Source organism: Monodon monoceros, unplaced genomic scaffold (assembly GCF_005190385.1).
Source record: "Monodon monoceros isolate NGI ecotype Baffin Bay Population unplaced genomic scaffold, NGI_Narwhal_1 Super_Scaffold_5, whole genome shotgun sequence".
Taxonomy (NCBI): Eukaryota; Metazoa; Chordata; class Mammalia; order Artiodactyla; family Monodontidae; genus Monodon; species Monodon monoceros.
Genome location: NW_021703782.1, coordinates 25,273,462 through 25,345,550, shown reverse-complemented (window position 1 = coordinate 25,345,550; position 72,089 = coordinate 25,273,462).

The window sequence follows — 72,089 nt, the reverse complement described above, 5'->3', positions numbered from 1 at the left end:
GACCAGCCCAGCTCCCTGGACGTGTCTCCTCCATCCGCACGTGCTCTCTCTCTCAGGGGGTAGGCAGGGGGCCCATTTGCCCACCTGTGGGTGGGCTGCTTCAGGAATCATTTGGGATGGGAAGTGGGGCACTGCGGGCCAGGTGATAGGTTGGGGTCCAGTTCTGCCCCCACTCACCCTGTTTCGCATGAGGGCACTGGAGACACCGGGGCTAGGAAAAGAAGGGTGTACCACTGGGCCTGGGCTCTGTGCCCCCCAGGACCACACTCACGGGGCAACAGTGCAGGGGTGTGGGCTCCAGGGTGAGGCTCTTGTCCTGGCCCTGTGTCTTCTGGCTTCATCATCCTGGGCCAGTTGTTGAACCTCTGTGTGCCTCAGTTTCCAAGTCTTGAAATTATGGGGATACCAGCAGCCAGCCTCTGGTTGTCATGGCTGCAGGGAGCAAGTGTATGTCTGGGGGTGTGTGGCAGTCACTGGGGTGACGTGTGTCTAGGCCAATGCCAGGGCACGTTCCTGTCCACAATGCCCTGAGCCCTCCCAATTATTCCACACGAGCACCCCAACAGACAGGAGGGAAACAAGGTCGGGTGATGGAAGTCTTCATGGGAGGGCTCACAGTGGGGTGGCCGGGCTGGGCCCTGCTCCAGCTGCCTCTCTCGTCAAGGTCCCTGGAACCCTGGCCAGCCATCCTGCCTTTCTTGCCCAGCAATGGGGCTTCCCCAAATTCTATAGCCTGAACTGAGCCTCCCTCCCATGCCCTGCCCCTTACCCAGGGCCCTTGGAATGCCCTCTCTGCCCACGAGGCAGGGCCTGTTCCCCACCCTCCCTGTCCTGCCCCCACCAGCCATCCCAATCCAAGGGCTGCTCCTGATTTCGGCCCCTGTGCCCCTTGCTCCATGGTCCCTCTGCTCCTACTGTCTCCTTGTGGCCACTGCCTATTCTTCTTCCAGACTGCTCAGATGTCACCACCTCCGTGTAGCCAACCCTGATTTCTTCACCCCCACCAAAAGACAGCAGTCCTTCTTGTGCCCCCACTGCCCAATATACATTGTTCATCCTCCACTGCTGAAATCTCCCCCTACCCCAGGCCAGGGGTCTATGTCAAGCCCCCTCTGAGCCACCAGGGCTGAGAAGGGAAGAAGTGGGACCACGCTCTTCACAGGACATGTGCCCGGGGAGGGAGAGGTCGTGTGCAAGGGAGGAGGCAGAGTTGGAGGGTGAGAGACTGGAGATGGACAAAGGGGGACAAAGATCAGAAGTCAGCACTGGACAGATAAGGAAAGAGAGGGACAAGGTGAGAGAGACAGGCAGTGAGGAGACAATGAGAGTGATAGACAGAAAGAGGATCAGAGAAGAAAAGAAACAAGAGAGAATGAGGCGGGTGGAGAGAGAGAGAGAGGGAGAGAGAGAGAGAGAGAGATTCGGGCTGGGGAGAAGGGAGGGAGGTGAGACAGGGAAACAGAATAAGAGAAAGGCAGAGAGAGAAATCAACCAACTAGAGACACTCCCTGCCTGCCCACCTGCCCAGGAGAAGGAAGGGAAGCAGGGGGAGGGTGGAGGGGGGCAGCAGGGGGAGGAGACCGGCCAGGCTTGGCTGTCTCCTGGGAACCCTGACCCCGCCTCCGGCGGCCCAGCCGCTCACCTCACAGCCACGCTCAGATTTCAGGGCTTGGAGCTCACGCAGATTCAGTAACAAATGCATGTGCAACACATTATGAAGAAAGCCTTAAAAAGCCCTCGTTTATCGCTGTTTACGTTACGTGATTGAGGGGAGAATTTGCCAAGACCAAAGGTTACTGCTGGTGTTTCTGTGATGAATATTACCTCAAACTAAAGCAATTAGCTTCAAGGAAACGTGCGCTGTCTTTGGGAGGGCTTTCAAGAGTGACCCGTAATGTGCCTGCGATGGATTTCCACGCTACACAGCACGACCAGCCGCACGTGCACATCTGTTTTGCACGGAGTTTCCGTGTGCACTTGACCTGATCGTCTGCCTCGCTGGGCCTCGGTTTCCCTTTCTACGGAGTTGGGAGCGGCAGGGGGAGGGGGTGTGGACTGGACCCAGGCTCCAGGACTCCTCTCGGCCCAGCCGAGGTGATTTACTTCCACTGGTTTGTGCTTCCTGAGCTTATCCTTTAGCCTTTCTCCCTGAGGCTGTTTCTGTTCACGTTTGGCTGATAAAACCCTTTCTTGAGGCAATTATGGAAATTGCTTGAGTGGTAATTAGTGATCGGTAATTAGTGAACTCTCCTTTCTTCCAAGGAGAACACGTGACAAATCTGCCCTGCCCTGCTTCCCTCTCCCTGGCTCCCCAGGCATGGCTTTGGGGGCAGTTGGAAGATGGCTGGAGCAGGGCCTTGTGCCTTCAGACGTGACTGGGTGTGCCTCAGTTTCCCTATCTGTAAGCAGGGTGATGATAGCACCTACGTGGTGCTGTGAGGAGGGAATGGAATGGTTCCCGGCATGTCGGCAGCATAAATGGTCATTGTCACTGTTGTGCCCAAGAATCTGGAGGACTGGCCAGTGCGGCTGCAGGGAAGGAGGGAGGGAACTCTCCATTGAGGTGAGAGGGGCAACTCCCTGAAAGGGAGGGGAAAGAGATCAGAACCTGTTGGGGTGTGGGGGAGGTCCTGCCATCTGCTTCCCACTGCCTGTCCCCAGTCACCTTGCAAACCAACCAGCTGAAGTCACATAGGTGCTGTTGCTGCGCCCCCTTTATTCGCATCTACTGCTAGCAGAAGGTGGAGATACCAGCTCCCAGGGACACGGAGAGGTGAACTGACCTTAAACGCACAGGTGGCAGCCAGGATCTGCCCCTTATTCTCTGTTGGCACTTAGCGGGGGTTCCTCATTGGAAGATGGGACTAATCATATCCCTCCCTCCTACGGCTGTAGAAAGACGGAGTAGATTATACAGGGAGAGCGCTCAGCAGAGGGCATGGAGCAGACCCTGTGTGCAACGAGGCCTGTGAACATAGACTGTGGGAAGGGGGTCAGACCAGGCCCAGGGAGGCCCCAGGGGGGTACAGAACCACCTGGGTTTGTGTGCTGATGGGGAAAACCCCAAACAAATGACCTATCACTGCAAGATCTGGAAACAAAGCAGCAACCAAATTGAATTTGAGGGAGGGTCCGGCCTGACAGCCCAGCGGTCATACTCTTACACATTATACAGTCTCTGGCCTGAGCACAGAAGAAGCACGACTGTCCTCAGGTGGATCAGGAGCCTGAGTCAGCAACTTGGGGTCAGAGGGACAGAGGTCACTGGGAGAGAGGAGTCCCAGAAGCTCTGTCCCAGCCTGTGCAACCTCCACAATGTGGAAAGTATCTGCCCAGAGACAGTCGTAGTGGAGGGAGGATAAAACCGTGAGTTGGAAAGCCAAGGCTCAACTGCCAGGGCAGCCACAGGCCGCATGTCCTAAGCAACAAGGGGGACATCGGGGCTCCCCGAGTTGACCACTTGTTTCTTCCTCCCATTATTTCCCCCATTTTATAGATGAGAAAACTGAGGCTCAGAGGGGCTGTAACTGTACATTCAGGGCTTGAATGTATGTCTGTCAAGTTGCTGGATGGAACTAAGCTTTGTTGTAGTCACCCTGCACCCCCCAGCACCTAGCATGGAGCATGGCATGTCCTGGAAGCCCAATCAGTACCTCCCTCTCCCTGCCACCTGCAGGCCTCAGTGGCACCTCAGCTCCATCAGCCCAGAACTGGATGCAGGGTCACTTCCATCCATACCATCCCCAACAAGTCCTCTCTGACATTTTCTGAGCCAGTGGACAGAGGTGCAAGAAGCAGGCATGCAGCCCCCAACTGCCCAGGTCAGCAGGAGCACTTTCCACTGCTGGACCCACCAACTGCTCTTGGGTAGGGCCCCATCCTCCGCTGCTCCTCCATGCGTCCAGCCCCAGGTGGCCTTGGCATTCCTGGTCCCTCTTTTGTCAGTGACCACAAGCCCTGTAACCCAAGGATGCCCAGAGGGACCCGACAACCCATCACGCCACTCTGCTTCCACCTCCAGAGAGACCAGCTAATTCCTCAAGGTCACCGCTCACCCTCAGCATAAAGCACTCATTCTTCCACAGCGTGGGGCTGAGGTGGGAAAATATTTTCCAAAGGTCAGTTTTCCAATTATACTTAAAATTTGAAAGTTCATTTCTCTTTTTTTTGCCTCCCCTCGGTGTAGCCGTGTTCTGCTAATTTCATAAAGATACCATTTAGCTGAGGTAGGTGGGATTCTGGGCATCAGAACAGCTTCCCAACGTCAACAGCCAGCCGTAACCGTAACCACCAACTTCCCATCATTTGTGGGGAAAAAAACATTTCTCTCCCCAAAAATTATGGCCTGTAGGAACCAGACAACATCCCCATTGCTTGGTGGGAAATTACAGAGATTTTCTTATGTACTTAACTTTAAGCCACATTTATAAAGTTCTGCTAGGTCTTAATGACTTGCTCATGGGCCGCTGGGGATGCAGGATGTTGGAGGCCTTTGCTTCGGCGTGGGGTGAAGCAGTTGAGCGCCTGTCTCATGGGACAGCGGCTCCTGGGGATCTGGCATGCAGCCCAAGAGCTGAGAACCCCCGGGGCCTGGAGGGAGGCAGGCAGGGCTCGCTGAGGGCTTGGGTATGAGTCTGAGAGGGGTCGGAGCAGGCCAGACAGGACTGTCTTGGCTACACCCTTTGAGTGGGAACGAAGTGAGGAACACACAGGCAATAAACATGGGACGCCCCCTCATCTGCCTCAGCTGACCCCAAAGGGAATTGGGATCTGACCCTCTCCTTACCTCCACTCCATCTGTCCTCCACACTCCATTCTTCCCCAGCCAGACTGTGTCTTTCCCTCATCCAAACCATCCAGGCCCCCATGTGGTTCAGAGGGAGGTGGCTTCTCTCTGAGGTCTACCAAGACATCCACCCTCTCCAGTCACTCTGCTCCCGGCACATGGGGCTCCTTGCTGGTTCTAAGCCTGGGCACAGCACAGCCCCACACAGGGCCTCAGCCCCTCCTCTCTAAGATAGGGTAGCCAAAGTTGTTATGAGGATGAAATGAGGGGATGTAGTGAAGATGGCACCAGAAGCCTCTGGGGGGCAGGTGAGGGGCTCAGAGGGCTACATTGCACCAAGGATGGGAGGCCAGGCTTTTCCTGGACTGGGGAGGGGGCAAACTGCAGGGCAGGATGGAGCTCTCACCTTCTGGGGTTCTCCCCTTCTGTGCCAGTCTGTCTGGGGCACCTCCAGGGGTGAGGAGCCCACAGACCAGGCACAGCTGGGTTGACATGAGAAGGAAGAGTGGCAGCCAGCAAGAAGGCAGAAGCAGAGGGCCCAGAGGACAGGCTGGAGCCGGACCTGGGGTCAGGGGTGCAGGAGCAGTGAGAGGCCTCTGTCCTGTGGGGACTGGGAAGGGCAAGATGCAGGTGTGGTGAGGGGCTTGGGTGTGCAGATCCCACCCCTTACTAAAGGGCTGAGGGGCTTACTGGGCCCAGGAAGGGGTGGGAGGGAGATTCTTGCCCAGTCTGCTGTAGGGCTGTGCCTCTCAGTTCCAGATTATGAGCCTGGTGGTACCAGCAATGCCAAACTTTAGAAGAACGAAAAATCCAGCTTTTGATGTGAAATATCCCAGTTTTCCAAGTTTGGCACCTATTTCATATTTTTAAACACTGGGCATGTCATACCACACCAGGCTTTGGGTCTCAGTCAGTTCTATCATCTCCCATCTTTCCCCTGACTCCCATGCTACAGCCACTTCTTGTGGTTCCTTGCTCCTATCTCAGGGCCTTTGCTCATGTTTTCTCTGTCCCTCTGCCCAGGAAACCCCTCACCAATAATTGCATGTCCAGCTCCTTCTTCGTTCAGAGGGCTCTGGCCATCTGTCACTCCAGTCCACTGTTCCATTTTGTTTTCTTCCCAGCCCTGCCCTGACTTCACTTTAAATTATCCATCCGTCCATCCATCCACCAGCCCATGTATTCATTCACCCACCCATCCACCTATCCACCCACTTATCCATCCTATAAATGCACAGGGACAGGGCAGACAGAGAATGGCTACTGTGTGGTTGAGAGCTGAATGGAGATTCTGGAGGTTGTACAATGTTCAGGAAAATTGGAGTTCTGCCTATCCAGTGGGAAGGGTTACTCTAAACCCACCCTAAAATACCTAAAAACAAACTTCACCAAGATCAAGTTTATTAGCCAGTAAACTGACTGCCTGTCGGAAAATCAGTCAACAACACTCTTTAAAGAAAAACAACATCCAGGATCTCAACAGTATAGCATTTACAATGTTTGAAACACAATAAAAATTCCTAGACATGCAAAGAAGAAGGAAGAGGGACTCACAACCAGGAGCAAAAATACAAAACAAAACAAAAAAACCCCCAATGAAACAGACACAGGAAAACATGTTGAATTAGGAGACAAGAATTTTAAATGATTGTTATAGTATACCATATTATTTATTATATTCTGGTTGTGAATTTAAAGTAGAAGATAGAGTGGGAAAAAAAGTAGGAATTTCATCAGAAAAAGTAAAACTATAAAGAAGAATCATGTGGATTTTCTAGAGCTGATAAAGAAAATATTTGCAAAGTGAAATTCTCTAGATAGGTTTAATAGCACTGCAGGAGAAAAGATCAGTAAACTCAAAGACAATAGAAACTATCCAACTGAAGCATACAAAGGAAAAAAAACAGAAAATAAATAAACAGAGCCTCAGAATTGTATGGAAAAATGTCAGTCATAACATATATGCAGTTGAAGTTCCAAGAGAAGAGAGAAAGACTGGGGAAGAAAAATATTTGAAAAAATAGTGGCAGAAAAATTTTGAAATTGGGTGAAAACTATAGACCTACGGATGAAAGAAGCACAAAAGAACTCAAGCAGAAAAAGCAGAAAAAAAAAAAAACACCACACAAGGGCTTATCATATTCCATTTGTGAAAAAGCAAAGTTAAAGAGAAAAATCTTACACGTGGTCAGACAAAAAGACACAATTATATATAGAGTAACAAAGATAAAAATACCACTGAGTTATCAGCAGAAACAAGGCAAGTCAAAAGACAATAGAATGATGTCAATGGAATGCGGAAATAAAAAAAAAACCCTGCCAATCTAGAATTCTATAGCAGCAAAAACACCACTTAATAATAAAGAAAAAATAAATGTATTTTTATACAAACAAAAGCTGAGAGAATTTATCACCAGAGATTTGAACTACTAGGAATGTTAAAGAAAATTCTATGGATTGAAAAGAAATATCTGATGGAATCATATTTACTTGAAAAAATGAAATGCCAGAAATTGTAAATGTGTGGGAAAATATAAAAGATATAAAGTCTTATTAGAGAAAGAAAATTGATTTATATTGATAAGAGTGGATTCTTCAGAAAGATATAGTAATTCTAAGCATTAATACACCTAATAACAGAGACTCAAAATGCAGAGAAGTGAAAACAGAGAACTAAAGAGAAATAGACACATCAACAGATATAGTGGTAGATTTAACCTTCCTTTCTGAGTAACTGATTAAAAATAGACAATCTAATAAGGATATAAAAGATTTGAACAACATCATAAACCAAGTTAAGCTAATTGACATTTATAGAACACAGTCTGGAGAATATGCATTTTTAAGTGTACAATGGAAATTTAGCGAAACAAGTCTTAATCAATTAAAAAAGATTGAAATAATACAGAGTCTGTTCTCTACATACTCTGTAGAGAGTATACCACTACAGAGTTAAATTAGAAATTCATGACAATAAGGTAATAAGAAAATCCTCTAATCTTTAAAAGCAATACACTTCTAAATAGCCCATAGGTCAAAGAGGAAATCACAGGGTAAATAAGAAAATGTTTTAAACTAACGAAAATTAAAACAGAACATATAAAACTTTGTGGAATGAAGCAAAAGTTGTGCTTAAAGGGAAATTTATAGCTTTAAATGTTTATATTATCAAAGACGAAGTGCCTCACATCAATTATATAAGTAACCATATTTAGTATTTAGAAAAAAAACAAATTAAACTCAAAATAGAAAAAAAAGGGAAATAATAAAGATAAAAATAGAATTCAATGAAATAGACAAACAAGGAATAGAACAAACAGTAGAGACAATTAATGAAATAAAAGTTGGTTATTTGAAAAGATCAATAAAATTAATAAAAGTAATAAAAGGTCAATAAAAGTAAAAAGAGAGAAAACACAAATTATTATTATGGATCAAAGAGGAGATGTAATTACAGGTCCTGAAGACAACAAAAGAATAATCAATGAATATTATGGACAACATTATGCCAATAGCTTTGTCAACTTAGATGAAATGAACAAATTTCTTAAGTCATAAAATGCCGAAATCCTCTCTCTTTCTCTCTGTCAAACACACACACACACACACACACACACACACACAGAGTAAACATAAATAGCCCTACACTTACTAAAAATTTGAAATTTCCCCACAAAGGAAACTTTAGGCTCAGATGGTTTCACTGATGCATTATATCAAACATTTAAGAAAAAAATAGTATCAATCTTAAACTAACTCTTTCAGGAGAAACTTTCCAATTATTCTATGGGGCTAGCATAACCTTAGTAACAAAACTAGGAAAGGACATTACAAGAAAATAAAATTATAGACCAATATCATTCAAAAATATGGATACAGGGGCTTCCCTGGTGGCGCAGTGGTTGAGAATCTGCCTGCTAATGCAGGGGACATGGGTTTGAGCCCTGGTCTGGGAGGATCCCACATGCCATGGAGCAACTAGGCCTGTGAGCCACAACTACTGAGCCTGCGCATCTGGAGCCTGTGCTCCGCAACAAGAGAGGCCGCTATAGTGAGAGGCCCGCGCACCACGATGAAGAGTGGCCCCCACTTGCCACAATTAGAGAAAGCCCTCGCACAGAAACGAAGACCCAACACAGCAAGAATAAATAAATTAATTAATAAAAATATGGATACAAAATTCTTAACAAATATTAGAAAATCAGTTCCAGGAAAAAACGTTTGTGTGTTTATGTGCACATGCACGCATGCATTTGTTAATATCAGGAACGCAAGACTGGTTTAATATTCAAAAATCAATATAATTTACCACAATAACAGAAAGAAGGCAAAAAATATCATATGATCATCTCAATAGATGCACACACACAGAAAAACAATTTAAAAATTCAACACCTATCCAAATCCCATGATTTGGAGGAAAACAACCCAACTCTTAGCAAATTCTACGAACAGAGGGAAACTTCCTTAACCTGTCAAAGAGTATCTACAGAACTGGAACTGAAAAGAACTAGAACTTGAAGAAAACATAAAAGAATATTTTTGCAACCTTGAGGCAGGCAAAGTTTTCTTAGAGAAGACACAGAAAGCACTAGCTAAAAAAAAAAAAAAAACTATATATATAATATATTTTTATATATTTATATATATATACATATATAAATGAGACTTCAGCAAAATTAAAAACTAATTTTTCCTCATCAAATGACACCACTAAGAAAATGTACAGACAAGTCATCTAATAAGAGAAAAAGTTTTTTTCTTTCTGATTTCTATCATCTTTCACTCTCAGGACTTGTATCCAGAATATATAAAGAACTCCCACAACTCAACAGTGAAAAGACAAATAACCCAACAAAAATGGCCTTGAAAAGATATGTCACCAAAGAAGATATACAGATGATCAATAGGAACATGAAAAGTGCTTACCACTGTAAAATCAACATGAGACAGCACCATTGCATACACACCAGAGGGGCTAAAAGTAAAAAGAATGACAATTCAAAATATAAGTGAGGGTGTGGAGCAATTGCATACCTCATACGTTGCTGGTAGAAATGTAAAATAACACAACCACTTTGGGGAAAATTTTGGCGGTTTCTCACAAAGTTGAAAGTATATTCACCATATGACTCAGCACTAGCTTTCTAGATATTGATCAAGGAGAAATGAAATCATATATCCATCCAAAGATTTGTATTGTAATGTTCATAGAAACTTTGTTAATAATTTAGTTAAATTGGAAACAATCTAGATGTCCAGAAAGAGAATGGATAAACAGACTGCGATACACCCATACGGTGGAATGTTAGAAATGAAGGTACTGCTGATACATAGAGCAACATGGATGAATCTCAGAATCACTGTGTTGAGTTAAAGAACACAAACACAGGTGACTCTGATGCATGACTCAATTTATATGAGAGTGTAAAATAGGATTTGTGGGTGCAGGACAGCGTCCTCTATAGTAGCATGTTTTGAAATCTCTATTCACCTTGTCTTTTCTGCTTTACAATGTATTAGGTCACTATATTGTATTTGGATCTGCCTCTCTCTCTTCATCAGTAGCGTGGCATTCCATTGGGTAGAGAGAACATAAATTATTTACTCAGCCTGCTATTGGAAAACAGAAATTGTTTCCAGTCTTTTGTCCTCATAGCACCAGCACAGTGAAACTCCTTGTACATATGTCTGGTGCATGTCAACAAGTCTATCCAGCTGGAGCACAGATTCCTAGAATGGACTTTTAGGGTCAAAAGAATGCATTGGTTTTTTTCTTGGGAAGCCAGAACACAACTCCAAGCTCTCCAGGGAATAAGGGCTTACCTTATTGAGCCATCTTAAGGCACCAAGGGCCATGAGTCCAGAACTTCCAGTATGGACAGACATTAGGAGTCACTACTAGCCACCAACATAGTTCTGATGACCTCAGATGACAGCTAAGGTGTGCTGGTAACACCTGGCAATGGCCATACTATCTGCTAGACCTCAAGGTGTTCCTGCCTACCTACAGGTCAGCAGGTTGAAAGACACCTGGGAGAAGATCTGCCCAGGATAGAGCTTTGTCTGAACACAAATGGACTAGGGCTTCTATCTCAGGGAAGAGGCGGCCAGAGCCCACATGCAGAGCCCTTCTTGCCAAGTCTCCAACTACCTTAGGTTAAAAGACAGGGACAGTGGCTGCAAAAGCGGACAACTTCCTGGACCGGGACTCATATGTCAAAACCCCAATGTGCCTGCTTGGTACCTCCTGGTCTTTCTTTTCTTGCCAGCTTCCACACTCATCTCTGAGTATGATCCCACTCCCTCAAACCCTAGCCTTCCAGTCTACCCTTCATATCCCTCCAAGGCAATCATTCTTTTTTAAAAAAATTTTTTATCAGAGTATAGTTGATTCACAATGTTGTGTTAGTTTCAGGGGTAATCATTCTTTATGAAAATAAACTTGTAAAATTATGAAAAGATTTCTGCTTCTGGTCAATAAAGAGTAACATAGTCCAGATTTACCCTCTCATCTGAAACAAACAAACAAAAAATAAACAGGATATTTGAAACAATGGTTTTTCAAGATATTGGATATCAGGCAGTGGACTGTAATCTATAAAGGCCAGGAAACAATGGAGGTCAGCCCTGCAATTACTCCTTTGAGAGTTTCCAGGCCACAGTGCAAGGAGAAGGAAGCCAGATGGAGTCTGGTGGTCTTACTGAGTTGAGAAACAAAGCTGAGAGTCTGGGGAGAATAGATAGCTAGAACTGTAGGACAGAGTATTAGTGAGTGGAGACCTGCAGAGAGATAACTCCAAAGAACTGCAGAGGACCCCCACCCCCACCCCAAGCATGTAGCAGAGTATGAATTAGCACTTGCATGGGAGAAACTAGTCAAGGATGAAGAAAGAACTACCAGAAAGGATTATAGATAACAAAGCCCAGTACTCACACAGGACCAGGAACAGTGCCTGTTCCCACCAACCAGATTAGAAAACCTCATGACTAACAGAGCATTGGATAGAATACACAGACAAGTCTTGTCTTCTCAGCAGGGAATCATTTGCCCTAGACTGAGCACTGCTCCAGCACCACCTAATAAATCTTAAAAGCATGACCTCAAATAATCAAACTATTTCCAAGTAATTTAACTGCGTTCCAGAATGAAGCTCAATAATATTTGCAGGAATATGAATTATTCAGCACCCAACTAGGTAAATTCCACAATGCCTGGCAACCAATAAAATTACCAGGCATGAAAAGAAGTAAGAACATACAACTTACAATGAGGAGAAAAATGAATCAAAACTGACCCAGAAGTGACACAGATATTAGAATTAGCAGACAAGAATATCAAACAGCTATTATATTCTATATGTTTAAAAAGTTAAGTAGACACATGGAAGACATAAAAAGGACCTAAAACCAAACTTCTCTTAAAAAGAAAAACAAAGTTGGAAGACTAACACTAGCTGATTACATGACATCGTAAAACTACAGTAATCAGAACAGTGTTGTATTGGCACAAAGATAGTCAAATACATTGATGGAACAGTATAGAGTCCAGAAATCAATTTCTCCCAAATATAGAAATATAGTTAGCTGACTTTAACAATGGTCGAAGGCAATTCAGTGAAGAAAGGATAGCCTTTTTAACAAATGGTGTTGAAACAATTGGACATCAAAAGGGAAAAAAAAATTGAACTTCTGTCCAAAACTCATATCTGAATTTAAACTAAAATGGATCATATACTTAAATGTAGAACTCAAAACTATAAAACTTCTAGAACAAAACACAGGAGAAAACCTTGTGACTTGGGCTAGGCAAACACTTACCAGCTACGACACCAAAAGCACCATCCATAAAAGAACAATTGATAACTTGGACATCATAAAAAGTAAAAACATCTGCTTTGCAACAGACACTCTTAAGAGATGAAAAGACAAGCTACAGACTGGGAGAAAACCTTTGCAAAACATATATCGAGTAAAGAACTTATATCTATAATTATTAAGGAATTATCAAAATTCAATAAAAAGTAAATCCAGTTTTAAAACGGGCAAAATCTTTGAATAGGCACTTTACCAATGAATATACATGAATGGCAAATAGGCTCATGAAAAGATGCCCAACATCATTAGTCATCAGAAAATGCAAGTTAAAAACACAAGGAGATACCACTACACACCTAATAGAATGGGTAAAATTAAAAAGACTCACCAGAGACTGATTGAGAATGCAGAGAAACCAGGACCAGAGGGAAGGTAACACGGTATAAGCACTTTGGAAAACAATTTGACTGTTCATTAAAAAGTCATAGTGGGGGTCTTCCCTGGTGGTGCAGTGGTTGAGAGTCCGCCTGCCGACGCAGGGGACACGGGTTCATGCCCCGGTCCGGGAGGATCCCACATGCCACAGAGAGGCTGGGCCCGTGGGCCATGTGCGTCCGGAGGCTGTGCTCCGCAACGGGAGAGGCCGCAGCAGTGAGAGGCCCGTGTACCGCAAAAAAAAAAAAGTCATAGTGGTATGTCAGCATGAGGCACTCTGTGGATTCACTCAACAGAGAAAAAAACAAAGCTGGCAATAGTTATTTTTAAAAACCCTAATCATTTAAAGTCTCTGGAAATTGTCCTAAGGGCATATAACAAGGGAAAAAAATTCATTCAAGAAAACATACTAAAACTTGGTAAGAATATCAAGAGTCTGCGTCATTTGAGCCATTTCTTCTCTCCCTCTCCACTCTCAGCTTGAGGGACACTCCACTGTAGGTGAGTATGGCCAAGAAGATGGTGCTCCCTCTCCCTTCAGCTCTCAACCAAGCCTTACTCTACCTCACTGAGAAGGGCAGGCCACAAGGATTTCTAATTCCCTGAAATTCCAAGTTGAAGAATTCCTGGTGAGTGTGGCTGGGAGGTCAGGAGCTCCCTTTTCCCACCAGCCTTGCACCTATAGGACAGAGGCTCTACCCTCGGCACAGCAGGCCAAGAATACTAGAGCTCTAATCATCCCCAGTTTAGAGCAGAGTTTCCAGATCAAGAAAGGCAAGTAATGAAGACCAGTGGCTACTGCCCCATTCAGAGCCCAGAAGAGTGGATTAGATACTATGTCCAGGAGGAGAGGTAGTCCATAAGAAAAGAGAGCTCCAAAGCTCTCCACAAAGGAACTGACATTACTTGAAACAGAGTATAGAGAAGTTTAAGTCTAAAGTTGCTCTCAAAAATAATAGCTCCTCTTAATTAAGAACAGCAAGCTAAACCATAGGCCATCTATGTCACCAGAGAGAACCAGGGAAAGATACAGTAAGAAGACGCCCCCTGGGTTCAAAACAAACCTCAAAGACTGGTCTCAAAATCTACTTCTGTCCAAATATCTGGATCTGACTGCTGAGAAACACATGCCCAAGGACATTGCCAAAACTATAAAGCAATCAGCGGGGAATTAGTGGTGCCTAAAGGATAGAGAGTAATATCAAATGAAGAAGGTAGATTAATAGAGAACTCAGGGAAAGAGATAGTCAAAAAGAGCCCTGCTAAAACCACTGTCATTCCAGGGTGACTCTGTACATGCTCAAGCCTCTGCCGCCAGAGAAGCAACAGCAATGGCTTCATGCTGTGGGGGAAGTAAAATTCACTAAAATAATCTAGTCAAGTCACAAAACAAACAAAAAACAACAAAAAGAGCAATCCAAACTTGCTACAATATATTACCTAAAATATCCAGCTTTCCACAAAAAAATTATAAGACATGCAAAGAAACAGGAACATTTTTATACAGAAAAAAAAAAGAAGAAGAAAGTGCTTCTAAAAGGGCCCATAAGTCATATTTAATAGACAAAGACTTCAAGGTCACCATTATAAATATTTTCAAAGCCTAAAGGAAACCATGCTTCAAGAAGTTAAGGAAGATATGAAGACAATGTTTCATCAAATAGAGAATATCAACACACATAGAAACTATTAAAAAAGAACCAAATGAAAATTCTGGAGTTGAAAAGTATAATAAATGAAATGAAAAATTTATTAGAGGGGCTTAACCAGATTTGAACTGGCAAAAGAAAGAATCAGTGAATTTAAAGATAGATCAGTAGAGATAATGAATCCAAAAACAACAGAGAGAAAATAGAAGGAAGAAAATTGAACAGAACCTCAGAAAAATGTGGGACACCTTTAAATACTATGAGGTGAAGAGAAAGAAACAGAAATAATATTAGAAGAAATAATGGTTGACAAACTTCCCAATTGATGAAAAACATTAATCTACACATCCATGAGCCTCAACAAATTCTAATTTTAGGATAATAACAAAGAAATCCACACCCAGATACATCATAGTAAAAATGCTGAAAGACAAAGAGAAAATCGTGACAGCAACAAGAGAAAATGAATCTTATATCCAGCAAAACTATCTTTCAAAAATGAAAGTGAAATCAAAACATTCTTGGGTAAACAAAAAGATAATTTGTTGTTAGCAGCCCAACTTATAAGAAATGTTAAAAGAAGTTCTTTAGGCTGAAAGCAAATAAACGCAGATGAAAATTATAATCCACATAAAAAACCTGTTAAAGTTAATTATGTAATTATTAAAAATCCCAGAAAAAAATTCATATTTTTCTTTCTTCTCTTAACTGATATTAAAAAGCAGTTGTATGAAATAACTTGTACATAAATGGGAGATACAAATTTGTTGGGATACAAATATCATATATTTGACAATAACAGCACAAATGAGGTGGAAAAGAGCTGAGTTATATTGGAGTAAGAAGATGACACCAGGGGACTTCCCTGGTGGCACAGTGGTTAAGAATCCTCCTGCTAATGCAAGGGACACATGTTTGAGCCCTGGTCCGGGAAGATCCCACATGCCGTGGAGCAACTAAGCTCATACACCACAACTACTGAGCCCACGTGCCACAACTACTGAAGCCTGCACACCTAGAACCTGTGCTCTGCAACAAGAGAAGCCACTGCAATGAGAAGCCCGGTCATTGCAATGAAGAGTAGCCCCTGCTCACTGCAACTAGAGAAAGCCCGTGCACAGCAATGAAGACCCAATGCAGCCAAAAATAAAAATTAATTAATTAAAAAAAAGAAAATGACACCAGATTGTAACTCCAAACCAGAGGAATTAGTAAAGAGAAGCAGAAATGGCAAATAATAAGGTAAATATAACAACTCAGTAAATGCAGACTTCTCCTTTCTTTTCTCAGCATCTCGCTAAATATAAAGTAGCAAATATAACAGTGTACTGTTGGTTTAGTAACATGTATAGTTGTAATATGTAAAACAATAACAGCACAAAAGGGGGCGGAGAGGTTAGAGCTATCTAGGAATAACATTTCTATATCTCACTGGAATCAAGTTGGTAGAAATCTGAAGTAGATTCTTATATGTTTGGTAGGTCCTAGAGAAACCACAAAAGAAATAACTAAAAAAAATATAGAGACAATGAGTCATTAAGGGAATTAAAATGTTACTCTACAAAACATTCACTTCATGCAAAAGAAAGAGATAAAGAAGGAAAAGAGGAACAAAAGAAGTAAAGAGATATAGAATAAACAATAAGTAAAATGGCAGATGTAAATCCAACTATGCTAATAATTACATTAATGCGAATGGATTAAACAATCCAATCAAAAGGCAGAGATTGTCATAGTGGATAAAAAAAATCATCCAACTATATGTTGGCTCTGAGAAACACATACTCGATTCAGAGATACAATAGGTTGGAAGTAAAAGGATGGAAAGAGATATATCATGCATACAGCAACCATAAGAAAGTTGGAATGGTTATGCTAATATCAGAAAAAATAGCTTTAATATTTTTTTGCTAGAGACACAGAGGGACATTTCATAATGATATGAATTGCAATCCATCAGGAAGTTATAACAATTATAAACATATATGCACCTAACAACAGAGCCCTGAAATATATGAAGCAAAGGCTGACAGAATTGAGGGTAGAGATAGATAATTCAACAATGATCATCAGAGACTTCTATACTGCACTTTCAATAATGCATAGAACAACCAGGGAAAAGATCAACAACAAAAAAGAAGACTAGAATAACAATATACACAGATTAGACCTAACTGATATCTATAGAACACCTAACAGGAGCAGAATACACAATTTTTTCTCAAGCATACATGGACCATTCTACAGGACAGACCATATGGTAGGTTATAAAACAAACCTCAATTAATTTAAAAAGGTTGATGTTGTACAAAGTACGACCTCCAATCACAATGGAGTAAAATTGGAAGTTAGTAACAGAAAGAAATTTGGGACATTCACAAATGTGTGGAAATTAAATAACAAACTACTAAATGCCAATGGGTCAAGAAGAAATTGCAAAGGAAATTAGAAAATACATTGAGATGAATAAAAATAAAAAATAACATATGAAAATTTCTGGGATGCAGCTAAAGTAGTGCTTAGGGGGCAATTTATTGGTGTAAATTACATGAAAGAAGAAGAAAGCTCAAATCAACAACTTTCCACCTTAAGAACCTGGAAATAAGAAGTGCAAACTGAACTCAAAGCAAGCAGCAGTGATAAAATAAATATTACAGTGGAAATTAATGAAATAGAGAATAGAAAAACAATAGAGAAAATCAAACTAAACCAAGTGTTGGTTCTCAGAAAAGTCTCACTAAACTGACAGACCTTAAACTAGACTGATAAGAGGAAATAAAAAAAGAAAATTCTAAAATTACTAAAATCAGATATGCAAGACAGTACATAACTACTGACCTTACAGAAACAAAAATAATTATAAGAGAATACTATGAACAACTGTATGTCACAAATTAGATAACTTAGATGAAATGAACAAATTCCTAAAAGAAGACCAAGTAAAACTGACTCAAGAAATAGACTTACGGTGGTGATCATTTCACCATAATATACAAATATCAAATCATTATCAAATATCAAATCACCTCAAAACTAATATAATGTCAATTATAACTCAATAAAAAAAAAGAAAAAGAAGAAGAAATAGAAAATCTGAATAGACCTATACAAATAAAGACATTGACTTAGTAATCAAAAAACTTCACAAAAATAAATCGAAGACCAAATTGTTTCACTGGTAAATTCTACCAAACATTTGAAAAAGAGCTAATCCATTAGAACTAATAAACAAGTTCATCAAGGTTGCTGAATACTAGATCAATATATAAAAATTTAATATTTCTAAACAATTCTGTTTGTAATAACATCAAAAAGAATAAAATACTTAAGAATAAGTTTAACGAAAGTAGTGTAAAACTTTTACTCTGAAAACTGAAAATTATTAATGAAAGAAATTAAAGAAGACCTAAATAAATGGAAAGACATGTTTTTCACCTAACCCATGTTTATGGATTGAAAGACTTAATATTGCTACAATGCTAATACTACCCAAAATGATCCACAGGTTCAACACAATCCCTACCAAAATCCTAGCTGAGTCCTTTTCAGAAATTGACAAGCTGATCCTAAAATTCACATAGAAATTTAAAGGACCCAGAATAGCCCCAATAATCTTGAAAAAGACCAAAGTTGAAGGACCCACCTTTCCCCATTTCAAAACTTACTACAAAACTATAGTAATCAAAACAGTGTGGTGCTGACATAGGAAAGACATGAAGATCAAGGGAATAGAACTGAGAAGCCGGAAGTGAACCCTCACATTTACAGTCAATTGATTTTCTATAAGATGATTCAATGGATAAAGAATAGTCTTTTTAACAAATGGTGCTTCTGCAACTGTAGATCCACGTGCCAAAGAATAAAGTTGGATCCCTACTTCACACCATATACAAAAACTAACTCAAAATGGATCAAAGGTCTGAATGTAAGAGCTAAAACTGTATGTCTCAGAAGAAAACATCAGTGTAAATCTTCAAAACCTTGAATTAGGAAATGGTTTCTAAGTTACGACACCGAAAGAGTAAGCAACAAAAGAAAAAGATAGACTAGATATCATCAAAATTAAAACTTTTTATCCTTCAAAGAACACTATCAAGAAAGTAAAAAGACAACCAGAAAGTGGGGTAAAATACTTGCAAATCCTATAAAGAAATTGTATCCAGAACACATAAAGAACGATTACTACTCAATAATAAAAAACCAAATGACCCAAATTAAAAATGGGCAAAGCATCTGAATAGACAATTCCCCAAGGCAGACATACAAATAGCCAATAAGAATATAAAAGGGTGCTCACCATCATTAGCCATCAGGGAAATGCCAATGAAAACCATGAGATAACACTTCACGCTCACTAGAATGGTTATAACCAAAAGGACAAAGTAGCAAGTGTTAACAGGGATGTAGAGGAATTGGAACCCTCATATACTGCTGGCAGGAATGTAAAATGGTGTGACTGCTTTGGTAGAGAGCTTGGTGGTTCCTCAAAGAACTGAACATAGAATTAGCATATGACCCAGCAATTCCACTCCAAGGTATTTACCCAAGAGAAATAAAAACATAAGTCCACACAAAGACTTGCATCTGAATGTTCAGAGCAGCTTTAATACCCAAAAATAAAAGCTCGAGATTGGAACCAACCCAGATCAGATGTCCTTCAATGAATGACTGGCTAAACAAACAGTGCTGTGGTATATTCATTACATGGAATACTGCTCAGCAATAAAAAGGAATGGAGTATTGATACACACAACAATGTGAATAAATTTCCACATAATTATGCTGAATGAAAAAAAGCTGATTATGGCAAACTTTTGAGGGTGATGTACCTGTTCAGCATTTTGATTGTAGTGAGGGTTCCATGGAAATAGATTAGATAGATAGAGAGATGTGTTGAAACATATCAAATTCATCAAGAAAGTGAAAAGACAACCTGCAGAATGGAAGAAAGTATTTGCAAATCATATAACTGATAAGGGTTTAATATCCAGAATATATAAAGAACTCCTACAGCTCAACAACAAAACAACCCAATTATTCAAATAGGCAAACTATTTGAATAGATATTTCTCCAATGAAGATATACAAATGACCAACAAGCACATGAAAAGATGCTTATCATCATTAGTCATTAAGGAATATGCACATCAAAACCAGAATGAGATACCGCTGCTTCACACTTACTAGGATGTTTATAATCAACAAATGGAAAATAACAAGTGTTGGTGAGGATGTGGAGAAATTGGAACCCTCTAACATTCCTGGTGGTAATATAAAATGGTGTAGCCACTGGGAAAAAGTTTGGTGGCTCCTTAAAAAAGTAAACATAGGACTACCATATGGCCCAGAAATTTCACTTCTAGCTATATCCCTGAAAGAATTGAAAACAAGGACTTGAACAGGTATTTGTACGCCAATGTTCATAGGGAAACAACCCAAGTTTCCACCAACAGATGAATGGATAAACAAAATGTGGTATACACAGACAATAAAATATTATTCACCCTTAAAAAAGAAGGAAATACTGACACATACTATAACATGGATGAACCTTGAAAACTTTAGGATAAATGAAATAAGCCAGACACAGAAGGACAATATTGTATGATTCTACTTATATGAAATATCTAGAATAGGAAAATTCATAGAGACAGAAAGTAGATTAGAGTGCCAGGGTGCTGAGGTGGTTGGGGAAATGTGGAGTTATTGTTTAATGGAGACAGAGTTTCTGTTTGGTTTCACAACATTGTGAGTATAAGTAATGCCACTGAATTGTGTACTTAAAATGGTTAAAATTGAAAATTTTATGTTGTATACATTTCACCACAATCGAAAACAATAATGTAATATGCCAAGAACCATTGAATGGTACACTTTAATTAGGTGAATTGTACGGTATGTGAATTATATCTCAATAAAGCCGTTTCAAAAAGTGATCACTTTTTACACTCTTTATATGCATTTCATTGTACATCAATTATACTTGATATAAAACAGCTAACAAAACTAAGCATGGATTACTTTGATAAAAATGAAAATTAAATTTTAAGAAAAAAATTCTCTCTCATTCAACAATACAGATTTATACAGAGCAAAACTTAATGTTTCCCTGCACATCTCTGCTGCCCTGGGATTCATTCTTTCAAATAAGAATCAAGTGCATATCACTTAGCATGTACCAGGTGGGCTGTGACCAGGACACGCGTTGCCTCAGTTTATCTCACTGGCCTTAAGAAGAAAGCACTGAGACACTGAGATGCAAGAAAACAGAAATGGGACCATGGCAACTTTACTTAAGCTCTTCAAGCCTTGGTTTCTTTACCCATAAAATGGAATAACAATAATGTCTACTTCAAAGGATTTACAGAGGCATCTTAGAAAAGGCTTAGCAGTATATGGCATGCAGAAAGGGCTGGATACACATCAGCTACGTATGGGGGACTCTGGACCCACAGTAAAGGATACATGATCCTTGTCTGGACCTCTGAGACAGAGCAAGACTGGAGGCCCCATGTCAGTGGAGAAAGGTGAGGATGGAGACCAGGTCTGGTGGCTAGCAGTGGCCTTGGTGTACCTATTGGCCCCTGAGAGGTTCTGGAGCAATGGCGGGTGAGTAACCTGGAAGGGGTGTGCAGTGCCTGGAAGAGAGGTAGGAGCTGGTCCTGGGACTTTGGATAGGCCCAAAGTGGAGACCAGGGACCCCACAACCATACAGAATTACAGTATTAATACTGTATTCAGCCCCATCCTGAGATGGGGGTGTATCCACGTCCTCACCCGGAAAAAACAGTGGGAGCCACCTGGCGAGGCCGTGAGGAGTGGGAGGAGGAAGAAGGGGATCACGCTGCACCCCCATCTGCCCACGTTCTCAGTCGCCGCGTGGCATGGTGCTCTGGGGTCTGCCCACCCCCTCAACCCCAGGGTCCCAGCCCACGCCCCTTCTGCCCTCTCGGATCTGTCCATCCCACCAAGCCCGCCCCCCTCGGCTGGCTCGGACAGCCTGGCTGGGCTATGAATAGCACATGGCCCTTTTCCTTTCCAAATATAAAATGTTTGCTTTCAATCAGGGGCGTCTGGGGAAATGGAAATTATAGGATTGGAGAGTGTCCTTGGGTAAAGAAATACCTCGAATGCCGAAACCTCGCAGGGCCTCTGATTAGGGCTGGAATAATTCCTGCTGTAATATAAACAATCCTTGCTCAGCTAATGGGGGGCGGGGGAGCGGGGCCAGAAAATAGGGGCACATGCTGTCTCTTTGTTCTCTCCCCTCCCAGCATGCCTGTGCGGCTGGGCCAGGGTTCAGGGTCCAGAGTAGACCAGCTTGGGGGCCTCAGGACATCAGAAGCCTCAGCTTCTGGGGTACTGAGTGACCATGGGTGAGACCCTGCCCCTAGGGACCCATGTTCCCGCCATAACGTGTGGGACAGACGGGTTCTGTGGGTGTACAGGTTCTCTGTGAGGAGCAGCCAGTCTTGGCCCCTTGGTCCTCTCAGGCTTCGGAGCCCTGGGCCTGGTCTGGGGGCTGGTGGAGTGCACGGGTGGAGGCTGGCTGAGCAGATGGCCAGGGAGAAAGGAGAGGAGGTTGGAAAACGGCTCTGAGCAGAAGTTTTCCAAATGGTTGGTCAGTTAGTCAACAAACACTTCTTAGTGTCTCCTCGAGGCACCAGGATGTGAAGGTGGTAAAGACGCTGTCCCCACCCTGGAGGGGCACAGGGTCTATCTGGCAAATACTCCACCAACACACAAACCATGAGCCTGGCAGAAGTGCCTCAGGGCAGTGGCCCTGGGAAGAGGCTTCTGACATCCCCATGACTCCCAGGTGGGGTACCGGATGGATGGCTCCCCGCCACTCAGAGCATGATTTCTGCGCCTCGGAGGGCCTGTCTGTGTCTCCAAAATCATGCCATTGACTCTCAACATCCCATTAGGTGCCCTGGTTAGCTAGCACCTCAACTAACCAGAACACGGAATATCCTCGGAATCACCATGACATTTGATAACATTCAGCACCAAAGCCAAGCTTTTTTTTCTTTTTTGCAGAGGAAACTCTCAGGCTAACAGCTCTTCTTGACACCCAGTTCTCAGATGTGCAGTTATCTTGATGCAAAACACTGAGAGAAAGAAGGCAGGGAGAGCTCCTCATAAAACAGAGAAATTGGGAGGCTCTAGGAAGCGTTTGTAAAAACTCACCAATCACAGACCTATGTGGCCACGTAGGTTAGGGTCAAACTGTGCTTCAGTCCTCCCTAAGGACACAGTCACACAGGCTGGGGGTGGGGGCTGGGAAGGGATCCTGGCTTGCTGTGTCTCTATGGCCACAGCCTCTCATCTGTAAAATGGGTGCAAATGGCAAAGAAAAGCCAACCGAGGTGATACTGAGGAAGATAAATCATGGGTGCTCAAGTCCCACCCTGACGAAGCAGGGGATCCTGGGGGCTGCTTCAGTCCACAGGCATGGCTGGCCCATGGGGTCTGGCCCAACATTCAGTTCCGAGAGTGGCCAGTCCAGGTTGGCCCTACATGCCGGCAGGCTGGCATCTCTGAAGAGAAGAGTAGGCACAGACAGGGCGAGGGAAGAAGGTGGGGCGCCTGGATGCCAAGGAGGGGCAGCTGTTTGCCCCAGGCCTGAGAGCTGGGCCTGCAGTGAGAGAGGGGCTGGGAATGCACTTGACCACTCTCCCCCACCCTTCCACCTCCTGCTGCTGCATCCCAGGATGGAGACTAAGGCCACGATGCATTTGGTGGGTCCAGAGCAGGGAGAGGAGGGAAAGAGAGGAAGGGGGCAACGCGGGGACACCTGCCCAGTGCTCCCCAGGGGTGGACACGTACCCAGCCAAGGGGGCAGGGGCTGCTGCCAGACCTCTGCCGAGTGACTGAGTGACGGGACTTGACCCTCACATTGCTGCTCAGCGTCTTAAGTGAGAACATGTTGAAAACACTTCAACGTGGGGAAGCATTCTCAGGCCTCAGAACCCCCCAACTGGCGGCCGCCCTGCCGCTCGGGGCCAGCAGGAGGAAGCCATCACCTGCAGCAGCGGCTCCTGGGGGTGGGGGTGGGGGCCCTGCCCAGGAGGGTGGGGTGGGAACAGGCCCCAGGAATGTGATGGCAGCCTCCTCCTAGGCAGATTGCCCCCCACGCACACACCCTGGGCCGCCAGCGGTTCCGTATTTACACTACATTAATAATGGTTTAAACGTTCTCACAAATAGATGCTGATTAATTGGCAATCCATTTGCTGAAGCCTGGGCTGCCAGACGGTTTCCTGGAGGCCCGTTCCACATCCCGATAAACACCATCAGGGAGCAAGGCAGGCGCTAATGTAGTGGGCGCCCCTCCCGCGCTGCAGCCCGAGAGCAATTCCTCAAGCCTGAAAGGGCCCGACCTGGAACTCCAGCCTCGCACAGCAGGGCGCCAGCCGGGTCGGGCCCAGTCTACCCCTAACAGGCTGTGGCTGGCAGCCCCGCCCCCTGAGCTGGTCCTGGTGGAGAAGTCCCCCTGCTGCAGTGGCCAGGTCCTGGCGTCTAGGAAAAGATGGGCCATCCAAGGATCTGAGCTGTGAGGGCAGGAACCGTGTCCTGTTCCTTGTTTGTTCACCTGTTCCTTCATTCATTCAGGCCATCCGTCATTTCTTCATTCAGTGGAGTCTGCCCCTGGACAAGCCCTGGAGGTCATCAGGGAAGGGCCTTAGGCCTGTTAGCACCTTCACAAGCCCTTGGACACCTGAGAGACCATTTTTGGAGGATGCCTGTTGGATGGAGTCCCTCAGTGCAGGTGTGACCCAAGGGCAGGAACTCTGTGCCCCCGGCTAGTGGGGACTTAGCTGAGCTCCACTGCCAACGGACAGCCCCTTTGAGGCATGTTTGCTCCTGCCCTCCCTCAGGTCTCCCAGCTCTGCCTCTCCAGCCTGCATGGCCCCCCTTCCTGTCCACCTGGAAGCTGTCCCTGTACTTTCCGGGCTGAGCTCCAACCCCTTCCGCATAGGATGGGGACTCAGCTGCACCTCACACTCAGGAGCGCCTTTCCCAAACTGATGTCCCCAGCCCACAGCCTGGTCATGCCCTGGTACCCCCAACACTCACCGGCCTTTACTGAATGCTGTTCTCATAGTGTCCTGTGCGCCCCTTCCACAGAACACTGACGTCCGATAGTCACCTGCCCAAGGTCACCAGGCTGGTAAGTGCCACAATCAGCTGGTAAGTGCCAGGTCCACTCCAGAGGGCCCTAACTACTGAGCCATTGTGCCTAATGCTGGGTTGTTGAAAGAATGAAAGCAGGAGGGATGAATGAATGAATTCTACCAGCCCAGGTCCAGGGAGCAAAGGCATTGGGGGAGGGGCCTCCCCTGGTGATTGGGTTTTAAAGCTCATGCAGACCCTGAGCCTGAGTGTGGAGGTCAAAGGTGGCTGTTGATGGTTGTCACTCAAGCAAAATAGGCCCATTTTCATTTTTCACTTGGGCCCAGACCCCTCCAAACAGACAGTGATTAGGCCCTGATTGAGCCTTTCCTCTGCCTGATGACTCCCACATGTGACCCGCTCCCAAATTACATGCAAATGTTCCGCCGATGAGCTGCTGAAAGCCCACGGCCTCCCAGCCAGCTCCTGCTGCTGCGCAGGCGCCCTCTGTGCAGGTGTGTGCAGGGCCAGGTCACCACCAGACGCACCTGCAGGCCACTGTGCTCCGCAGAGCCCCTGGGGGTGACGCACCTGAGCCTCAGTCTGCTCATCTGTGGAGAAGGCATATTGACAGAGCAAGAGCTGCCTCACCGGCCACAGTGAGCATGATATTACACTTAAGAAGCCGAAGTGCCTGGGCTCAGAAGAGACATGGACTAGTTATTCTATGTTGGTCTCTGATTCTATGGGTCCCTGCCTCCTAGAGGTGCTGGGGACAGAATAAACAGACATATCTAGCTGCTTAGAAAAATGCTGGGCACGAGTATTCACACTTGTCACTGTCACCGTGACTTTTGGGGACACTGTGCAAAAGGAAGGCTCTGTGTGACAATGCCGCCCCCCCACCCAACCCCAGAGAAGTCTGGATCCCATCTGCAGACATTTCACTGCTCCTTAAACAGGCCAGCAACTATGGTCATTGGAGACATCTCTGTACCAGCCATCCCTGTGTAGGCCCCCGCCCTACCCATCCCATGAGGGTGGTGACACCCTGAGTCTCATTTTCAGTGGATGGCACTGTGGTCAGGAGAGGCCCGTGGTCACAGAGCTGGTCAACGGTGGAGATATCCTGAGGGCGCAGCCCATACCTGCAACTTCAGAGCTAAGGCCCTGGCCTGCAGATGGCAGGATTCCCCTCTGCAACATCACTCCCTGGCCATTCGCCTCCTGTGAAGGGGAGCTCAGTCCCATGCCTGGTAGAGTGTTACAGCCCTTTCCCTGAGCTGGGAGGGAAAGGTTCCTACTAAACAAAATCCCCTCCCTGATGACCTTGGATCTATGCTTTAAGGGCCCCCAGTTGGATCTTCACTCATTCATTCATTCACTTATTCAGCAAGACCTTCTCTGACCACCCACCTTAGTTGTCTCCCCTCCCTTGAGCATGTTTCATTCTATTCTCAGTGCTGATACCCCTTTGACATGAGCTGGTTCATATGTTGGTTGGTTCTTGCCTGGATCCCTGTTAGAACATCAGCTTCACCAGGGCAGGAACCATGCTCATCTCCCTCACCTGCGTCAGAGTTATTATGAAATGCATACTCCAGAGAGAGAGAGAGAGAGACAGGGTGGGATGAAAGGAAGAGAAAGGAAGGAAGAGCAAGAGGAAGGGAGAGGGAGAGAGACAGAGACAGAGAGAAGGAGGGAGGGAGAAACAGAGACAGAGAGAGATGGAGGGAGAGGTGGGAATGAGGGATTTGCACTTTGGATGGGGGAAGAGGGGAGTGAGGGGCCCAGGTAGGGACAGAGGCCAGGCCTTGGAAACAGAGTGGGCAGGTGGGCAGGGCCTTTGGGTTTCACCATGTGAAGTGACCAGATCCGCTTCTAGGGTCAGGCTGAGTGGGAGGAGTGGGGAGTTGGGAGGTGGAGATGTGAGCACATGGCTATGGCGGACAGCTGGGCAGGCTGGGCACTACACACAGGGGCGCTGTGGAGTTCGGCCAGTCCCACTGGACACACCGAGCTCTCTGAAGGGAGGCTGCACCCACCAGCCGGCAGGGACGTCTTTCCCTGAATCCCATAAAGATGCCGTAAGACCAGTGCGGGCCTTGGGTTGGGTGGTTCTGGGGGAGGCCCCTGGACTGCTGGGGCTGCCTGCTTGTGGGTTTGTCTGTGAGTTATAGGATGGGAAGCTCGGGACTCTGTTGATGGGGAAGCAAGACTGGAGGGAGGGATCAGGCACAGGGGCCTTGTGTGGAGGGGCACTCCCCGCTGACTGCTGGGGCCCTTCCCTGGCTGCCTGCATCCTCCTCCTCTCAGCCCCACAATCGTCCTCCACGAAGCTGTTATCCTCAGCCCTCGAGAGACTGTGAGGAACCAATGTCCTGCAGGCGAGTGACTTGCCCAGTTGCCCAGGTTGTCCAGTGGTGCGTGCCCCCACCCCACCCCCGTCCCGTCCGCTTGGCCTGGGTTGCCCCCCACGCCCATCCCCTTCGTTCCCGGGCAGGAAGCAGCTCAGCTCAGCCCTTCCCTCAGTGGCAGGTGGGTGGCCCCTCATCAGCCTGATGTGGAAAGTGAAATAACTTCTCCCAATTACCCTTGAATCTGGAAACTTTTTGTGCCTCCGACATTTCCTCCTACCCGGGAGTTAATCAGCCCCTTGGCCATCCCCCCACTGGGCCGGGGCGTGGGGGCACCAGGGGCAGTTGTGCCCCAGAAAATTATTTCTCATCGCCAATTACTGCCCATTAGAGCTAATGGTCGCGCCTAATCACCACACACTTATCTGGGGTTTTTTAAGCCACTGGAATGGGTCTGGACCCTCCCCCTCCTCCCCCTCCCTGTTCTCTCTTGAGCAAAGCTCAAGCCATTGCCAGAAATATATTTTTTTTTAACCAAATCACACATCTGATACCGTTTTGTTTGAAAAATGAGCTACCCTCCCCTTTCTTGTGTCTGCTGGGTACACAGCCAGTAAAGTTTGGGGGACAGAGACAGGACCTCCATGGGGCTCATTCTCAGGACTCGGGGGGGGGCGGTTGGGACCCCTCTGCAAGGGGAAGGACACTTAGCCCCAGCTACAGAAAAGGAAACTGAGGCTGGGGGCCGGGTTGTGTTAAAGGTCACATAGAGCAGTGGCAGAGCGAGGGCCAGAGCTCAGGCTGGTGGGAGTCAGACCTGATGGGTGCAGGAAAGGGGTGGGGCGGGGGTAGAGGACAGCCCCAGGGGATATTTAACCCTTGGGATTGGAACAAGTTGAGCCAGATGGTGGGGGCTCTCCCACAGCAGCCCTGTGGGGCCGAGACCTTGAGTGAAGATTAAACCAGTGTTCAGGTGTCCACCTGTGAAGTGAAAAGGCTCAGATGGTGCCAAAGGTACAGCGGCCCCACTGCATGTGGGGCACCTGGTTGTTCATGAAGCCAAAGCACTTGGGCAGAATCTGCTCCACAACCTCTTTCCACAGAAGTGCCAGAGCCTCTCTGAACCTTGGTTTCCTGATCTGAAAAATGAGGCTCTGGTTCCCCAAAGGGCAGGGCTGCTGTGAGGACTCAGGTGCTGGGCCCCACCTGCGGTGTGGTGTGTGGCCCAGGAAACTCCATCCCCAGGTAGGCCGACCCTCTGGGGTGAAGGTGGCTGGGAGGCAAGTGCACCCAGCTGCTGCCAAGCAAGATCGTCTTCCGCTGCCAGGGGCTGCCCAGCCAGATGGCTTGTTCCTTGGAGCCTCACTCCAAACCCAGTAACCTCAGGCAAATCTTCTCGGCATCCGCAGAGGTGCACCCGCTCATTAGAGAGTCCTTAAAGGCCTCTTCCGCTCTGGGCCCTTGTGAAGGACAAGACAGGCCAATCCCTGCTTCTGTGGGAGTAGGGGATGGCTCAAGGGGACAGGTAAACAAGTAGACAGATTAGGAAGCCAGATCATTTGAGAGCATCCTGCGAAAACCATGATGGAGAATATGAGGGAGAACAGTGGTGCCCGCTCGTATATGTCAGGTTTTGAATATGTTGCCCGTCATGTGTTTCTGGTGCTGTCTGATGAGAGAGATTTGAAGCTGGCCACTGGGAGCTGGGAGCACCTCCAGCGCTCAGACCTTGGTCTCTAATGTCACAGCCCAGGAAAAGGAATTCACCTCCTCAGAATATAGCTTGATTCCAAAGTCGGGGCAGGGTTGATACAATATAAGCCTGGACTGTTCATTACATGTCAAAAAAAGTACTCAAGAAAAGAAGAAGTGATGATGGCGTGTCAAAGGTTACAGGAGCCAGCTTGTGGGGGCCCCCACTGGCCAAATCTGAGACAAATCGAGCGCCAAAATAGCTAAGGAAAGTGATGATTATGAGCCACCGAAAAACAGGAATTCATGATCCATCCTTATAATAACGGATAAATAAACAGGGGAGGAGGGAGGCTCTTTTTTTTACAGGAGAAAGCTAAGGGTTCTGTTAGCTGGCAAATGACGAGGGAGGCTTAGGTTGAAAATCAGCATTTCGCCGCCTTCGTAAGGCAGGAGTCATCTACAGATACTAAATCCAGTGGAAACTTGTTCAAGGAGCAGGGCGTTCACATGCTCTAACGGAGTCCTCTAACAGACTGTGGGTTAGATGCAAGGAGGCAAAACGTTACAGGGACAGCACTTTGGTGGGTGACCAAGTTTACCCACACCGCAGAGGGCAGGTGGGCCCGGGCCTCCACATGGCGCCCTGAGAAGGCCACGTCCCTCACATCACTCACACCCAGCTGGAGAGATACAACCCGAACCCACACAGGAGGAAACTCAGACAGAGCCACGTGAGGGTGTTCCACAAAAAAACTCTATTCTTCAAAAATGCCACTACAATAAAAGAAAGAAAGGCGTGGGCACTGCTTCAGACTAAAGGTGACCAAAAACAACACCTGGCCCTGGATCGGATCGAGGGTTGGAGGGGAAAGAAACGCTATGAAGGACATGGTATATGAATGGCAGATGAGAGAAAAGCGTGATATCAGTGTTAAATGTACTGAAGTGGGAACTGAATCATGGCCACGTAAGAGTGTGCCCTACTCCTGGGAAATTCCCCGAGTCCTGCAACTTACCCTCAAACTGTGTGTGTCTGAGAGACAGAAGGAGAGTCAATAATACATAACAATAAAAAGTTAACAATAAGTGAGGTCTATGCCGGTGTTCTTTGTCCCATTCTCATTTCTGCAACTTTTCTATAAATTTTAAATGGTTTCCAAATAAAAAGTTAGAAAAGAATGATGTGGGTAAGAGGCAACTTGAAATGGGATCAAGGTGCGTGCTCTGAGGGGACATTTGGGCAGAGGCCTGAAATGTGAGCTGAAACCACTGAAAAAGAGTGTTCCAGAGGGAGGGGCAGCCCGTGCTTAGGCCCTGGGACCACCAGATGGGTGTGCAGGGGCCAGGGTGGCATCCTAGGCGAGGCAGGGAGACTGTGAAGTTGAGGAAGTTGGCAGGGACCTGGCAGGTCCAGGTGAGGAGTTTGGGATTTAGTCTTACTGCCATATGTGCAGTAGGGGCTGGTCCCAGCCCTGGGGATGACGTTGAGTGAAGACAATGTCATTATTATTCAACAAAGAGTTTAGCCCCATCTATGACCCAGACAGTTTGGGAAAGGTTATAGGATCCAGGAAGAGGGCTTCCCATGCTTCTGTAACAACCACGGCATCGGGGAAGATTCTGCTAGAAGGAAGGCACAGGTATTTCCCTAAAGGTAGTCTCAGGGCTCTGTGAATCAGGACGGTCTGGGTTCTGTTCAGTAGCAGACAAGCCCACATCTAAAGGCTAAGCACAGCAGTCACACCGTGTGCTGATGACCAGCCTGTCACTGTCCCTGGGGACCCCAGCCACTGGGATGAGGCAGGGGACGGGTGGACACACTGCTTCCGCTCATATTCCACTAGCCAAGTTACATGCCACACTCAGCTGAGAGGCGTGTGGGGAACTCCGGGAAGGAGAGGGACAGCCCCTGTTAACAGCAGCCGTAAAGACAACCATGGGGACACGGGATGCCCGATCTGTGCAGCTGTCCACCCATGCTGGCTGAGAATGTGTGATAAAGGACTGGGTGTTTGAGGCCCCCTCTCTGAGGGGCCTCTTAAAGTCAGGCCATGGCATTGCCAATGGGGCTGCTGCATGGCTGGCAGAGAGTACATGGCCAACTGCCTGTCCCCAGCAGAGTTCCAGGTAAGTTTTTCTCTCTCCAGCCCTCAACCCTGATGGAAGTGTCACAGAACACAAGGAGGAGGAACTAGCTGATAGCCCATAGTCAGAACCACAGGTTGCAAGGCATGGCTGTGTTTGGGTTATTCAGGGCTGTCCTGGAGGAGTCAGAAGACATGGCTATTCTAGATCCAGACCCCTGAGTGGCCTGGCTGGTTTGTGTGTTGGTTGCCACAGTCCCCACTACTTCCTACTGTCCCCCAGTGGAGGACCCATGGTGGCCATTTCCCACCAGTCTGTGGCTGGTGTCCATCTGTGAACACCAGAGAGCTCAGAAGGGGTGCACGGCTTTAGCAGTAGGGGAGTGAGCAGGTTGTTGGGGAATTCTGGGAACTCCAGAGGGTCTAATGTGTGGCTGAGCTGGAGGTTCCCTCTGTGGACCCGGAGGCCTTTGGCTTCACAACCTGCTCTCAGGGTTCAGGACTGCTGTCTAGAAGGACAGCACTGCCTCTGACCAGGCCCAGCTTCTTCCTGCTAAAGCTCGTAGTGTCCCCCAGGCCTGCTGGATGTAGTACTTCTGCAAGGGAGGGACCCATCCATCAACGAGTCATCAACAGTCAGGCACAACTCACACACCACCCGGAAGGGGCCAACGCGGAGTCAACTTGGGCCACTGCAGAGAGCCGCTGGGCCATGGCCTCCAGGCATGATGGATGGGCGTCACCCGGCCACTTGAAGTCGTGTTTATGGCACACCTAAACAGCCGGTCAATCCCCCGAGACCATCACTCACCCCAGCTACCAGGCATCCCTGACAGGACCCCAGGTTGTTTTGCTGCTTTCACTCCAACAGCACTTAGAGTCTTAGCCTGTCAGACCTGAGGGTCCCATCCAGCCAGAGCGTGACAGATGGGCACAGAGCCCCATGGGGCACACGGCTGCCACGATCACCAACTATGAGCCCAGCCAGGGCTCCTGGGGCTCAGCCATCCCACACAACCACTGGGCTATCTGCTTGTGCCTGCAGACTTGGTCACAAGGCCCTGTGCATGTGGACACAGGGCTCTTCCCAGATAAACCTGTTGTGTGGTTTAACTCAGGCTCTCGTGTTGTCATGGTGTACTCGGGGCCAGGAAGAGCTCAACTCCTGCTTTAAGGAAGTAACCTCCTTCCTTCCTTCCCTCCTCCATTCCCTCCTCCCTTCCTTTCCTCCTTCCCTCCCTTCCTTCCTCTTTCCTTCCCTCCTTTCTTCCTTCTCTCCCTCCCTCTCTCTCCTTCCCCCTTCCTTCCATTCAACAAATGAGACTGTTGGTTTAATAAACAGAGAATGTGGGAAATCCAGCCCTCCATCACTGTCTGTAGTTCAAACAATCCCAAGTAGTCAGGAGATAGGGGTTTCTGAGGAAGAAGACTCTGGTAGGTAAGGAGGTTTCCCCGCTCCAGAGCAGAACTTTTCATTGGGAGGAGTGGCAGGAGGGTTTGAGGAAAGAATATGGGTTCGCCTCACTCTGTTCTTCTGGACAGGTGACTTCCTCCCTGTTCATGAGCCTCAGTTCCCACCCCACCCCCCCCACACACACACCATGAAGTGGGATTACTTAACATGCTCATACGGGGCTGTGGTGGGGAAGGGAGGGGATAATGGATGTGATGTCACATTCCTCATGGCTAGGCATCTTCTAAAACCCAGAAGTATTGTGAATGATGGAGAAACATAAAACCAGGTCTCACGAGCATTCCTCAGAAAGTACTAACTCCAGGGAGTTGGCATGAAAAAGTAACTGTTTCAAAGAACAATGTACAGACCCACATATGCAAGTATTAACTCAAAATGGATCGAAGACCCAAGTGTAAGAGACAAAACTATAAAGCTCTTTGAAGAAAACGCAAGAAAACCTTTGTGACCTTCAATCTGACAATGGTTCCTTAGATGTGAACATGAGAAGCACAAGCAACAAAAGAGAAATAGCTGAATTGGACATCATCGAAATCAAGAATTTCTGCGCTTCAAATGACCCCATCGAGAAGGTAAAAATACAACAACAGAATCGGAGAAAATCTTTGCAAATCACATATCTGGTAAGGGTCTTACATCCAATATACACAAAGAACTCTTATAGCTAAAATAAAAAGGCAAAAAATATCATTTGTCAATGAAGGAAATGCAAATCAAATCCATAGTGAGATACCACTTCATACCCGCTAGGACAGCTAAGCACAAAAGGACAGGTAATAACAAGTGCTGGCGAGAATGTGGAGACATTGGGACCCTCATTGCTGGTCAGGGTAGAAAATTGTGTGACTGCTTTTGCAAATAGCCTGGTGGTTCCTCAAAGTGTTAAAAGTAGTTATCACATGGCCCAGAGGTTCACTTCTACATATATATCCAGGGGAATTGAAGACACGTATCCACACAAAAACTTGTACTTAAGTGTTCAAGCAGTATTTTTCCTAACAACCCAAAATGGTAATAACCTAAATGTCCATTAACAGATGAGTGTGTAAGCAAATGTGGTTCATCCACACAATAGAATATTATTTAGTCATAAAAAGGAATGAAGCATTGAAACATGGATAAACCCTGAGGACATTATGCTGAGCGAAAGAAGCCAGTCACAAAAGACCAGAAATTATAGGATCCATTTATATGAAATGTCCAAAATAGAGAAAAGCATAGAGGCAGAAAGGAGATTACTGGTTGCCCTGTCGGGGGGGTGGGGGAGGGTGAATTAGGAGTAACTACTAAGGGATATGGGGTCTCCTTTTGGGGTGATGAAAATGTTCTGCAATTACTGGTGATGGTTCCACGACTCTAAATACTAAAAGTCACTGAATTGTGCACTTAAAAGGGGTGAATTTTATGAAGTGTGAATTATATCTTGATACAGGTGTTATACAAAATGTAATTATCTGAGTTGACACCAGGCAGTGTCTCAAAGCCTTTCCTGCCTTTCTCATTCTGGCCCCAAGTTTCCATCAGGTGGGTGAGGCGCCAACAAATTTCATGATGGAGTATGGATTCCTCCACCATTTGGCTCCAAACCTCTTTCAAAACCCTACAGTCTTTGGGAATAATTAATGACTGCTTGGAATTTTGTAACAGAAAGACCAGCCCACTTGTGGTTAATAAATAAAGGGAAAAATTGCTCATCAGATCCCAAGAGGATAAGTGGGTCTAGCATGTTTAACCATTTGCAAATGAGACATTAAAAGCATTTGAATCAGCCCCCCAATTGCTCATATCCTTTGGCAAAGTAACCCCCTCTTGGGAATGTTTTTCCTACACAAATTATTTAAAAAGCAAAAAGCTGCGTGCATGTGGGTGCTCCTGGCAACGCCATTTCACCAGGTGACATGTCTTAGGGTTGGAGGGAGAGCCAAGGTGTAGAAGGAGGCAGAGGCCATCTGGTGAGTGAGTGGCTTCACTGGCGTTGGCCCTGGTGTTAGGGCATTTCCTTGCTATGTCCACATCTTTACACCAAACAAGCACCCACGGAAATCAGAGGAAGCCCAAATCCCAGGGTGGCCCACAGGTTAGGTGGAAGGCCTAGAGACTGAACTTGCAGGACAGGACAGCCCAGCAAGTAGGCAATGCCGTGGGGACCTGCTGGGAGGGACAAGTATATGTGTGTTGGCTTCACAGCGTCCTGGAGATTAGAGGTCAGCAGGGCCAGGGAGAAACTATGTCTCAGCTCACAGTCAGAGGTGGAACCCGGGTAGCAGGAAGCCTCACTGGTGTTTAGAAGAGAGGGTCTCTAATGCAGAGAACTGGCTGTGCAGGTGATGGAGGAGGTGAGAGTTCTCTCTGCAGATCAGTGCCTGCTGGAAGTCCCACCACCTGGCTGGCGGGACACCTGTAGGACAGTGCTGAGCAGAGATGGGAGGGGACTGCTCCTTTGCTCCTGCTGGAGATGGAGGTCGGGGCAGGGGAGAGAGAGGGAGGGATCTCAGGGCCAGCAGCCCACAGGCAGCACAAAGGTAAGGGGCTGGACCTTCTGCTGGGTCTTTGGACAAACCAGGGCCCCAAACCAGGTGTGGACCCCAGCCCACTGGCTGATGTCTCATGCACCCCTTTCAGCCTCAGCCATGGCTCGGGTCACCTTGACTGTGGCACAAGTAATTTCCTTTCCATGATGTGCCTTCTTTTCCTCAGAATAATTTACTTCAAAGGAGACGTTTTGCCACCACTGTAAAACCCATCCATGGAAGCATAACTAGGAACGTGAAGACAATAGGAGCCAAAGAGTGGTATCAAATTCTAGCCAGACCCACTGCCTTCCACGGCTTGGAGTCTAGAAATTGGTGTATGGGGGCTTGCTCCTAGAGCCAGCCAGAGGTTTCCAGAGGACTGGGAAGGCGTGCCGCCTTCCACCCCCCTCAGGATGCCCCACACTTGTGCCACCTGAACTGATGTGCCATGCCACGCGCGACCCTCCCAGGGCCCCAGGACCATATACTGCCAGAGCTGGGACTGAACCAGCTGGGTACACGTGGCATCCCTGTCCTCTCAGAACAGCAGAGGGTGTAGTTGGAGCATTTCTGTGTGGGTGGGGCTGCTTGATGTCCATGTCCACAGGAAAAGGACAACCCTGGTGCCTCCAGAACCAGATCCTCCTGCAGTGTTTTGTTCTCGAAGCGTCCTTTGTGTGAGTCTGCACTTACTGTGCCGCCAGCAGCCAGGCTGGGGTGGGGGCGGGGGCTTTGAGCGGGAGATTGCACCCTAATGTCAAAAGCTTTTCCCGAAAGCATCTCGCAGCTGTCAGGGGCCTCAGCAGGCAGGGCCGTCCATTAGTGGAGGCAGGTGATTTGTATTGCTTGCTGCTGCTTGTGTAAACAGAGGGCTTAGGGAGCTGGAGAGGAGGGGAGGCCGGGAATGCACCTGGTACACCTGAGCTGGAGGCTCGTCACTAAATGGTCATCCACAGACACGTGCCAGGGCCCATCTGCCTCATGCGGGCACTCTGGCACCTTGGACAAGGCCAGTGCCACCTTGAGTATCTCTGCACATAGGGAGAAACAGAGGTGAAGGTACACCCACCCACTCCCACCGGCTCGTCGCCACAGCCCTGCACCAGGCACAGAAGACCCAGAAGGGTGCTAATGCTGAGTCCCCTCCTGCCTCCCGGCCTGGCACCTGGGGTGCACCCATCTCTGCGTTGAGCCAGTGTGAGTCCATTTCAGCTCACTGGGCTTCACGTGGCAGCCTCTCTGCCCCCCGCCCCCACCCCCATCCCAGCACTTACCTCACGGCTGTGATGGTCTGTTTACAAGGCTGTCTTCCGCACCAGACGCAGAGCTCTTGAGGGATTTTAATGACCTCCACCTCCCCTGTCATCGCTAATCAGTGTTTCTTGAATCAATGGATAAAGGAATGAATGAATTCTTGGGCACCTACCACGTGCCAGACTCCACGCTGGGAGCACGAGCGGGAGCAGCATGTCGTGGTTATGCCCAGGGTGACCCTGGGAGAGTGTTGGGATTGGATGGGGAGGGGGCTTGCTGAGAAAAGGGCTCTGAACAAAGACCTGAGGGGGTGGGGAGGGGGCTACATGGACAGACATGTGGGGAAGAGTGCTCTGGGGAACGACACATGCAAAGACCCTGGGGACAAGGCCAGCCTGGGGAGGTTCAAGGAACAGTGAAAAGGATGTCTCAGCTAGAGTCAAGTGAGGGAGAAGACAAATAGAGAGATACATAGGTAGATGATAGATAGATAGATGGATAGATAGATAGGTAGATTGATTGATTGATAGGAAAGGAGGGAGGGAGAGAGAGGAGCAGGTTCTGAGAAGTCCTACTATGGGACAGGCTAGCTGACCCCCCACACCTAGCCCCACCTCTCTCCCTCCACTCTCACAGTAAGTGAGAAAGAGCCAGACCCTCACTTCACTTTGCAGTGAAGCAGGGCAGGAGAGCACAGTCAGTTCTCGCAGTTCTCATCAATGAGATGTAGAGAGAGCTCCCTGGGGAAGGGGTTTCTGAGAGGATTTATCCTCCCTGAGAAGATGAAGGGGACCTTTCCAAATGCCACTCTCAGCCTCCCTCGCGTATACTCCACATCCCTGCCTTTGCTGTGGTCCTGTGTGCACTTGCTGTCTAGAGTGCTGGCAGCCACATTGTGCCCATGAGACGCGGCAGAACCCCCAGCCCAGCACCCAGATAGGAGAACAGCTGCTACTCTCCACCATTGACTTGAGTGCTGTGTGAATCCCAGCTCCAGTGCATGTCACACAACTCTGACAAACAACAACTACCCCAAGAAGCCCTCCTGGACCATCTGAGCTAGAGCCCTCTATATGCCGGTCCATGACCTGTATTACTCTCTTCATAGCTCTCTTTGTCTCTCCAAAATGATCTGTTTTCTGTCTAGATACTCCTTCTGGGACATCAGCTTATGGCATTGGACTTGGGCTTGTTTTTCTTACATGTGTGTCTTCTACCTGGAATAGGGTCTGACACATAACAGGTGCACCAAAATATTGTTTAGCACATGAGCCAGTGGGCAGCATGTGTCAGCATCCAAGGGCCATATTATCATTGCTGTTGTGGCTCCTGTTTCCTCCACCCAGATGGAACACCCATAGGCTTCATGTGCATTGTGAACGCATCTCCTTTTACAGACTATGGAACTGGTGTGGTAATCTGCTGGGGGGCTGCAGTTCTGGTGTGGGTGAATGGGGGATGGCACCACAGCTGGGACCAGTGACCCAGGAGGCACAGGAGAGATGTGTGGGCACTGCCATGGCCATCGTCTGCCAAGGCCCAAGAACTGCCTAGGGAGCACAGCCATGGGGAGGAGGCTGTGGACCTTCAGCAGACATCACCTGCTGGCCAGAGCCAGCACCCTAGCTCCTGACGTATTTCGTGGCAACCATTACCATCCTGGGATACAATCAGTAAACAACACAACCTCCACAAACACATCATTTCAAACCTCCGTATAATGCCTCATCTGCAATGGAAGGAGACAGAAAGGAAATTAATCTAATGTTTTTAAATGTATGTTTTAACATACAAATGTGTAGGAGGCGTGGCTACACCGCACAACACCAGGAGGCACCCAGATGGTGCGTGATGCCGCAAGTACAAACTGGAGTGAAGAGAGTATTCAGCTGCGTGGACTGCCAACACTGTTGTTACCTATGTGAAATTTGGGAGTAGCCGCTTGGTTGTGAACACACATCTGTGTGATGCAGCTGTGAAGGGCATGCTGGGCAGGATGGGGAGGGTCTGGGTGGGCCCTCAGAGCCAGGCACACTCTGGTTTGCAGTTTCCTACAAAGGCGAGCAGCACCTGGGAATGCTTTATGAAATGCAGTGTGACAGTCCTTAGGTCACACAGGCATTGCGTTCTTGGAAAATTCAGAAATCAGAACCATGAACAAGACACTCTATGTTTTTGTATAAAACAGAGCTGGGTTCCAGGCTGGGACACTGAAGAGACTCTCCCCATGTGAGTATGTGTAGCACCCTGGCAAGTGTCTTGGCCCCAGGGACCTGGGCTCTACCTGGCACTCAGAGTCCTGCATGCTCAATGCCACACCCGCGAAGGTCCCTCACTGCTCTCCAGCCTGGCCCTGCTCTGGACCTCCATCTCCCCTGGCTCTTCCCCAGCTGGGCTCTCGAGCAGGCAAAGATCTCACTCCCTAGGGTTGGCTCATTTCTAATGCCCCTGCTCCCAGAGGCAGGCCTGGCCTAAATTGGACCCAGGCAGGCTGGGAGCCCCTGGTGTCAGCTGCATGAACCCCCCTCCTGGGGCTAGACACAGGCCCGGGCAGGCTTCTGCCTCTCCCAGGCTCCCCCATTACACAGCACAGCGAGGGGCTCCCAGGCAGGTGGTGATGGATGGGCCAAGGAGGCTCCATTCTGCCACGGGTCTCACAGACATTCCTCCCTGCAGATAAACGGCCTCTGAGTGGCCGCCCCCGCAGCAGCCCATCGAAGAGGCCCTCTTGAAAGGCAGGAGATGAGGGGCCTCTGTATATAATAAAGGTGAAAAGTGTCATCCAGACATTTTTATGCTCTTCTTGAGGCCCCAGCTGCTGCGCGGCCGGAAGGACCTGGGGCTTTTAGCAAGTGGCCTGAGGAAGCGGCTGCTTTTAGCAGGTTCCAAGCTTGAGAGGGAGTACTGGGGTCGGAGGCTTGGGCACGGCTCGGGGCCCCCTTTCCAACCGAGTCTGCCTCAGCACCCCGTCCTTTGAAGGAATCAGGGCAACCTGCCTGCGACTTTGGGGACTTGCTAATCTGCTCAGAGCCATGTCTCTGGGGGGCATGCAGCATGTGGGGTGGGGTCTACAACTGGGTTAATGGGAGGCAGAGCACCCCTCGCAGAGCCTCAAGTGACTACCTGAGCTCAGGTTTGAGGAAAGCCCAACTTCCTCAGGGTACCCAGCCAAGCAATGCCATTGCTCCCAATGCAGAGGCTCAGAGGCCTGAGTGCAGGCCCTCCTGTACTCAGCGTTCAGCCTCGCAGGCCTGGTGCCCTCTCTCTAGCCAGCACCTTGGGCCTGCTCAGCCTGCCCTCCATCCTGATGTCTTAGCATCCTCCTAGTCCATCAGCCTGTGACCCTGCAGCTCCAGGCAATCCCCAGGCCACCCCTGAACATAAGGGTCAGGTAACATGAAACAGGCTGCAGGGGCGGTAGTGAGTGGACCCACAGAGGGGAGGCCCCCAGGCCTGCTGCTGTAGGGCCGTGCCCTGCAGCAAGAGCCTGAGGCCCACGCAAGGCCAGTGGGCTCATCATGCCTTCACGGCAGCCTTGCAACCCCAGCATCAAATTCCCATTTTCTGGAGAGGTAAACTGAGGCATAAGAAGTGAACAGATCTGCTCAAGATAGCAAAGGGGTGGGATTTTGGATTCAAACATGTGTGCATCTGGCTCTAGGTATAGAATTCTTTGCAAACCCCACACCTGCCCCTTGGCCGACAAACACGAAGTACCTTCTTAATGCATGAAGAAGCCGCCTGGAAAAGGAAATCAGAAATGATTTCGTATTTGATCAATAGCACTGATTTGCCTCTCCAGGTGCCAGGCAAGGTACCATGTGGAACTCAAGAGTTTTCTGAAAAAGCAGATAGAGAGGTTGGTTATAAGCCACTCAGAGAGGAAGAAATAGCATGTTCTTTAGCTTTTTCTTACCATCTTGAGCCTAATGCTGAGCCCCACCTCCTGGGCCAGGCTCAGCATTAGGATCCCCAGCAGCAGAGGTGCCAAGGCCCCTCTAGTCCTTAGTTGGGGGACACTGACCCTCTGTTGACCCCTGAGAAGCTCATGGTTCCTGCCCCCTTTGCCTGGCCATCTGGATAAGAGAGATAGGCTCCCAGCTCCTACAGGGCTGGGTGAGGGGTCCTCACCACCCCGTCTCCTAGACTCTCACCTTCTTCTCTCCTTGCCCCAAAGCCACCTTTGGTTCCTTCCTCTCAGACCTCAGGACACCCAGCTCCATCTTTTCAGTGAGTCTGAGCTTTTGCAAATACAGGAGGGGCCTGGGGGAGCGTGAGGATCCTGCTGAGTGTGGAGACAACCCAGTGGGATGGAGCTGAGAAGTGGGATGTCACAGGAACTGCTGGGCCTAAAGCAATCTCCTGGCTTAGCCCTGGACTGGCCCACTCCTTTCTCCTTAAGCCATGGGAGCTGGTTCCCCTGGCAAACCCCAAATACATTACCCTGTCCTTTCTTGGAAAGTAGTGCTCTGTGTTCTGAGACGCCTGCTCTTTGTAATAACAAATGGCAGTGGGTCCTTGCTTGATGACTCAGTGCTTAGCCATGCTCAGGTTCTCCCTAACATTTTTAAGGCTGTAGACCCATGAAATCTCATGACCAGGGGCTCCTGGGCCTGCCGACCCTCAGATCCTTCTGAGGGGAGGGTCAGACATCTCGGCCATATTCATGCCCTGTGTCCTCCAGGGAGGTCACGATTGAGTGACCTCGGTAACGGCAGAGCCCCACACTGCCCTTCTGAATGCCAGGTACACCAGGCATCTCTGACCTGGATTCAAGATACCTCAGGTGTCTCTGGCCTTTGGGAGAGATCAAAGCAAGAGGTGAAGAGGGGCTGTCTTGTTTGTCCTTAATTTTTAATAGATAACTCAATATATAGTTCAGAATACAAATAACAGTTCAATGTACCAAATGACAGATACCCCACCTCTCCTCCATCCAGGACCTCCCCAAAGCAGTCTCTATTCTCTGGTCTGTGGGTCTCCAACCTGTGTGGGCGGGAAGGGCAAGTGAGAGGATGTCCGAGCAGCCCTCCTGTTGGGAGGCACTGGACATTCACTGCGTCCTCAGCCGGCGGGGGCACAGTCCACAGTGGCACTGGAGCTCCTGCCCACATTGGCTGAGTGTGACGTCACATGTTTGGTTGTCACTGTCCCCTCCCTGCTGTACCTCCCCACCCTACTGGTGTTTCCTGGAGTCAGCCCCCAAATAAAGGCCTTACATGTCAGCTTCTTGGAGAACACCGGCAGTCTGGCTGAACAAATGGGAGGCTGGGGACCCCTCATCACAGTGGAAAACTTCGGAGGCACAAGTGGGGCCAAGAGCAAGGGTGGGATAGCCCTGAAGTCCGAGCACCTGCCCACCCATGGCCACCACCCCTCTTTCCCCAGTGCAGGCCCCAGCCTCCCTGTTCCCACCACTCAGTGCAGGGGAGCCTTCGCGGTTTCTGCAGTGCTTGCTGAATCACATCAAGACCCTGCTAAACACAGACAGCAGCAAAACCCACTTTGACAGCCTGACGCATTTACCCGTCATGATCAGATTCTTCCTTCCTCTCCAGCCTCATCCACTTGTCCATCTGCCTTTGCCAACCTCCTCCCTCCTCTCCCCACTGCTGGACCCTCTCCCCAGCTGAAGCCTGCTCACCCTCCAGTCAACCTGGGCCTGGAAGACCCCCGCAACAGGCCCAAAGCTTCCTCTGACTCCGAGACTCCCAAGCACACCTCTCACCCCACCATCCCTAAAGGGTCCCACAGTGCCCTCTGACCCTGGCCCCCACCTCTCACCCCATCCCCTCACACATTCTCAAAAAGGAAACTCCAAAAACAAGGAGACATCGACTCTCTGGAAGGAGTGGGCATACCCCGCCGGGGCTCACAGCTGCATCAGCTCTCCCTCTATGTTGATCTGGAGGCCAGGGTCTCAAGGGCTGCCGTGCTGGCCTGGCCTGTGCCCTGAGCTGGGCCCTGCACATAGCTGGTGCTCAGTAAGCATTTGTTGACTTATTGTGTGGTTACCACCCCGCCACCCCCGCCCTGAGATGAGGTGGACTCTCCCCTTTTGCAGAGGCTGAGGGGTCCAGGCCAGGTGCTCCACCAGCCTAGCAGGGCCAGCACTAGGGACTCTGCTCCCCAGGCCACACAGTACCCACTGCCTGGGTCAGGTTTCCATCCGCCATCATCAGGCAGATGTCATGCTCGAAGGGGCAGCAGTAATTTGGACAATTACGGCTGCTATTATTGCTTCCTCTCCTTAAACAGGGGCCTAAATTACTCAGACACAACCACCAGCCGCTCCCCATGGCAGAGGGGACACGCAGGGGCAGGGTGGGGAAGGGGCACAAGGGCAGGAGGGCAGGAGACCAGGGAGGTGGGAACAACACATCTGCTGGTGATTGTCCAGTGTGAGTGCCTACTGTGTGAAGTTGGTGGATCACTCCACCCTGGGACTGGCAAGGCCATCGGCAGAGGGAGACTGGTGCCCTGAGGGAGGGTTGGCTGAGCTTGCCCAGCTGGTCACTGCAGGACGGTGTTTGAGCCCAAAGTCCAGAGTGAGGTCTCCTCTTCCAAATCCCAGAGCAGGTATGGCCCCGAGGCTGAGTGGAGGATGAATGCGGGGCACTGCTGGGTGCAGGGGAGGGGGCTGGGAAGTTGTGGCCTAGGACGCTCACCACCCAGGAGACGGTGGCCCAGGTGTCAGGACAGGGTCACTAGGGGCCAGGCAGGCCCAGGAGGCTGCCCTTCTGTTGGCAGACAGACACTGGGCACTTGGGCTCCCTGTTGAGTGAGAAATAGCGACTACCCGTTTCTGAGTGTGGTTCAGGGAGAGGAGACATTCCTCTCCTCCTGACATTCCCTCTTCCCAGAGCTAATCAGCCACAACCAGATAAAAGCAAATACTTACATAGCACCTGCTACTTGCTGGCACTGGGCCCAGTTTATGTGTAGTAGCTCATTTAATCCTCAGAAAATCCCTGTGAGGTAGGCATTCCCATCACCCTCACTTTACAAGAGGAGGAGACTGAGGCACAGAGAGGTTCACTAGCTTGCCCAGGGTCACACAGCAGGGAACTCTCCCCTTCCAAGAGCTGCCCACCACTTTGCAGGCCTCTGTGAGGCAGAAATAACTCGGGAAGTTATTTTCATTGTCAGCTCCATCATACAGGTAGGAAATGTGGGCTATAGGAAGGAGGGGACTTCCAGGGTCACACAGGTAGGGCGTTAGATATGCCACAGGCAGTGGGCTATAAGCCAGGTGGTCTGGTGAGAGATCTACAGGAGCACAGAGGTGCGAAGAGTGGCCAGGAAGGAAGATGTTCTTGAAGGGTCCTAGGGTGGGGGTGGTCAAGTTGCAGGTGGGAAAAGGGTCAGGTGAGTAGGTAGAGGGGTGGGGTGGGATTTGGACTGCATTAGGAAGATCTCTGGAACCCCAAGAGGGAAGGATGGGGGCCAGAGTCAGCTAAAGCTACAAGTTCCCCATGGGGCAGCCCAACTGGCTGTTTTCTCCAGAACAAAGTACCCCCATTAGGAAGGAAGAGGGGCAGGCCTCCCCACACCCAAACAACCCAGGTCCTGGTACACTCAGGCCTCCAGGGCTGCAGCCTAGAAGAGATGATGAGGAGGGGTTGGACCAGGGAATGTCACTGCCAGTCACAGTTTTCAGGGGCTGTGTGCCAGTGCTGTGGTGCCTCCCCCACCAGCTCGTCCAGCTGTTACCTCATGTCTATGGGGCGATGTCAGATGCTCATCTTATGGGCAAGGGGACCAAGGCTCAGACAGCAGCCATTTACTCAGAGCTTAGACTGGAACCCCCAGCCCAAAAAGCATTCTCCATTCCTGATGACAATTCCGCTCGTAAACATGCATGATTGACACTCTTAATCATTTACATTTTAAATATTTAACATCAATTAATTTAACAAGCATTAGTGCCTCTTTCTAACTCACTTGCCAAACCTGCACTAGCGAGCATGGTTAAACTCTACTGTCAACGTGGGTCAGCAACTCTGTTCTCCAGGCGTGCACTGCATAGACACCAGAGCCAGGATGCATGGCCTCAGTGTAAGTCCCCGGCTCCACACTTAGGAGCAGTGCAACCAGGGCCAATGTCTGCTTCTCTCCTGTGCCTCAGTTTTCTTATCTATAAAATGAACAGTTAAAAATATAAAATAAATGAAAATAAAAAATTATACCTACCTCAAAGAGTTGTTACAAGCATTGTTTTAGCTCAGGTGAAATAACAAGATACAACAGACAGGGAGCTTAAACAACAGACTTTAATTCTCACAGTTCTGGTGGCTAAAGTCTGAAATCAGAGAACCAGCATGGTCAGGTTGTGGTAAAGATCATCTTCCAGGTTGCAGACAGCTGCCTTCTTGCTATGTGCTCACATGGCCTTTCCTGGGATCATGTGTTTGGTCTCCTGTCTCTTCCTCTTCTTATAAGGGCACTAATCCCATCATGAGAGTCCCACCATCATGACCTCATCTAAACCCAGCTACCTCCCAAAGACTCCACCTCTAGCACCACCATCACATTGGGGGTTAGGGCTTCAACAAATGGTTTTGGGGACACAATTCAGTCCATTGTAGGGATTACATAATGTAATCTATACAAAGTACTTTGAACACAGTTGGCCTGGCCTGGATCAAAGGGAGTTATGATCACTCTAGATTGACCTGGGCAAGATTCCTGGTCTACCATCTGCCTACTATGTGACCATGGGCCTGTCACAGCCCTCTGAAATCAGTTCCATGATCGCTAACAGATGCCCACAGTAACTGAGCCCCTGGTGTGGCATGGCAGTTTTACTTGAGCTGTGTTGCCCCCCCAGATGAGAAAACCAAGGCACAAAGATGTGAAGTGGGTGGCCAAGTTCACACAGCAAGTGGGAGGGTCAGGATGTGAACTTGGGCCTGGGACTTGCTATTCCCCATGTGAGAACACAGGGCTGGTACAGAGGGACAGGCCAGGGAGGCAGTGCCCTCCCCACACCTGTTTTCCCAACCGTGGGTCTTACCCAGCACACATGCCTCAGACTTTCCCCATCAGGCACACTCACCCCATAGACTCAGAGTGGACCCATCATAGGACAAGGGGAGACTGGGCCTGAGGATATTGTCCCTGGAGGTAGTGCAGGCATTGAGAGAGACTTCAGAATTGTGCTAGGTCAGCACATGGCAGGTGCAGGAGCTGCTGTCACCATTATAGCTACTGCTACTGCCATGGGGTTGACCACATGAGAACTCCAGCAGCCTGAATGCAGTGACGGCTCTTTTCTGCAGTCTGTAGAATGGGTTTCCAGCTTCAGTCCCAGCCAATCACTCCCATCTGTTCTCTCTGGCCCCGCATGGGGAGGTCTCCTGACCTCTCCAAGCCTGATTTTCTTCATCTGGATCTTCATATTTGTTGCTGACTGAGGGACCAAGGTGTGAACAATGCTTCTGCTGGCCCCAGGGGCTCAAAAGTGGTAGCTGTGAGACCCCAGGCAAGGACCTTCATCTCCCTGAGCCCATGTCCTCATCTGAAAATGAAAACATATCTGCTTCTGCCTCATAGGGTTTGTGCCAATTAAGTAAAATAACGTGTGTTAAGGGGCTTTAAAGTGGGGCCTGGAATCTGGACAGCACTGTGTGAGGCTGGCTGGCCATGACTACTACTGTTATGATTATTACCGTGTGCAAAACAGAGGGAAAGTGGGAACGCTGATCATCTGCCTCCCCACCAATAAGGGTCTGCAAGGTAAACACAGCAGCTGAGACCACTGAGGTACAGGGCGGCCACAGAGCCAGGGGCAGAGGCCACACTGGAGCCAGGGTCTGTCCCACTGCACACAGCACCTAGGACCCCTGCAGCCCAACGTCTACAAGGCCTGGTCCCTGGAGAGACTGGGGCTGTTTCTCAGCCTGGCCTGGAGCAGGGCTCCCTCCCTGCACTTCTCCCAGCAGGCTTCGGTGGGGGCTGATGGTCATTAAGCTCTTCTTGTGCACTAAACACTTCCAGTGCATTGTCTTACATCATTATTGACCCCATTTTGCAGGTTGTGGGGGGGGGTCTGAGATCAAAGTGGAGGCATCACTGCCTCAGGTCACACAGCCAGGAGTGGGCAGATCAGGATCTGGCTGGCGAGTCTCCTTGACTCAGAAGAGGTGTCAACTGGAAAGTCAGCTACCGAACAGTCAGTGTCCAGCCCCTATGCAACCTCCTGGCTGGTCTGGCTCCACGGGAGGCAGCTACAACTCCCAGCGATCTGTCTCTTACACTATGGGGGAAAGAACCCGATCGGCCTCTGGCTGGGTTGTGGCTCTCATGGAGACCCCAGCCCCCAGTCTGGGGGGAAGTTGGACTTGCAAACAGGCAACCCCACACAGTGAGGTGTGCAAGGGGCTGCTGGAACAAGAGGAGCTCCAGGTCCTGTCAGGGAGGTGCTCCCCAGGATGTGACTTCAAAGTCAAGGGGCAGGGGTGCTGATGTGTTCACCTAGAATGAAATTGCATCTGTTTTCTAGAAACAATGAACAGGTAGGCAGCTCACCACAGACAGGTAACAAGTGCAAGTTCACACAGCAGGGCTTTCACCCTGCTTCCTCAGACCAACACCTTCAACTGAAATTCCAGAGTCATTGTCCTTGGGGTGCTTCTGGGTGCTGTGCTGCAGCAGGACACTTCTGAGATTCGATCCCCTCCCTGAACTATGATTTTCCACCAGCAAAATTTATTTTGTATACCTCTGACTTCTGGCTACTTGTAAAAGTCTGTAGATTGTCAACCAATGTCCCACAGGTAATCTCCAGAACAAGATGAATTTACTGTCATGTAAATGGACTTGAGTCGGGTGTTTGGGCTATCAGGACTATGATGTCATAGATTTTAGTATTAAGGCCATTGTCTCTTTGTGGGAAATGTCTCTCCCACTTATAAAATTGCTTCAAGACAGTAATGTGGTTTGGAGAGTACAATGTTGTAGCACCCTAAACTAAGTAATGAGATCTTGCATAGCCCTAATGCACAGATAAAGAACCAAATGATACTACTCTCAACCAAAAGTACAATGAGGATTCAAGTGATACCATGATCACCTGAATGTACAGAGATCTTACAATCACCCCAAGGACAGATGAGGGATTTAGTGATACCACTATCACCTCAATGGATATAAGACATATGCATGTATCAAAACCCATATAATTGTACAATGGTTCTTAAAAAAGAAGAAAATCTCAAATCAAGAATCTAACTTTACACCTTAAGGAACTAGCAAAAAGAAGAACAAACTAACCCAAGCCTAGCAGGAGGCAGGAAATAATAATGACTAGAGGAGATAAACAAAATAGAGAATAGAAAAACAATAGAGAAAACCAATGAAAGCAAACGTTGATTCTTTGAAAAGATCAATAGACTTGACAAAGCACAAGGCAAAAAACCAAACAAACAAAACAGAAAACAAACCCAAAACAAAACAGAAAGGGTGAATAACTAAAATCAGAAATGAACATAGGGACAATAATACCTACCTTATAGAGATAAAAAGGATTATAAGAAAATACTATGAACAACTGTATGTCAAAATGTTAGATTATCTAGTACAAATGAAAAAATTTCTTGAAAAACACAGATTACCTAAACAGACTCAAGAATAGAAGAACTAGGGCTTCCCTGGTGGCGCAGTGGTTGGGAGTCCGCCTGCCGATGTAGGGGACGCGGGTTCGTGCCCCAGTCCAGGAGGATCCCACATACCGTGGAGCGGCTGGGCCCATGAGCCATGGCCGCTGAGCCTGCGCGCCCGGAGCCTGTGCTCTGCAACGGGAGAGGCCACACAGTGAGAGGCCCGCGTATCACAAAAAAAAAGAATAGAAGAACTCAACAGACCTATTACAAGTAAACAGATTGAATCAGTAATTGAAAACATTCCAAAAAGGAAAAGTCTTAGACCAAAGGGGTTCAACAGTGAGTTTTAACAAACATTTATAAAAGAATTAATATCAATCCTTCTCAAAGTCTTCCAAAGAGTTCAAGGAAAAGGAACACTTCTTAAATGATTCTATAAGGCCAAATACCTTGATACCAAAGCCAGATAAAGATATAAGGAAATTAAATTCTCAACAAATGCCCCTTATGAATATAGATGCAAAAATCCTTGACAAAATATTAGCAAGTCAAATCCAACAGCACATTAAAAGGATATTCACTATGGCCAAGTAGGATTTATCCCAGGAATACAAGGGTGGTTCAACATAAGAAAATCAATCAGGGAGGAGTCAAGATGGTGGAGGAGTAGGTGAAAGTGGAGTTCATCTCTCCCCACAAATGCATCAGGAATATATCTACAAATGGAACAATTCTCACAGAGCACTGGCTGAACAGTAGCAGAGGACATGGACTCCTACAAGGATAAGATAGATCCCCACATAACTGGGTAAGATGAAAGAAATAAGAAGGGAAAAGGAAGAGGAGAGGAAGCGTGATGGGACCTGTGCCCCTAGAGAGGAGGCGAAGCTGAAGGAGAGGACAGGTTCCTGCATCTGGTGAAGCCTGCTCACCCACAGGGAGATCAGCTGGGACAGAAGGGTAGCTTCGGGGGTTATCGGAGGAGAGAGCAGCCACCAATCTGTGGCAGGCAGGACAGAATGAGACCTACACAGATGGTCCGTGCCAACAGCCCTGCATTCCCCAGCCTAAGATGTATGTCTGCCTGCGTGGATGGGGGCTGAGTGCTGGAACATTGGGTTTGGAGAGCAAACCTGGGGAGAGGACTGCTGGCTGTGAGGAGACAGCCTGAGGGGACGGGAGTGAGGAAATCCGGAACTAGGAATTCATGTGGAGGAAACCCTGACTGCCATAGAAGAAAAGCACTATTGTTGAGTGATGCGCAGACTCTCTCCCCACAAGCAGGTCCCTGCCTCCCTGGGCACTAGGAAGGGCTCCCGCCAGGGCCAGTTCTCTTGCACCCACAGCGACCACTACCCCCCTCATGCTCTGTCCCCACCACGGCTGGCTCTCTCATGCCCGTGGCCACCAGCTCCCCCATGCACCCATCACTGTCAGGGGTCCCATGACCCTGGCAGCCACCACCTCCTCAGCGACACCCCATCCCACTTCAGTGGGCACTCTCGCGACCCCAGCCATCACCAGCTCTGCGCCCCCTCCTCTATGGGGCAGACTCGTGTATACCAGGGCAGCCTCGGGAGCAGATCCCTGCGGGTGGCCCACATGCAGAGGGGGGACTGAAAACCGCAGCTGAATCCCAAGGGCCATACAACTAAGGAAGAAAAGCTGAAATGTCTCCTTGCAGCTTCGCAAATTACGAATTGACACATCCACAACTGGCTTTGTAAACTTAGCACCTACAGAACATCTAACGAGTGCTTCTGCAGCCAAGACAGGTCTAGCTTTAGCAGCTATAGACTTTGTGGGCACATATATGTGAGGGTTGGGCCAGGCCAGAGTCTGAGCTGCCCCCATATTTCCCACAGTGGGTCCAGATCCATGATTACTGCAATTCTGGGATGTGACTTCAGTGGATCTACACTAGTGGCCTGGTGAAAACAACATATGAGGGACTTCCCTGGTGGTCCAGTGGTTAAGAATCAGTCTTGCAATGCAAGGGATGCTGGTTCAATCCCTGGGTGGGAAACTAAGATCCCACATGCCACAGGGCAACTAAGCCCATGTGCCACAACTACAGAGCCCACGCGCTCTGGAGCCCACGTGCCACAACTAGAGAGCCCATGCACGCTGGAGCCCATGCGCTGCAACTAGAGAGAAGCCCATGCACCGCAATGAAGAGCTCACACGCTGCAACGAAAGATCTCATGTGCTGCAACTAAGACCTGATGCAGCCAATAAATAAATAAATAAATAAGTAATAAAAAGAAGAAAAGAAAACAATGTCTGAGAGGCACCAAAGCCAATTGCCAGCATACCCATGGTTAAGGTGGGCCCAAGAGCAGTGCCAACAACAGTGTAATCTGAGAGCTCACACAACAGGTGAAAGGAGACACAGTAGAGCACACCTACCGGTGAACACCTCCAGACGAGGAATACTCAGTGGCTTCCCTCCCAGTGGAAGTGCCCCAATCCTGCCTACTTCACACTGCAGATCAGAAATACAGCTAAGAAACAGATCTGGGGGACCTCTACTCCAACAACTAGAGGACACCCCACATCTGACAGGGCAGTGAAAACCACAGAGTAAAGGGGAGGCCCTGCTCAATATCCAGTACAGGCTCTGGTCACCACAAAATCAGTCACACCTTCTATCAAGGAGCTAAGGGCCAGCATACACTAAGGAAAGATGTGGCAGACATCAATAATAAAAACAGCCCTAACATCAAAAACTATTAAACCCATTCAGGCTACATAGGTATGTTCCCACATAAAAGGCTACAGGTATGTTCCTACATAAAAATAGCCCTCCAAGACAGTCTGAGGGTCTGGTATTGGGAGGAAGAACCCCCAGAGAATTTAGCCTTGGAGGCCAGCAGGGCTTCAGGGTAGGATTTTCACAGGGCTGAGGTAAACATAGACTCCTCTCTTGGAGAGTGCACACAAGGTCTCATGTGCACTGGGACGCAGCACAAAGCAGTACCTCCATAGGAACATATGCTACACCTACCTAGAGGTCTTGGAGGGCCCCCTGGGGAAGCGAAGGTCAACTGTAGTTCACCATGAGGGCAAGGACCCTGGTAGCAGAAGCCCCAGGGAATATCGATCAGAGCGAGCTCTCCCAGAGGTCCACATTCTGACATGAAGACCCAGCCCCACCCAACAACCTGTAGGTTCCAGTGCTGGCACTCCTCAGGCCAAACAACCAGAAAGACAGGAATGCAGCCCCACCCATCAGCAGATAGACGGCCTAAAGTCATACTGAACTCACAGCCACCTCAAAACACACACCTTGACATGGCTGTGCCCATCAGAGGGACAAGACCCAGCTCCAGCCACCAGAGGGCAGGCACCAGTCCTTTGCACCAGGAAGCCTGCACAAGCCACTGGACCAACCTCACCCTCCAGGGGCCAGACACCAGAAGCAAGAGGAACTATGATCCTAGAGCCTATGGAAAAAAGACCAAACACAGAAAATTAGACACAATGAGACAACAGAGAAATATGTTGCAAGCAAAGGAACATGATAAAAACCCACAAGAACAACTAAATGGAGAGGAGATAGGCAATTTACCTGAAAAAGAATTCAGAGTTATGATAGTAAAGATGATCCAAATTCTTGCAGAAAGAATCGAGGCAGAGATTGAGAAGATAGAAGAAATGTGTAGCAAGGAGCTAGAAGATTTAAAGAACAAACAGAGATGAACAATACAGTTACTGAAATGAAAAATACACTAGAAGGAATCAATAGCAGAATAACTGAGGCAGAAGAATGAATAAGTGAGCTGGAAGACAGAGTGGTGGAAATCACTGCCACAGAACAGAATAAAGTGAAAAGAATGAAAAAAAGGGGGGACAGTTTTAGAAACCCCTGGGACAACATTAAATGCACCAACATTTGCATTATAGGGGTCCCAGAAGGAGAAGAGAAAGAGAAAGGGCCTGAGAAAATATTTAAATATATAATAGCCAAAAACTTCTGTAACATGAGAAAGGAAATACTCACTAAGTCCAGGAAATGTAGAGAGTCCCATACAGGATGAACCCAAGGAGAAACACATTGAGACACATAATAAGCAAACTGACAAAAATTAAATACAAAGAAAAAATATTAAAAGCAACAAGAAAAAAGTAACAAATAACATACAAGGGAATCCCCATAATGCTATCAGCTGATTTTTCAGCAGAAACTCTGCAGGCCAAAAGGGAATGCATGATATATTTCAAGTGATGAAAGGGGAAAACGTACAGCTAAGAATACTGTACCCACCAAGGCTCTTATTCAGATTCAATGGAGAAATCAAAAGCTTTACAGACAAGCAAAAGCCAAAAGAATTCAGCACTACCAAACCAGCTTTACAACAAATGTTAAAGGAATTTCTCTAGGCAGGAAAGAGACCAGCAACTTAAAACCACTTTGGACATACATAGACTGCATAGCAAAACCTTATAGAAACAGCAAACCTAAAACTACAATAGATACACACACAAAAGAGAAAAAGCAACCCAAACACAACACTAAAATGGGTCATGAAACCACAAAAAGAGAGAACAAAAGAGGAAGGGAAGAAAAAGACCTACAAAAACAAACCCAAAACAATTAACAAAATAGTAATCAGAGCATACATATTGATAATTACCTTGAATGTAAATAGATTAAATGCTCCAACCAAAAGACATAAGCTGGCTGAATGGATACAAAAACGAGACCCGTATATATGCTGTCTACAAGAGACTCGCTTCACATACAGACTGAAGATGAGGGGATGGAGAAAGATATTCCATGCAAATGGAAATCAAAAGAAAGCTTGTGTGGCAATTCTCATATCATATAAAATAGACTTTAAAATAAAGATTGTTACAAAAGACAAGGAAGGACACTACATAATGATCAAGGGATCAATCCAAGAAGAAGATATAACAATTGTAAATATACATGCACCCAACATAGGTGCATCACAATATATAAGCAAATGCTAACAGCCATAAAAGGGGAAATCAACAGTAACACAATAATAGTGGGGGAATTTAACACCCCACTTTTATCAATGGAAAGATCCTCCAGACAAAAAAATTAATAAGGAAACACAAGCCTTAAATGACATATTAGACCACATAGGCTTAATTGATATCTATAGGACATTCCATCTCAAAGCAGCAGAATACACTTTCCTCTCAAGTGCACATGGAACATTCTCCAGGATAGATCAAATCTTGGGCCACAAATCAAGCCTTGGTAAATTTCAGAAAAATTAAAATCATATCAAGCATCTTTTCCAACCACAATGCTTTGAGATTAGAAAACAATTACAGGAACAAAACTGTAAAAAGCACAAACACATGGGGGCTAAACAATGTTACTAAACAACCAATGGATCAGTGAAGAAATCAAAGAGGGAATCAAAAAATACCTAGTGACAAATGACATTGAAACAAGATGATCCAAAACCTATGGGACACAGCAAAAGCAGTTCTAAGAGGGAAGTTTACAGCAATAAAATATCACCTCAAGAAAAAAGAAAAATCTCAAATAAACAACTTAACTTTACACCTAAAGCAACTAGAGAAAGAAGAACAAACAAAACCTAAAGTTAGTAGGAGGAAATAAATCATAAAGAACAGAGCAGAAATAAATGAAATAAGAGATGAAGAAAACAATAGCAAAGATCAATGAAACTAAAAGTTTGTTCTTTGAGAAGATAAACAAAATTGATAAACCTTTAGCCAGACTCATCAAGAAAAAAAGGAGGACTCAAATCAATAAAATTAGAACTGAAAAAGGAGAAGTTACAACTGACACCACAGAAATACAAAGAACCATAAGAGCCTACTACAAAGAAGTATACACCAATAAAATGGACAATCTAGAAGAAATGAAAAAACTCTTAGAAAGGTACAACCTTCCAAGACTGAACCAGGAAGAAATAAAAAACAGGAATAGACAAACCACAAGTACTGAAATTGAAACTGTGATTAAAAAACTTCCAGAAAACAAAAGTCAAGGACCAGATGGCTTCACAGGTGAATTCTATCAGTTATAGAAGAGTGATCACCTATCCTTCTCAAACTCTTCCAAAATGTTGTAGAGGAAGGAACACTTCCAAGCTCATTCGAAGAGGCCACTATCACCCTGATACAAAAACCAGAGAAAAATATCACACAAAAAAGAAAATTGCAGGCCAATATCACTTATGAACATAGACGCCAAAATCCCCAACAAAATACTAACAACCAAATCCAACAACACACTAAAAGGATCATACACCATAATCAAGTGAGATTTATCCCAGGGAATGCAAGGACTCTTCAATATACGTAAATCAATGTGATACATCACATTAACAAACTGAAGAATAAAAACTATATAATCATCTCAAGAGATGCAGAAAAAGCTTTTGACAAAATTCAACATCCATTTATGATAAAAACTCTCCAGAAGGGGGCAGAGAGGGAGCATACGTCAACATAATAAAGGCCATATACAAAAAAGCCACAGTAAACATCATTCTCAATGGTGAAAAATTGAAAGTATTTCCTCTAAGAAAAGGAACAAGACAGGGATGTCCACTCTCATCACTTTTATTCAACATAGTTTTGGAGGTCCTAGCCACAGCAATCAGAGAAGAAAAAGAAATAAAAGGAATCCAAATTGGAAAAGAGGAAGCAAAACTGTTGCTATTTGCAGATGACATGATGCTATACATAGAAAACTCAACAGATTCTACTAGAAAACTACTAGAGCTAATCAATGAACCTGGTAAAGTAGCAGAATACAAAATTAATGCACAGAAATCTCTTGCATTCCTATACATTAAAAACGAAAGACTAGAAGGAGAAATTAAAGAAACAATCCCATTTACCATCACATCAAAAAGAATAAAATACCAGGGAACAAACCTACCTAAGGAGGCAAAAGACCTATACTCAGAACACTGTAAGATATTGATGAAAGAAATCAAAGATGTCACATATGGAGAGATATACCATGTTCTTGGATTGGAAGAATCAATATTGTGAAAATGACTATACTATCCAAAGTAATCTACAGATTCAATGCAATACCGATCAAATTACCAATAGCATTTTTCACAAAATTAGAACAAAGAATTTTACAATTTGTATGGAAATACAAAAGACTTTGAACAGCCAAAGCAATATTGAGAAAGAAAAATGGGGCCAGAGGAATCAAGCTCACTAGCTTCAGACTATACTACAAAGTTACAGTAATCAAGACAGTATGGTACTGGCAAAAAAAACAGAAATATAGATCAATGGAACAAGATAGAAAGCTCAGAGATAAACCTACACACATATGGTCACGTTAATTTTGATAAAGAAGGCAAGAATATACAATGGGGAAAAGGCAGCCCCTTCAATAAGTGGTGCTGGGAAAATTGGACAGCTACATGTACAAGAATGAAATTAGGACATTCCCTAACACAATACACAAAAATAAACTCAAAATGGATTAAAGACCTAAATGTAAGGCGAGACACCATAAAACTCTTAGAGGAAAACACGCAGAACACTCTATGACATAAATCACAGCAAGATCCTTTATGACCCACCTCCTAGAGAAATGGAAATAAAAACAAAAATAAACAAATGGGACCTAACAAAATGTAAAAGCTTTTGCAAAGCAAAGGGAACCATACACAAGATGAAAAGACAACCCTCCGAATGGGAGAAAATATTTGAAAATGAAGCACCTGACAGAGGATTAATCTCCAAAATATACAAGCAGCCCATGCAGCGCAATATCAGAAAAACAAACAACCCAATCCAAAAATGGGCAGACGACCTAACTAGACATTTCTCCAAAGAAGATATACAGATTGCCAAAAAACACATGAAAGGATGCTCAACATCACTAATCATTAGAGAAATGCAAATCAAAACTACAAGGAGGTATCCCCTCACAGCAGTCAGAATGGCCATCATCAAAAAATCTACAAACAATAAATGCTGGAGAGGGTGTGGAGAAAAGGGAACACTCTTGCACTGTCGGTAGGAATGTAAATTGATACAGCCACTATGGAGAACGGTATGGAGGTTCATTAAAAAAACGAAAAATAGAACTACCATATGACCCAGCAATCCCACTACTGAGCATATACCCTGAGAAAACCATAATTCAAAAAGAGTCATGTACCACAAAGTTCATTGCAACACTATTTACAATAGCCGGGACATGGAAGTCACCTGTGTCCATCGACAGATGAATGGATAAAGAAGATGTGGTACATATATACAATGGAATATTACTCAGCCATAAAAAGAAACGAAATTGAGTTTTTTGAAGTGAGGTGGATGGACGTAGAGTCTGTCATACAGAGTGAAGTAAGTCAGAAAGAGAAAAACAAATACCGTATGCTAACACATATATATGGAATGTAAAAAAAAAATAAATAAACGAAATCGTTCAGAAGAACCTAGGGGCAGGACAGGAATAAAGACGCAGATGTAGAGAATGGGCTTACGGAAACGGGGAAGGGTAAGGGTAAGCTGGGACGAAGTGAGAGAGTGGCATTGACATATATACAGTACCAAATGTAAAATAGATAGCCAGTGGGAGCAGCCGCATGGCACAGGGAGATCAGCTCTGTGCTTTGTGATCACCTAGAGGGGTGGGATAGGGAGGGTGGGAGGGAGATACAAGAGGGAGGTGATATAGAGATATATATAAACACATAGCTGATTCACTTTGTTATACAGCAGAAACTACCACAAAATTGTAAAGCAATTATACTCCATTAAAGATGTTTAAAAAAAACAGTATGGTACTGGAACAAAAACAGAAATACAGATCGATGGGATAGATTGGAAAGTCCAGAGATAAACCCGTGCACCTGTGGTCACCTAGTCTATGCAAGGAGGCAAGAATATACAGTGGAAAAATGACAGTCACTTTAATAAGTGGTGCTGGGAAAGCTGGACAGCTACATGTAAAAGAATGAAGTTAGAACACACCCTAACACATACAAAAAAATAAACTCAAAATGGATTAAAGACTTAAACGTAAAACCAGATACTATAAAACTCATAGAGGAAAACATAGGCAGATTCTCTCTGACATAAATCGCAGGAAGATATTTTTGGATCCACCTCCTAGAGTAATAAAAGTAGAAGCAAAAATAAACAAATGGGATCTAATTAAACTTAAAAGCTTTTGCACAGCAAAGGAAGCCATAAACAAAAGGAAAAGACAATCCACAAAATGGGAGAAAATATTTGCAAATGAAGCTACTGATAAGGGATTCGTCTCCAAAATATACAAGCAGCTTATGTAGCTCAGTATTAAAAAACCAAAGAACCCAATCAAAAAATGGGCAGAAGAAATTGGTATAAAGATCTTATTTACAAAGCAGAAGTAGAGACACAGACATAGAGAACAAATGTATGGATACCAAGGGTGAAAGAGGGGAGTGGGATGAATTGGGACATTGAGATTGACATATATACACTATTGATACTATGTATAAAATAGATAACTAATGAGAACCTATGAGAACCTACTGTATAGCACAGGGAACTCTACTCAATGCTCTGTGGTGACCTAAATGGGAAGGAAATCCCAGAAATAGGGGATTTATGTATACCTATAGCTGATTCACTTTGCTGTACAGTAGAAACTAACACAACATTGTACAGCAACTATACTCCAATAAAAATTTTTTTTAAAAGACAACCAAAGAAAACAAAAACAAAATTTACAAAAATAAAAATACATCAAATGAAAAGTAATTGGGCAGAAGATATAAATCTAAATAGACATTTCTTCAAAGAAGACATACAGATGTCTAAAAGGCACATGAAAAGATGCTCAGCATCACTAATTATTAGAGAAATGCAAATCAAAACTACAATGAGGTATCACATCACACCGGTCAGAATAGCTGTGATCAAATCTACAAATAATAAATGCTGGAGAGGATCGGAGAAAAGGGAACCCTCCTACACAGTGGGAATGTAAATTGGTACAACCACTATGGAGGACAGTATGGAGGTTCCTTAAAAAACTAAAAGTAGAGTTACCATGTGATCCAGCAATCCCACTTCTGGGAATATATCTGGAGAAAACCATAATTCAAAAAGATACATGCATCCCAATGTTCACTGCAGCACTATTTACAATTGCCAGGACATGCATGGAAGCAACTTAAATGTCCATCAACAGAGGAATGGATAAAGAAGATGTGGTACATATATACAATGAAATATTACTCAGCCATAAAAAAGAATGAAATAATGCCATCTGCAGCAACATGGATGGACCTAGAGATTGTTATACTGAGTGATGTAAGTCAGACAAATATTGTATCATACGACATCACCTATAAGTACCTAAAAAATGGTACAAATGAACTTATTTATAGAACAGAAATAGAGTCACAGATGTAGAAAACAAACTTATGGTTACCAAGGGGGAAAAGGGGAGGAGGAACAAACTGGCGGATTGGGATTGACATACACGCTACTATATAAAAAATAGATAACTAATAAGAACCTACTATATAGCACAGGGAACTCTACTCAATACTCTGTAATGACCTATATGGGAAAAGAATCTATAAAAGAGTGGATATATGTATATGTATAACTGATTCACTTTGTTCTACAGCAGAAACTAATGCAACGTTGTAAACAACTATACTCCAATAAAAATTAATTAAAAAGAAAATCAATGTAATGCATTGCATTAATAAAATAAAAGAGTAAAACTTCAATTGATGCAGTAAAGCCATTTGACAAAATTCAACACCCTCTCATGATGAAAACCTCTTAGAAAACCAGGAATTCAGGGGAAACTGAGCAATGTGATAAAGGATATTTATGAAAACCCACCACTAACATAATCAAAGATAAATGCTTGAAAGCTTCCTCCTTAATATCAAGAACAAGGGAAAGATACAAACTTTCACCACTGATATTCAATTTTGAACTGGAAATTCTACCAGGGCTATTAGCTAAGAAAAGGAAATAAAAGTCATCCAAGTTAGAAAGGAAGTGGTAAAACTATCTCTATTCACAGGAGACATGTCTTACATATAAATGCCAAAGAATTAAAATTTTAAAAAACTACTATTCAGCAAAGGATCAAGGTATAAGATCAATACACAAAAATCAGTTGTGCTTCTACACACCAGCAATGAACAATCTGAAAAGGAAATCAAGAAAGCAGTTCCATTTACAAAAACATCTAAAAGAATTGAATACTTAGGAATAAATCCAAAAAAGGAGGTGAAAAATATGTATGCTGAAAACTACAAAACCTTGCTGAAAGAAGTTAAAGAAGATCTAAATAAATGAAAAGACATTCTGTGTTCATGGATAGGAAGACTTAACGTTGTTAAGATTTCAATTCTATACACAGCAATCTATAGGTTCAACAAAATTCTGATTAAAATTTTAACAGCTTCATTTACAGAAATTAAAAATGTGATCCTCATATTCATATGGAATTGCAAAGGACCCTGAATAGCCAAAACAATGTTGAAAAAGAAGAATAAAGTTGGAGGACTCACATTTCCAGATTTAAAAATTTACTTCAAATTTACAGTAATCAAAACAATGCGGTACTTGAATAAATGTGGGCATATAGATCAATGGAATGGAATAGAGAACCCAGAAATAAACTCAAAATGACCACTTGTGGTTATTTGATTTTTTTTTAAAACATCTTTATTGGAGGATAATTGCTTTACAATTGTGTGTTTGTTTCTGCTTTAAAACAAAGTGGATCAGCTCTATGTATACATATATCTCCATATCCCCTCTTCTTGCATCTCCTTCCCACCCTCCCTATCCCACCCCTCTAGGTGGCCACAAAGCACAGAGCTGATTTCCCTGTGCTATGAGGCTGCTCCCACTGGCTATCTATTTTACATTTGGTAGTGTATATATGTCAATGCCACTCTCTCACTTCGTCCCAGCTTACCCTTACCCTTCCCCGTTTCCTCAAGTCGATTCTCTACCTCTGCGTCTTTATTCCTGTCCTGCCCCTAGGTTCTTCAGAACCATTTCTTTTTTTTTTTTAGATTCCATATATATGTGTTAGCATACGGTATTTGTTTTTCACTTTCTGACTTACTTCACTTTGTATGACAGACTCTACGTCCATCCACCTCACTACAAATAACTCAATTTCATTTCTTTTTATGGCTGAGTAATATTCCATTGTATATATGTACCACATCTTCTTTATCCTTTCATCTGTCGATGGACACTTAGCTTGCTTCCATGTCCTGGTTATTATAAATATTGCTGCAATGAACATTGTGGTACATGACTCTTTTTGAATTATGGTTTTCTCAGAGTATATGCCCAGTAGTGGGGTTGCTGGGTGGTATGGTAGTTCTATTTTTAGTTTTTTTTTTAGTTTTTTTTTTAACATCTTTATTGGAGTATAATTGCTTTACAATGGTGTGTTAGTTTCTGCTTTATAACAAAGTGAATCAGTTATACATATACATATGTTCCCATATTTCTTGCATCTCCCTCCCTCCCAACCTCCCTATCCCACCCCTCTAGGTGGTCGCAAAGCACCGAGCTGATCTCCCTGTGCTATGCGGCTGCTTCCCACTAGCTATCTACCTTACGTTTGGTAGTGTATATATGTCCATGCCACTCTGCCACTTTGTCACAGCTTACCCTTCCCCCTCCCCATATCCTCAAGTCCATTCTCTAGTAGGTTTGTGTCTTTATTCCTGTCTTAACCCTATGTTCTTCATGACATTTTTTCCCCTTAAATTCCGTATATATGTTTTAACATACGGTATTTGTCTTTCTCTTTCTGACATACTTCACTCTGTAGGACAGACTCTAGGTCTATCCACCTCATTACAAATAGCTCAATTGAGTAATATTCCATTGTATATACGTGCCACAACTTCTTTATCCATTCATTTGATGATGAACACTTAGGTTGCTTCCATCTCTGGGCTATTGTAAATAGAGCTGCAATGAACCTTTTGGTACATGACCTTTTTTGAATTATGGTTTTCTCAGGATATATGCCCAGTAGTGGGATTGCTGGGTCATATGGTAGTTCTATTTGTAGTTTTTTAAGGAACCTCCATACTGTTCTCCATAGTGGCTGTACCAATTCACATTCCTACCAACAGTGCAAGAGTGTTCCCTTTTCTCCACACCCTCTCCAGCATTTATTGTTTCTAGATTTTTTGATGATGGCCATTCTGACTGCTGTGTGGTGATATCTCACTGTAGTTTTTATTTGCATTTCTCTAATGATTAATGATGTTGAGCATTCTTTCAAGTGTTTGTTGGCAGTCTGTATATCTTCTTTGGAGAAATGTCTATTTAGGTCTTCTTCCCATTTTTGGATTGGGTTGTTTCTTTTTTTGTTATTGAGCTGCATGAGCTGCTTGTAAATTTTGGAAATTAATCCTTTGTCAGTTGCTTCATTTGCAAATGTTTTCTCCCATTCTGAGGGTTGTCTTTTGGTCTTGTTTATGATTTCCTTTTCTGTGCAAATGCATTGCAGTTTAATTAGGTCCCATTTGTTTATTTTTGTTTTTATTTCCATTTCTCTAGGAGGTGGGTTAAAAAGGATCTTGCTGTGATTTATGTAATAGAGTGTTCTGCCTATGTTTTCCTCTAAGAGTTTGATAGTTTCTGGCCTTACATTTAGGTTTTTAATCCATTTTGAGCTTATTTTTGTGTATGGTGTTAGGGAGTGATCTAATCTCATACTTTAGAGGTACCTGTCGAGTTTTCACAGCACCACTTGTTGAAGAGGCTGTCCTTTCTCCACTGTACATTCCTGCCTCATTTATCAAAGATAATGTGACCATATGTGCGTGGGTTTATCTCTGGGCTTTCTATCCTGTTCCATTAATCTATATTAATGTTTTTGGGCCAGTGCCATACTGTCTTGATTACTGTAGCTTTGTAGTATAGTCTGAAGTCAGGGAGCCTGATTCTTCCAGCTCCGTTTTTCGTTCTCAAGATTGCTTTGGCTATTCAGGGTCTTTTGTGTTCCCATACAAATTGTGAAAGTTTTTTTCTAGTTCTGTGAAAAATGCCAGTGGTGGTTTGTTAGGGATTGCATTGAATCTGTAGATTGCTTTGGGTCATTTTCACAATGTTGATTCTTCCAATCCAAGAATATGGTATATCTCTCCATCTATTTGTATCATCCTTAATTTCTTTCATCAGTGTCTTATCATTTTCTGCATACAGGTCTTTTGTCTCCTTAGGTAGGTTTATTCCTAGATATTTTATTCTTTTTGTTGCAATGGTAAATGGGAGTGTTTTCTTGATTTCACTTTCAGATTTTTCATCCTTAGTGTATAGGAATGCCAGAGATTTCTATGCATTAATTTTGTATCCTGCTACTTTACCAAATTCATTGATTAGCTCTAGTAGTTTTCTGGTAGCATCTTTAGGAATCTCTATGTTTAGTATCATGTCATCTGCAAACAGTGACAGCTTTACTTCTTCTTTTCCTATTTGGATTCCTTTTATTTCCTTTTCTTCTCTGCTTGCTATGGCTAAAACTTCCAAAGCTGTGTTGAATATGAGTGGTGAGAGTGGGCAACCTTGTCTTGTTCCTGACCTTAGAGGAAATGATTTCAGTTTTTTACCATTGAAGACGATGTTGGCTGTGGGTTTGTAATATATGGCCTTTATTATGTTGAGGAAAGTTCCCTCTATGCCTACTTTCTGCAGGGTTTTTATCATAAATGGGTGTTGGACTTTGTCGAAAGCTTTTTCTGCATCAATTGAGATGACCATATGCTTTTTTCCTTCAATTTGTTAATATGGTGTATCACGTTGACTGATTTGTGTATATTGAAGAATCCTTGCATTCCTGGAATAAACCCCACTTGATCATGGTGTATGATCCTTTTAATGTGCTGTTGGATTCTGTTTGCTAGTATTTTGTTGAGGATTTCTGCATCTATGTTCATCAGTGATATTGGCCTGTAGTTTTCTCTCTTCGTAACATCTTTGTCTGGTTTTGGTATCAGGGTGATGGTGGCCTCGTAGAATGGGTTTGTGAGTGTTCCTCCCTCTGCTATATTTTGGAAGAGTTTGAGAAAGATAGGTGTTAGCTCTTCTCTAAATGTTTGATAGAATTTCCCTGTGAACCCATCTGGTCCTGGGCTTTTGTTTGTTGGAAGATTTTTAATCACAGTCTCAATTTCAGTGTTTGTGATTGGTCTGTTTATATTTTCTCTTTCTTCCTGGTTCAATCTTGGGAGGTTGTGCCTTTCTAAGAATTTGTCCATTTCTTCCAGGTTGTCCATTTTACTGGAATAGAGTTGCTTGTAGTAATCTGTCAGGATACTTTCTATTTCTGTAGTGTCAGTTGTTACTTCTCCTTTTTCGTTTCTGATTCTATTGATTTGAGTGTTCTCCCTTTATTTCTTGATGGGTCTGACAAATGGTTTTTCGATTTTTTTATCTTCTCAAAGAACCAGCTTTTAGTTTTATTGATCTTTGCTATTGTTTCCTTTATTTCTTTCTCATTTATTTCTAATCTGATCTTTATGATTTCTTTCCTTCTGCTAACTTTGGGGTTTTTTGTTCTCCTTTCTCTAATTGCTTTAGCTGTAAGGTTAGGTTGTTTATTTGAGATGTTTCTTGCTTCTTGAAGTAGGATTGTACTTCTATAAACTTCACTCTTAGAACTGCTTTTTCTGCATCCCATAGGTTTTGGATCGTCGTGTTTACATTGTCATTTTTTTCTAGGTAGTTTTTCATTTCCTCTTTCATTTCTGCAGTGATCTCTTGGTTATCTAGTAGTGTATTGTTTAGGTTCCATATTTTTGTATTTTTTACAGATCTTTTCCTGTAATTGACATCTAGTCTCATAGCGTTGTGGTCGGAAAAGATATTTGATACAATTTCAATTTTCTTAAATTTACCAAGGCTTGATTTGTGACCCAAGATATGATCTATCCTGGAGAATGTTCCATGAGCACTTGAGAAAAATGTGTATTCTGTTGTTTTTGGGTGGAATGTCCTATAAATATCAATTAAGTCCATCTTGTTTAATGTATCATTTAAAGCTTGTGTTTCCTTATTTATTTTCACTTTGGATGATCTGTCCATTGGTGAAAGTGGGGTGTTAATGTCCCCTACTATGAATGTGGTACTGTCGATTTCCCCTTTTATGGCTGTTAGTATTTGCCTTATGTATTGAGGTGCTCCTATGTTGGGTGCATAAATATTTACAATTGTTATATCTTCTTCTTGGATCGATCCCTTGATCATTATGCAGTGTCCTTTGTCTCTTCTAATAGTCTTTATTTTAAAGTCTATTTTGTCTGATATGAGAATTGCTACTCCAGCTTTCTTTTGGTTTCCATTTGCATGGAATATTTTTTCCATCCCCTTACTTTCAGTCTGTATGTGTCTCTAGGCCTAAAGTGAGTCTCTTGTAGACAGCATATATATGGGTCTTGTTTTTGTATCCATTCAGCCAATCTGTGTCTTTTGGTGGGTGCGTTTAGTCCATTTACATTTAAGGTAATTATCGATATGTATGTTCCTATCCCCATTTTCTTAATTGTTTTGGGTTCGTTATTGTAGGCCTTTTCCTTCTCTTGTGTTTCTTGCCTAGAGAAGTTCCTTTAGCATTTGTTGTAAAGGTGTTTTGGTGGTGCTGAACTCTCTCAGCTTTTGCTTGTCTGTAAAGGTTTTAATTTCTCCATCAAATCTGAATGAGATCCTTGCTGGGTAGAGTAATCTTGGTTGCAGGTTTTTCTCCTTCATCACTTTAGATAGTCCTGCCACTCCCTTTTGGTTTGCAGAGTTTCTGCTGAAAGATCAGCTGTTAACCTTATGGGGATTCCCTTGTGTGTTATTTGTTGTTTCTCCCTTGCTGATTTTAATATGTTTTCTTTGTATTTAATTTTTGACAGTTTGATATGTGCCTTGGCGTATTTCTCCTTGGATTTATCCTGTATGGGACTCTCTGTGCTTCCTGTACTTGATTAACTATTTCGTTTCCCATATTATGGAAGTTTTCAACTATAATCTCTTCAAATATTTTCTCAGTCCCTTTCTTTTTCTCTTCTTCTTCTGGAACCCCTAGAATTCGAATGTTGGTCCACTTAATGTTGTCCCAGATGTCTCTGAGACTGTCCTCAGTTCTTTTCATTCTTTATTCTGCTCTGCAGTAGTTATTTTCAATATTTTATCTTCCAGGTCACTTATCCGTTCTTCTGCCTCAGTTATTCTGCTATTGATCCCTCTAGAGTATTTTCATTACATTTATTGTGTTGTTCATCATTTCCTGTTTCATCTTTAGTTTTTCTAGGTCCTTGTTAACTGTTTCTTGCATTTTCTCTATTCTATTTCCAAGATTTTGGATCATCTTTACTATCATTTTTCTGAATTCTTTTTCAGGTAGACTAACTATTCCCCTCTTCATTTGTTCTGTCTGGTGGGTTTTTATCTTGCTCCTTCATCTGCTGTGTGTTTTTCTGTCTTCTCATTTCGCTTATCTTACCATGTTTGGGGTCTCCTTTTTGCAGGCTTCAGGTTCGTAGTTCCTGTTGTTTTTGGTGTCTGTCCCCAGTGGCTAAAGTTGGTTCAGTGGGTTGTGTAGGCTTCCTAGTGGAGGGGACTAATGCCTGTGTTCTGGTGGATGAGGCTGGATCTTGTCTTTCTGGTGGGCAGGTCCACTTCTGGTGGTGTGTTTTGGAGTGTCTGTGGACTTGTTATGATTTTAGGCAGCCTCTCTGCTAATGGGTGGGGTTGTGTTCCTGTCTTGCTAGTTGTTTGGTATAGGGTGTCCAGCACTGTAGCTTGCTGGTCGTTGAGTGACGCTGGGTGCTGCTGTTGAGATGGAGATCTCTGGGAGATTTTCGCCGTTTGATATTATGTGGAGCTGGGAGGTCTCTTGTTGACCAGTGTCCTGAAGTTGGCTCTCCCACCTCAGAGGCACAGCACTGACTCCTGGCTGCAGCACCAAGAGTCTTTCATCCACATGGCTCAGAATAAAAGGGAGAAAAAGTAGAAAGAAAGAAAGAAAGAAAGAAAGAAAAAAGAAAGAAAGAAAGAAAGAAAGAAAGAAAGAAAGGAAGGAAGGAAGGAAGGAAGGAAGGAAGGAAGGAAGGAAGGAAGGAAGGAAGAAAGAAAGGAGGGAGGGAAGGAAGGAGGAAGGAAGGAAAGAAGGAAGGAAGGATTGAAGGAAAGAAAGAAAGAAAAATAAAATAAAAAGATAAAGTAAAGTTATTAAAATAAAAAATAATTATTAAGAAAAAAAATATTTTTAAGAAAAAAAAAACGGACGGATAGAATCCTAGGGCAAATGGTGGAAGCAAAGCTATACAGACAAAATCTCACACAGAAGCATACACATACACACTCACTAAAGGAGGAAAAGGGGAAAAAATCATAAATCTTGCTCTCAAAGTCCACCTCCTCACCTCCTAGATGATTCATTGTCTATTCATGTATTCCACAGATGCAGGGTACATCAAGTTGATTGTTGAGCTTTAATCCGCTTCTTCTGAGGCTGCTGGGAGGGATTTCCCTTTCTCTTCTTTGTTCTCACAGCTCCCAGGAACTCAGCTTTGGATTTGGACCTGCCTCTGCATGTAGGTTGCAGGAGCGTGTCTGTTCTTCGCTCAGAGAGATGGGGTTAAAGGAGCAGCTGCTTCAGGGACTCTGGCTCACTCAGGCCAGGGGGAGGGAGGGGTACGGAGTGTGGGGCGAGCCTGTGGCGGCAGAGGCCAGCGGGACATTGCACCAGCCTGAGGTGCACTGTGCGTTCTCCCGGGGAGGTTGTCCCTGGATCCCGGGACCCTGGAAGTGGCAGGCTGACAAGCTCCCCAGAAGGGGGTTGTGGATAGTGACTTGTGCTCACACAGAGGCTTCTTGGTGGCAGCAGCAGCAGCCTTAGCGTCTCATGCCGTCTCTGGGGTCCCTGCTTTTAGCTGCGGCTTGCGGACATCTCTGGAGCTCCTTTAAGCAGCGCTCTTAATCCCCTCTCCTTGCGCACCAGGAAACAAAGAGGGAAGAAAAAGTCTCTTGCCTCTTTGGCAGGTCCAGACTTTTCCCCGGACTCCCTCCCGGCTGGCCGTGGCGCACTAACCCCTTCAGGCTGTGTTCACGCCGCCAATCCCAGTCCCCTCTCTGCGATCTAAGCTCCGAAGCCCAAGCCTCAGCTCCCGCTTCTCTGTGCGGGAATCTTTCCGCTTTGCCCTCCGCACCCCTGTTGCTGTGCTCTCCTCTGCAGCTCTGAAGCTTCCCCCTCTGCCACCTGCAGTCTCTGCCCGCGAAGGGGCTTCTAGTGTGTGGAAACCTTTCCTCCTTCACAGCTCCCTCCCACTGGTGCAGGTCCCATCCCTATTCTTTTGTCTCTGTTTTTTCTTTTTTCTTTTGCCCTACCCAGGTACGTGGGGACTTTCTTGCCTTTTGGAAGGTCTGAGGTTTTCTGCCAGTGTTCAGTAGGTGTTCTGTGGGAGTTGTTCTACGTGTAGATGTATTTCTGGTGTATCTGTGGGGAGGAAGGTAATCTCCGCATCTTACTCTTCTGCCATCTTCCCCTCGTCCGATGCTTCTTTACAGATGATTCTCTATGTGTGACTCTCCACTACCTTTGCATGGGTGACTGTAAATCCCTTGCCACTGCCTGCAGTCTGGCCCTTGGTCGCCGTGGCCATCCATCGGTCCCGTGAGCCTTGGAGGGAGATTGAAAGAGGTGTCCCCGTGGCCGGGACAGGCTCCCAGGGAGGCAGTGGGAAGGACTCAAGTGAGGAGTCTAGGCGGCTACGGCCACTCCCGCCGCAGATGCCACCGATTCCCCCGGGCCGGAGGTGTCGGAGAGGCAGTGTCCTCAGGAGTCTCCCTTGCTGATTTTAATATTTTTTCTTTGTATTTAATTTTTGGTAGTTTGATTAAGATGTGTCTTGGCATGTTTCTCCTTGGATTTATCCTATATGGGACTCTCTGTACTTCCTGGACTTGACTGACTATTTCCTTTCCCATATTAGGGAAGTTTTTAACTATAATCTCTTCAAATATTTTCTCAGTCCCTTTCTTTGTCTCTTCTTCTTCTGGAACCCCTATAATTCAAATGTTAGTGTCTTTAATGTTGTCCCAGAGGTCTCTAAGACTGCTCTCAATTCTTTTCATTCTTTTTTCTTTTTCTGCTCTGCAGTAGTTATTTCCACTATTTTATCTTCCAGATCACTTATCTGTTCTTCTGCTTCAGTTATTCTGCTATTGATTCCTTCTAGAGATTTTTAAATTTCATTTATTGTGTTCTTCATCATTGTTTGTTTGTTCTTAATTCTTCTAGGTCCTTGTTAAATGTTTCTTGTATTTTCTCCATTCTATTTCCAAGATTTTGTATCATCTTTACTATCATTACTGTGAATTCTTTTTTATGTCGACTGACTATTTGGTTATTTGATTTTTGATAAGGGTGCCAAGACCACTGAATGGGGGAAAAGACAGTCCTTTCAACAAATGGTGCTGGGGGAATTGGATATCTACATGCCAAAGAATGAATTTGGACTCTTGCCTTGCTCCATATACAAAAATGCCTTGATATGGTTGAAAAATGTATACTTAAGGACTAAAACTATAAAATTCTTAGAAGAAAACTTTGGGCAAAAATCTTCATAAGATTGGATTTGGCAGAAAATTTATGGATATGATACCAAATAAAATAAAGTAAAATAACAGATAAATTGGACTTCATCAAAATTATGAAATTTTGATTCTATCAGAAAGTGAAAAGGCAACCTAAAGAATGGGAGAAGATATTTGTAAATCATATATCTAACAAGGACTAATATTCAGAATGTTAAAGAACTCTTATTATTCAACAACAAAAAAACAATCCAATTTTAAAACTGGCAAAGATTGAATAGACATATCTCCAAAGAAGATATATCCAATAATAAGCACATGATAAGATGTTCCGCTTATTAGACATTAGGGAAATGCAAATCAAGCCATAATGAGATACCACTTCACATGCACTAGAATGGTTATAATTTTTTAAAAATAAAAAATAATAAGAGTTGGTGAGTATGTAGAGAAGTTGGAACCCTTCTGTACTGAAAGTGAAAATGTAATATGGGACAACTGCTGTGAAAAACAATTTTTTTTGTTTCCTTAAAAAGCTAAACACATGATTATGATATGATCTGGAAATTCCACTTCTAGGTACAGATCCCAAAAAATTGAAAGCAGGGACTTGAACAGATACTTGCCTACCCATGTTTATAGCAGCTTTGTTCCAATAGCCAAAAGGTGGAATCAACTCAAGTTTCCATCAACAGATGAATGGATACATAAGACATTATAATATTCCATTGTGTGTGTGTGTATATATATATATATAATCATAAAAAGGAGCTGAAATTTTGATATATGTTCTGTGGATGTACCTTTGAAACATTATGCTGAGTAAAATAATTCAAAAACAGAATAATCCAAAACATAAAATAATCCACACAAAAAAATATTGTATGCGTCCAGTTACATGAGGTAACAAAATAGGCAAATTCATAGAGATGAAAAGTAGAACAGAGGTTACCAAGGGCTGAGTGAAAGGGAGAATAGGAAATTATTTAATGGGTACAGAGTTTATGTTGAGGATGATGAAAATGTTTTGGATATAGGTAGAGGTGATGTTTACACAATGTTGTGAAAGTATATAGTGCAAATGAGTTTTATACTTGCAAATTACTAAGTGATAAATATTATGTATATTTTACCACAATAAAAAGAAATCTAATGAGATGTGTAGGCTTCACACTTAGGAATGGTGCCTGAGGCTTGAGCCCTTACTAGCTCTGTATCCAGGAAATGGTGAACAAATTTACTGTTTGCCTGATGCCAACCATGAAGTAATAGAAATCTGCTTCTTTGTGGTGTGGTGTCACATTTACCTTTAGTTCACTTTCTATATGAGATGATGGCTGGTACACCTGAAAGGTCTGAGATCTGAGGCTTCATTAGCATATAGGACAGTGTATATGAACTGTTTTGTACCTACTTACTAATAAATATTTTCATTTAAAAAAATCCTACATCTAACATCATAATGCTTTCCTGCTATGATTGGAAACAATTAAAAGATGTCGTCTCTCACCACTCTTATTATATACTAAAAGTTCTAGCTACTGCAATAAGGCAAGAAAAATAAATAGAAGGCACACATGTTGGAAAGGAAATAAAACCGTCTCTGCTTGTAGACAATATGATTGTCTACATAGGATATTCCAAGAATTAAAGAAATTCCTAGAACTAATAAATGAATTCAGTAATGTCATTTGATACAAGATCAACATGAAAAAGCAATTACATTTCTGAATACTGGTAACAAGTGGAAACCAAAAAATGAAAATGTAATAACATTTTGTAACTTTTCAAAAGATAATAAAAAAGTAAAAATCTAATAAAGAATCTGTGTGATAAAATTGCAAATTGCTGAAGAATGAAAGAAAACTTACATATCATGTTTGTGGATTGAAAGATTCAACATAGTAAAGATGTCAATTCTCCATAAATCTATGTATAGGTTTAAGACAATTATTGTCAAAATTTCATCAAGGTCTAAGTTTTTATAAACGTAGACAAGCTTAGTCTATTCTAAAATTTATGTGGTAAAGCATGGAGATCAAAATACCCAAATTCCTTTTGAAAAAAATTGAGTGAGAAGTTTCCTTTCTCTCAGTGTTAGGGCACACTATACAGCTATAGTAATCAAGACAGTGTGATGCTGGCAGAGGAGTAGACATACAGGTCAGTGGAACAGAATAGAGAATCCAGAAATAGATCCACACAAATATGTCCAATTAATTTTAACAATAAACTTCTAATTTAGAACAGTTTTAGATTTACAAAATTACTGCAAAGATACTAGAGAGTGTTTCCATATACTCAGTTTCCCCTATTAATGCCTTTCATTGTCACAATTAATATTGATACATTATTATTAACTGAAGTCCATATTTTATTCAGATTTCCTAATTTTCCACTATTATTTTTACTTTCCAATATCCCATCCAGAGCACCACATAACATTTAGTAGTCATGTCTGTTTAAGCTTCTATTGGTTGTGACAGTTTTTAGACTTTTTTTTTTTTTTTTTTTTGCTGTACGCAGGCCTCTCACTGCTGTGGCCTCTCCCGCTGCAGAGCACAGGCTCCGGACACACAGGCCCAGCGGCCATGGCCCACGGGCACAGCCGCTTCGCTGCATGTGGGATCCTCCCGGACGGGGGCACAAACCCGCGTCCCCTGCGTCGGCAGGTGGACTCTCAACCACTGCACCACCAAGGAAGCCCCTAGACTTTGTTTCTTTGAAAGTCTTGATAGTTTTGAGGATTACTGGTCAGGGACTTTGCAGAAAACTCCTGAATTGGGAATTGTCTGATGTTTTTCTTATGATTAGAATGGAGTAATATGTTTTTCAGAAGAAGACCACAGAGGTAAATTATCATTCTCATCACTTCATAGCAAGGGTACATGTTATCAATATAATTTCTCACTGTTGATGTTATCATTGGTCACCTGACTTGAGATAGTGTTTGTCATATTTTTCCATTGTAAATATTCTTTTGTCCTCCATTACCATATTGTATTCTTTAGAAGGATGTCACCACGGGTAAAACACAATTAAGAAGAAGAAAGTTATGTTCCATCTCCTTAAGAGCAGGTTATCTACAAAAATTATTTGAAATTCTGCATAAGAGATTTGTCTGTTTTCCCCATTTATTTATTTATTCTATCACTTATTTATATCAGTATGTTCACATGAATATTTATTTTATACTTTAGGTTATAATTCAATTCTAAGTTTTTTATTCTGCTGCTCCAATTGTTCCAGCTTTGGCCACTGGAGCTCTTTCAGTTGGCTTCTGTATCTCTTTGGCATGTCTCCAAATCACTGTGGGTTTGCTAGTTTTTTTCTTTCTTTCTTTTTTCGGATTTTTTAAAAGCACTTTTCTACTTTCTGGTACTACAAAATTCTGGCTCATTTTGTATATTTCCCACCCTAGTCCAAGAGTCAGCAATTTCTCCAAGGATCCCAACTTCTCTTTATTAAAGAAAGGTATTAAAAACCAAGATCTGGGCACTGATGTGCTTGTTGCTACTAGAGTGTCATTGCTCTTAGGCCGTCCAAACTGACAGAGCAAGGAAATATATGTGTGATACTTACCCACATTTATACAAGTCTGTAAATAATTCTATGCACAGCCATCTCTATCCATATTAAATTACATGTGTTCTAACTAATGTCATTAACCCTAACCATTGCTACATGTATCATTATAGCTTCCTCCCCTGGTTTACCTTTGACATCCCATT